General features: G+C 47.5%; 3 protein-coding genes across 3 annotated transcripts; all 3 read right to left on the bottom strand.

Annotated features, from left to right (window-relative positions):
* Positions 1 to 4818: 4818 nt before the first annotated feature.
* LOC146356556 (vomeronasal type-2 receptor 26-like) lies at positions 4819 to 14800 on the bottom strand. The gene is made up of 4 exons (XM_084830183.1): positions 14537 to 14800; positions 7495 to 7722; positions 6248 to 6374; positions 4819 to 5729 (listed from the first exon to the last, which is right to left on the bottom strand). Exons 1-4 carry the CDS (start codon positions 14798 to 14800, stop codon positions 4819 to 4821), a joined length of 1530 nt encoding a protein of 509 aa, XP_084686309.1.
* A 25078-nt stretch (positions 14801 to 39878) lies between these two features.
* LOC146356555 (vomeronasal type-2 receptor 26-like) lies at positions 39879 to 47842 on the bottom strand. The gene is made up of 4 exons (XM_084830182.1): positions 47820 to 47842; positions 46660 to 46798; positions 42777 to 43035; positions 39879 to 41247 (listed from the first exon to the last, which is right to left on the bottom strand). The coding sequence occupies exons 1-4, from the start codon at positions 47840 to 47842 to the stop codon at positions 40685 to 40687; spliced, it is 984 nt and encodes a 327-aa protein (XP_084686308.1). The 3' UTR covers positions 39879 to 40684.
* A 4804-nt stretch (positions 47843 to 52646) lies between these two features.
* On the bottom strand, positions 52647 to 68792 carry LOC146356554 (vomeronasal type-2 receptor 26-like). The gene is made up of 11 exons (XM_084830181.1): positions 68776 to 68792; positions 68108 to 68230; positions 67699 to 67993; positions 66565 to 66618; positions 65159 to 65363; positions 64563 to 64768; positions 63487 to 63594; positions 60098 to 60325; positions 58685 to 58811; positions 55224 to 56123; positions 52647 to 52927 (listed from the first exon to the last, which is right to left on the bottom strand). The coding sequence occupies exons 1-11, from the start codon at positions 68790 to 68792 to the stop codon at positions 52647 to 52649; spliced, it is 2544 nt and encodes an 847-aa protein (XP_084686307.1).
* Positions 68793 to 71115: the final 2323 nt, after the last annotated feature.

Genomic DNA, 71115 nt, shown 5'->3' with positions numbered 1-71115 from the left:
TCACCCTATAAGTCTACTGGATGTTATAAGTAAGCTGTATGCAAGACATCTGTTAGATAAGCTGGAAAATTGGGTGCTCAGGGAGAATCTCCTTGTTGAAGAACAAGCAGGCTTCCGATATGGCAGATCTACAGTAGACCATTGTTTTCTACTAAAATATTTGGCTGGGAAATATACATCTCCCCCTTATCACTCACTTTTTGCTGCATTTGTAGACCTTCGAGCAGCCTTTGATTCTATATCTAGACCTCGCCTTTGGCAGAAGCTTACACTTCTAAATGTGGATTATAAATTGCTCAGGAGAATACAGGGGCTGTATGAGAATTCTATCTTGCGTGTGAGAGAGTCTTCAGGTGATCTTTCAGGCCCCATTATTGTTAACAAAGGAGTGCGCCAGGGATGTTTGCTTGCACCTCTTTTATTCAATCTATATCTTAATGATATGGTTCCCTACTTATCTAATCCAGACTTCTTCCCACCTCTTTTAAAAGACAGGAATATTTCAGTGTTATTATATGCAGATGACGCTGTTCTCCTGTCATACACCCAGGTGGGGATGCGTAGGCTTTTAAGAGCCCTAAGCTCATATTGTGTGAGAGAAGCCCTTCAGGTCAACTATGAAAAAACTAAAATCTTAGTCTTTGGCAAAAGGAGGAAAAAATACCAATGGCAGCTGGATAACCACCTGCTTGATCAGGTCAACAAATATAAATACCTAGGAGTGACATTTCAAAGTTCAGGATCGTGGTCGGAGCACTTGAATGCAATAGCCCTGACAACTAATGTAACTAGTAATGCCATTCTTCGTTTTGCTGCTGGACCAGGTGGTAAGACGGTGGCCCCTTTAATAGAGCTATACAAGGGCAAATTACTTCCCCAAATATTATATGGGGCACCTGCCTGGACCCATGCTAACATTGCTTCATTGGAGTCAGTGCAGCATAAATTTCTATCCAGAGTACTTGGGGTTCCCAGATCCACTTCTAAGGCCATTGTCCGACTAGAAACAGCTTGTCACTCAGTGGGAATGCTTGTCCAAAAAGCTGCCACTTTCTTCTGGTTAAAGATAGTGTTCCAACTGGCCTCCCCCTTGGTCTTATTAGCATATGAAGCTATGGGAAGGGGCTCATGGGCAGACAAGATAATCACATCTATCTCTGAGTTGGGCTTTTCACAATCATATTTGCTTGCGAGGGGCCATGATAGAGCTAGGGATGAGATTTCAAAGAGGTTACAGGATGTTGATATTCAAACAACAATGGCTGTTGCTGCTGAAAGTCGCTCTAACAAGATCTATAAAAGCATCATGACCTCTCCAGGGAAGGCTCCCCCATATTTGATTTCCATCACCTCACATGAATTGAGATGGCTCATGACTAGGTGTAGACTGAACTCACTCCAATTGATGGAGGTGAAGGCACGTTATAGGATCCATCATGGCATGAGTGCAGATTGCCCAGCTGGTTGCCCCAAGGTAGAGGACATGGTACACTTTTTAGCAGAATGCCCATTGTATATCGATTTGAGGAAGCAATATCTTGAGCCCCTATTAGCTGTACTTGAGGATACTTCTGGTGCAAGTATAACTCAATTATTATTAGCTGGAACAGATCATTATACATCATATAGGACTGCTAAGTTTGTCAGTCAAGCCCAGGAGAGGCGAAAGTCATTGACTGTTATAAAAAAACTAAATCCATAAACATGGTAATAATATTCTGGCAGATATTGTTTTAGGATTTTAAAATGTTTTTAACTTGCTCTTGTTAGTTATTTTATTAATAATTTGTACTTTGGTCTCCCTTTTGGGTTGATGTGAGAATTCTATTTGTTTTGTATGCGGATGGCCTGATTGGCTAAAAAGCAATAAACTGTATACTAAATGCCAAGTTCTGCACCGAGGACAAAAAAAGCTAATGCACAGTGACAAGATGGGGGATACATGGCTAACAACAGTACAAGTGAGAAGGATCTTGGAATTGTTGTCGATCACAAGCTGAATATGAGTCAACAATGTGATGTGGCTGCAAAAAAGGCCAATGCTATTTGGGGCTGCATTAGTAAAAACATAGCTTCCAAATCCTGGAAAGTACTAGTTCCCCTCTACTCAGCACTGGTGAGGCCTCATCTGGACTGGAGTACCGTGTCCAATTCTGGGCACCAGACCTTAAGAAGGATGCAGACAAACTGGAGAGGGTTCAGAGGAGGGCAACAAAGATGATCAGGGGACTGGAAACAAAGCCCGATGAAGAGAGACTGAAAGAAGTGGGCATGTTTAGCCTTGATGAAGACTGAGGGGAGATAGGATAGTGCCTATCTTCACCACTTCAAGTTCCTGAAAGATTGTGACAGAGAGGAAGGACAGCATCTCTTCTTGATCATGCCAGAGTGCAGGACACAGAATCATGGGCTCAAGTGACAGGAAGCCAGATTCTGGCTGAACATCAGGAAAAAACCTCCTGATTGTTAGAGCAATGCGACCATGGACCCAATGACCTAGGGAGGTGGTGGGCTCTCCCACACTGGAGGCGTTCAAGATGAGGCTGGACAGCCATCTATGATTCAGCGTTAGCCAGTGTGAAGTGATGCACATCGGGGCAAAGAGTCCCAACTTCAAGTATAAGCAGATGGCTTCTGAGTTAGCAGGATCTTGGGGTTGAAAAGAGCAGAAAGCAACAACTAAAATGATCAAGGGGCTGGAGCAACTCCCCTATGAGGAAAGGTGAAAACATCCAGGTCTGTTTCACTTAGAAAAGAAGCGAGTAAGGGGAGACATGCTAGATATGTACACAGTTATGCATGGTGTGGAGAAAGTGGATACACAGGCATTTTTCTCCCTCTCTCATGATACTAGAACGTGTGGTCAGCTCATGAAGCTGATTGGTTGAAGAAGGGGACATGTAGAGGTGGAAGGGGGCATGAATGCTGGACCACCTGATCTGCATGCAAAAGTCCCCAGGCTAGATTTCAGCTCAAGAAAGATCTCAGGAACCAGGAAATATTCTTTCCTGCCTGAGATCAAGGAGAAGTGCTGCCCGTTGCACTCTCGGAAGGAGGCCTGAGAAAGATGAAAAAGAGAGTCTAATATGGCATTCAACAGCCTTCTGCCATTCAGATGGGTTGATCTATAGATCCCATGGACCTTGGCCTTTCTGGCTGGGAATGATGGAACTGCAATCCAGCACCTCTGGGAGGCACCAGGTTGGGGGAAGGTGTACTAATCCTTGCTAGCGATATTACATGAAGATCCCATCCATTCTGAGTGAATGAGGCAAACTGCTCCTGTTGGCAGCTTGATCTGCAGAAACTTGCTAACGTCTGTAACTCCAACTGTGGGGAAATGCCGGCTCACAAGCCCACACCCAAAGCATTTCCCTCCGTTCAACCTCAGTGTGGCGGGTAGATGAAAATGAAATGGGGTTGGCGGGAAGAGGGCTTTGCTGGGAGACTGGAGGGAAACCTTCCCTCCCTCAACTCCGCTGGAAGCTTTTAAGACCAGGCCTCCCACGTAGCTTCAGCATGACCATTGCTGACTTCCCTGCCCACCCACTCCAGGGTAACTCATTTCTTGCCATGGATTAAAACGTTCAGTTCTAAGTCACAACTTTGGAGGCATGGAAGGCATTGGGCTGGATCCACTGGGAAGGGGAATGGGATTGGAAGCCCCGTTTTCACCTCCAGAGGGGGTCCCCCTTAAAGGACTGTGGGAGGGTGTGATATTAAGACCAAGCAAACCATGGGGCTGCAATCCAGGCCATGCACCAGGGAGGCAGAAGACCACTTCAATGGTCTGAGCTGTGGGGTGGGCTCCTGACCCCTGGCTCCCACAATGAGGCACCTGACAGATGCGCCAGGTTGATGGGATCGGACTGCAGGCAGGTAGTCCAAGTCACGGATCTATGCCCTATGTCCCCGCCAACTCTATTCCAAGCTGGAGCAATTAAGGGGTGGCCAATTACTCAACCCATCCAAGTCTACGTCTGAACTTGTTTCCCCACCTCCCTGTCCTGCTGCAAAGGGACTAGCTGGGCGCTGCCACACACAATAACTCCTCTCTGTCTCTGTGGGGAGTCACCCACAGACCTTCTGCTCGTGAGAGTGAAAAGAAGAGTATAAGTGAGAGCAGTGTAAGCAGAAAACACAGGACCAGTAAAAGAACGCCTTCATTGCCCTCAGCTAGTGTTGTCCAAGCAGTATGCTGTCAGCTTTTCAGTTACACAGGACACTTAGTCCCACTGGGTTTCTTTTTTACATGAAACAAGAGGAAGAAGGTTTCCGACAGAGGATATAGTGCCAGTAATGTCTTGTTAAGTGGCATCCTTGCAGTCTTCCAATTTAGGAGTAGCTCAAATGGATAACTAAGAACATTCAGTGTTCCTTGTTAAGCACCTGGTCAGTATCCAATCTGGCAGAATCACTAAGGTGAATTAAGTGGTACTAGTGTAGTTAGTGCTTGCTTCCAGTGGGATGATGCCCACTGCCTGACCAAGAAAGACATGCTGGCATGGTGAGACGAAGGGGGGAACCCAGCACACAATTCAGGACCAAAGAATAAACAACGTGGCTCTAAAGGAACTGGAATACAGAGGCCTCTGATTCTGGAGGTAAAATAGGACAGACAAAGCATGACATCACAAGAGCCTGTGGCCATTCCAGGGTCACCAGGGTTCATCTCCATTGGTTGTGACTACTGGCGTTTGTGACATCTGTGAAGGGGGGGGAGACTACTCATTATAGGGCAACCGTGGTTTCATCTCCAGGCTAGTGGCTGGTATGCATGGGACGCAGATTCCAAAACTGAAACAAATGTAGATTGAATCAGATGCCACCTTCTGATTTTATCATGAGCTGCTCCTTTGCATTCAGATCAGGCCTCAGGACAATAATGTAGCACTTGGGAAGAAAGACCCAGCCCAGCAAACCAGCACTGGAGGCTAAGATAGAGAAGACCTGCACGGCTACCATGTATTTGCCCTTGGTGCTCAGGTAGGTGGGCACAAAGGACACCCAAACAGTGCAGAAGACCAGCATGCTGAAGGTGATCAGCTTGGCTTCATTGAAGGCCCCAGGCAACTTCCTGGCTAGGAAAGCCACCGTGAAGCAGATGGCAGCCAGGAAGCCCATGTAGCCAAGGGCACTATAGAACATGGTGACAGACCCTTCATTGCATTGCAGAATGATCTGTGCAGGCTGGGAGTGCATGTCAGAGTCTGGGAATGGAGGAAAGATGCCCATCCAGATGGTGCAGATGAGCATTTGGACACTGGAACAGGACAATACAATGGAGTTGGACATCCTCTTCCCCAACCATTTCCTCACTGTGTTCCCTGGCTTTGTGGCCAGGAAGGCCAGCACCACAGTGATGGTTTTGGCCAACAGTGTAGAGACAGCAAGTGAGAAGATGATGCTGAAGGCCATTTGTCGGAGAAGGCAAGTCACTTCCCTTGGCTGGCCAATGAATAGGAATGAGGACAAGAAGGACAGCAGGAGGGAGACGAGGAGAATGTAGGACAAGTCCCGGTTGTTGGCTTTGACTATTGGGGTGTTTAGGAATTTAATGAAGATTCCTAACACAAAGCCTGTGGTGAAAGACAAGAATAGTGCACAAGATGCCAGGATGATTCCCAAAGGTTCTTCATAGGACAGGAAGCTTATATCCTTGGGGATGCATTGTTCTCGCTCCTTGTTTGGATGCTGATCTTCTGGGCACACAGTGCAATAGTCTGCATCTGAAAAGAAGACAAGAAGCTTCAGAATCATTGGCATCTCCCTATCCACATTCTCCACACCATGCATCATTTTGTACACCTCTCTCATGTCTCCTCTTCCCCTCCTTTTCCCCCAAGCTAAACAGTCCCAGATGTCGTACCTTTCCTTCATAGGAGAGATGCTCCAGCCCCTGGATCATTTTAGTTGCCCTTTTCTGCACTTTCTGCAGCTCTACAATATCCTGGTTAGGTGTGGTGACCAAAACTGTACACAGTATTCCAAGTGTGCTTACACCATAGATTTTATTCTCAGTTCTTTTTTGAATTATGCCTAACATAGAGTTTGCCTTCTTTACAGCAGCCACACACACACTGGGTTGACATTTCATTGAGCTATCCACCACAACCCCAAGATCTCTTTTTATGTTGGTCACCTCCAACTCAGATCTCACTTATACTTGAATTTCAGATGTTTTGACCCAGCGTATAATTATTTGCCCTGTTCTGTCTGGACTGCCCTTTCTGCTGGAGTCACTTGCCTTCCTCGGTGGAAATGGTCCCTTCCATGCAGGGAGTGCAGTCGTAGCAGCACCGTGGCTCTCCTTCCTGGATCACCTTGACATAGCCAGGCCAGCAGCTTCTGCTGCATCTGGAACGAGGCACCGTCTACCCATGAAGACAGAGTACCAAAAGAGAACAGCTTCCTTAGTTTCCACAAAGCCCAGTGATATCATCCAGTATGGTTGACTTGAAAAGGGGCTTTGACAAATTCATCAGTGGCTACTAGGTGGACCCTCGGCTGATCCAGGATGGCTTCTTGATGTTCTAATGAGAACGATCCCTTCCTCAAACTCTAAAAGGCCACTGCCAGTCACTGTCAACCATGCTGAGCTAGATGGATCAATCTTGTGACTTGGCAGAAGTCGACGTCCTATGCTATCTCCAGTCCTGAGAAGGGAGCAGATCGGGGCTGAATCTGGCATGGATACAGCCGAAGTCTAATATAGTGCAGAACAGAGATGTAGAAGAACCAGCCCATGTAGAACAACGCAAATCTTTGCGTAGCCTATCGCGTGAAAAAACAGGGGTGCAAATGGCCTAGTGGACGCCATTTGCGGCCATAAAGCTGATAGATTAAGCTAAGTGTAGCTGAAAATGGCTGCATTTAGGCTAATCTTACAGCTTTATGGCCACAACTAGCGCCCACTTTGTCATTTGCATCCAGAGACTTAGCACAGCATTACGGCATGGCAAAAGCTGCCGGCCATATCGCCAGCGATGCGAAGCAGGTGGCCTGCTCCGCAGGATCAATGCATGGAGGGAGCCGACCTGAACAGATTCTGGGGGGAGGCAGAGGGGAGTGCTCTATTCCGCCATGGGCCCCAATGGGCCCGGATTCTTGGAATCCGGCCACGTTGGGGTCCATGGCGGAATTATCCCCCATCCCTACTAAGAACATAGGAACATAAGAAGCTGCCTTATACAATGTCAGACTGTTGGTCCATGTAGCCCTATACTGTTGACACTGTCCAGCAGGGTCTCTCGAGGGCGTCAGGCAGGATTCCTTCCTTGCCCCACCTGGAGAAGCCGGGGATAGAACCTGGGGCCTTCCGCATGCAAAGTAGGGGCTCCATCACACTGAGCGATGGCTTCTTAAACTCTATATCCTTAGCTATTTTCCTGTAAACGACAGGTTCTTTGTTTATTAAATAGATAATAAAATGCAACAAATGATTAGAATGCAACAGAAGGTGAAGGGAATGAACTGAAACTTGTTTTTACCCACTTCATTGAACCAGCTGGGCCACACAATGGCATCCTGGTCAATGGTGATCATCACGTCTGAGGTCCCCTGTCTCTCTAGTGTCCCAACGGTCCTTGTATGAACGGAGTTATTGGGAAACATCACGTAGTTCACAATGTCAAAGTCAGCTGCCAGGTCTCCGCTCTCATCCAAATACACTCGGTCCATGGAGGTATTGTAAAACTGGAAGTTTCCCAGGAAATGGTGAAGCTAGAATGGCAGAGGGGACACCAGAATGTAGAACTGGACTGTATCCTAGGACTCATGGCTGATGAACATGCCTTTAAGACCAGGGTGGACAAAACGTAGATCTCCACATATTCTGGATTTCAATTGCCAGCATTCCTGACCATTATCCCCCTGGCAGAGGTTCTGGGAGATGAAGTTCAAAACATCAGAATTTTAAAACACCCTTAGTGGCTTGGGGCCAGGTTATCTCAAGGATCTCCTCCTCCCATCTATGCCTGCACAGACCCTAAGGGCATCCTCAGTGGTCCTTCTCTGTGAGCCCCTGCCAAAGGAAGTGAGGTCTTTACACTTTATTCTGCTTTAATCAGGAAGAGGGTCTTTGCTGCTGTGGCCCCCTGGCTGTGGAATGAGCTCCCTAGAGAGGTTTGACTGGCACCTACTTGGTACTCCTTCTGGCTCCAGCTAAAGATCTTTTTATTCTTCCAGTATTTTAGCATTTTAACTGCCTAGTCTTTGAGCTCTGGTGTTTTCCATCTGTACTTTAACTATCTGCATTGATGCTAGGTTTTATTCTGGTTTTACTGTTAAGCAAAGGGGGCGGGAGTATTTTCAGACAGCAGCTTCTTGGAACAGTTAAAGGGCCAGAAATGCACAGTGGCACATTCTATTTTTGGTGTGTACACCTGCGTTGGGAAGGAACCATACTGACTTTTCATATCGGGCAATTCATGGTGTCAGGCCAGCCCAATCTGCCAAACACCTACACTGTGAACGGGGCCAGATGGCCAGAAAATTCGCAGCAGAATCTGCAATTGTGCAGGTAAAGGAGACAAGGCTGCACAAAGCTGCAGGTAAAGAAGACTCACCCGCACTCACCACATTCAGCCCTTAAATTTATGTGTCACTGCACACTGCAGAAGCAGCCTTGAGTCGACCTGTGCAAGGAAGGATTCAAAAATCCATCATCATTAGAGCAAAGTTCATTGTCGAAGCACGTGGGACAAGAAATATACCTTAGCTTGGGTAGAAATTGGCAACCCATATAGGTGAGTCAGGAGCAGGGATGTCGAAGAAATCCACAATGGAACCGAGTGAGTTTGGATTTTCATGGATCCGACCCGCAGATTCTGCGGCAGTCTGGGTTTTCCCTTGTAGGGAAGATTCTGTGGACTGGCGGACCGGTTTTCTCACTTTCCCAGATTTTGTACAAATTTTGTTGTAGAAAAATATGCAAAATAAAAGCATCTGCCCCCAAATGGAAATTTCCCCATAGGCTAAAGTATGAAAATGTGCATTTGGAGGAATTTGAGCATTTTTGAATTTGCGAATTTGTGCAAATGTATATTAGTGCAAATGCAAATTTGCACAAATTTGGAAACCAAAAAAAATCTGACTCCCTTGATGGGAGGATGATGGAACAAAAAGTGCCTGATAATCCATGGAATTCAGACAGAATGGATTTCACACACTCCATATGTCCGTAGTCAGGACCAGCTTATATATATTGCTAACATCCTTTTTTGTGTGGACACCCCGTTACCCAGGACTTATATGGGAAGACCATACCCATAAGCTTCCAGAAGAAGAGGAAAATAGGTGGAAGGATCTGGATGTCAGCAGAACCACATAGCCTCTGGGGGAGCAGCCCAGTCGGAAGGAAGAAGTTGGGAGATGGAGCCAGTGAATCTTGCCCAAGGAACTCTCTTGAAACTGGAAGCTTCCTATAACAATGGGACTAGAAAATGGGCACTAGCAGATCCCCAGAATATACAAGTGAGGATTATGGGAGTCCACCTTGCCTCAGAAATATGTAAATGTTATCTCATCTCACCACTGCTTCCACCACATCCTCGCTCCAAAAGTCATGATCACATAGCTGAAGAACCTTAGGAGACCTTGCCTCAGCCAGTATGGAGGTGGAACCAAGCAGAAGGAGCCAAAAGTCAGCTCAGGAGTATTTCTGAGGTTGAGACTTAGAGTTATTTCCCAAGTCTTGAGTTTTCCCTTTCATTCTAACTTCTGCCTTTATTCTTCTCATGCCAAGAGGAACTTAGTAATGCTTTAGCATAGTTTTTATATCCATTCGTGATATATTCATTACTGATATTCAAGTAATGTACAGGAGGAGGGAAAGGGAGAGTTAACGATTATGCTTTAGTTTGGTTTCATTTTGGTTTAGTTTAGCTTTAAACCACAATTACTAAACAGGAGAAGGTAGGGAGGAGGAGTCATACCCATATTGGAAGCTCAAGCAGTTATCTTCTAAGCTAAATTCATAAGAGCAGCTTTGGCAATTGCAATTCTTTTAATTAATTTCATGTTTTTGTTACATTCTCTTTCCCTGTAAGTACAGAGAAAGTTCCCCTTCATGGATCACTACCTTTTTGTGGTGAAGGGGCTTGCATAACTCAGTGAAGCCATAATATATGCCCTGCAGGGCCACCCATGATGGACAGGTCATGGTGGAGAGTTCTGACAAAATGTGGTCCACTGGAGAAGGAAATGGCAACCCACTCCAGTATTCTTGCCAAGAAAACCCCATGGAACGTATCACAAGGCTAAAAGAGATGATGCCAGAAGATGAGCCCCTCAGGTCGGAAGGTGTCCAATATACTACTAGGGAAGAGCAGAGGGTATTTCCAAGTAGTGCCAGAAAGAGTGAAGCGGCTGGGCCAAAGCCGAAAGGACACTCAGCTGTGGATGTGTCTGGTGGTGAAAAGCAAGTCCGATGCTGTAAAGAACAATATTGTTTAGGAACCTGGAATGTCAGATCAATGAATCAAGGTAAGCTGGAGGTGGTCAAACATGAGATGGCAAGATTGAACATCGACATCTTGGGAATCAGAGAACTAAAATGGACAGGCAAGGGCGAATTTAATTCAGGTGACCATTATATCTACTACTGTGGGCAAGAATCGCTTAGAAGAAAAAGAGTAGCACTCATAGTCAACAAAAGGGTGGGAAAAGCAGTACTGGGGTACAATCTCAAAAATGATAGAATGATCTCAGTACGAATCCAAGGCAAACCATTCCACATCACAGTAATTCAAGTCTATGCCCCAGCCACTGAGGCCAAAGAAGCTGAGGTTGATCAGTTCTATGAAGACCTACAACACCTTCTAGAACTAACGCCAAAAAAATATGTCCTTTTCATCATAGCGGATTGGAATGCTAAAGTAGGAAGTCAAGAAATCACTGGGATAACAGGCAAGCATGGCCTTGGTGTACAAAATGAAGCAGGACAAAGGCTAATAGAGTTTTGCTAAGAGAACAGGCTGATCATAGCAAACACTCTTTTCCAACAGCACAACAGGCAGCTCTACACACGGACATCACCAGATGGTCAATATCGAAATCAGATTGATTATGTCCTTTGCAGCCAAAGATGGAGAATCTCTATACAGTCAGTCAAAACAACAAAACAAAACAAGACTGTGGCTCAGATCATGAGCTTCTTATCACAAAATTTTGGCTTAAATTGAAGAACGTAGGGAAAACCACTAAACCATTCAGGTCTGACCTAAATCATATCCCTTATGAATATACAGTGGAGGTGAGGAATAGATTTCAGGGATTAGAACTGATAGACAGAGTGCCTGAGGAACTATGGCAACTCAATCCATCCCAAAGAAAAAGAAATGCAAGAAAGCCAAGTGGCTGTCTGATGAGGCTTGACAAGTAGCTGAGGAAAGAAGGGAAGCAAAAAGCAAGGGAGAAAGGGGAAGATATACCCAACTGAATGCAGAGTTCCAGAGAATAGCAAGGAGAGACAAGAAGGCCTTCTTAAATGAACAATGCAAAGAAATCGAGGAAAACAATAGAATGGGAAAGACTAGAGATCTCTTCAAGAAAATCGGGGATCTCAAGGGAAAATTTTGTGCAAAGACAGGCATGATAAAGGACCAAGAAGGCAGGGACCTAACAAAAGCAGATGAGATTAAGAAGAGGTGGCAAGAATACACAGAAGAACTATACAGGAAAGATCTGAATGTCTTTGATAGCCATGATTGTGCTAGGGATGTACGAAAGCCACTTACCTGGTCTCGCAGCTTGCTTCGCAGTGGGGGGGAGGCGCTTCGCTTCTCCCCCCGAAATTCAGGCCGGGGGGGAGGCTTCCCGCCTTGCCCGGCTGAAATTCAGGCCAGGGAGCAGCGCCCCATCTCCCTGGCCGCGAAGTTCAAAAGAAAAGTAAAAAAAAAAAAAAAAAAGCCCCGTGATAGGCTACGTAACGATTTACGTAGCCTATCACAGCTAGATCTGCAAAGTCACCCGTGCAAATCTAGCCATGATAGGCTACATAAATCGTTGCATAGCCTATCACAGGGGCGTTTCTTTTTTTTTACTTTTCTTGTAATGGCGGCGGCAGCTGCTGCCCCCGCCCCTGACGAAGACCTGCCAAACCGCCGCCAGGAGCGACATTCGTGAAAGATAAGTCCCATCCGGGGGGGGCGGGGGGGAGAATTTTTCCCCGAACAACCTTCAGAGGACCGAATGCGTTGGCACACGGCCCCCCAAAGTTTCGGGGAGAAATTCTCCCCCATCCCTAGATTGTGCGGTGACTGAACTTGAGCCGCACATCCTAGAGAGTGAGGTCAAGTGGGCCTTAGGAAGCATTAGTAACAACAAAGCTTGCAGAGATGACAGTATTCCAGCTGAGCTATTTAAAATCCTAAAAGATGATGCTGTTAAAGTGCTGCACTCAGTATGCCAACATGTTTGGAACACTCAACAGTGGCCACAAGACTGGAAAAGGTCAGTTTACATTCCAATTCCAAAGAAGAGCAATGCCAAAGAGTGTGCCAACTACCATACTTTTGCACTCATTTCACATGCCAGCAAGGTTGTACTCAAAATCCTACAAGCTAGGCTTGAGCAGTATGTGAACTGAGAACTACTGGAAGTACAAGCTGGGTGTCGAAGAGGCAGAGGAACTAGAGATCAAATCGCCAACATTCGCTGCATCGTGGAGAAAGCAAGAGAATTCCAGAAAAACGTCTATTTCTGCTTCATTGACTATGCTAAAGCCTTTGATTGTGTGGATCACAACAAACTGTGGCAAATCCTTAAAGAGATGGGAGTACCAGACCACCTTACCTGTCTCCTGAGAAACCTGTACGAGGGTCAAGAAGCAACAGTAAGAACCGGACATGGAACAACCGATTGGTTCAAAATTGGGAAAGGAGTACTACAAGGCTGTATATTGTCGACCTGCTTATTTAATTTATATGCAGAGTACATCATGAGAAACGCTGGGTTGGATGAATCACAGGTCAGAATTAAGATTGCCGGGAGAATTATCAACAACCTCAGATATGCAGATGATATCACCCTAATGGCATAAAGCGAAGAGGATCTAAAGAGCCTCTTGTTGAGGGTGGAAGTGGAGAGTGCAAAAGCTGGTCTGAAACACAACATTAAAAAAGCTAAGATCATGGCATCTGGCCCCATCACTTCCTGGCATATAGAAGGGGAAGAATTGCAAGCAGTGACAGATTTTATTTTCTTGGGCTCCAAGATCACCGCAGATGATGACTGTAGCCATGAAATTAAAATGTATTTATATTTATTATTAAATTTATTAATCGCCCATCTGGCTGGTCACCCAGCCACTCTGGGCGATGTACAACATCCAATAAAACAGTTTAAAACAATAAAATCCTACAATAAAAACATTTTCTAAAATACCCTAACCCATCCCAAATCCCTGCCTGAACAACCACGTTTTTAATGCACAACGGAAGCTCATTAAAGAGGGGGCATGACGGATTTCCCTAGGGAGGGAGTTCCACAGAGTGGGGGCCACCACTTAAAAGGCCCTCTCCCTCGTCCCCACCAGTCTAGCTGTCCTGGCTGATGGGACAGAGAGAAGGCCATCCGAGGCTGATCTTGTTAAGCATCTAAAAGATGCTTGCTCCTTGGGAGGAAAGCTATGGCAAACCTAGACAGCATAGTAAGCAGAGACATCACCTTGCCTACAAAGGTTTGTATAATCAAAGCTATGGTTTTTCCAGTAGTAACGTATGGCTGTGAGAGCTGGACTGTAAAGAAGGCTGAGCTCTGAAGAATTGATGCTTTCGAACTGTGGTGCTGGAGAAGACTCTTACAAGTCCCCTGGACTGCAAGGAGGTCAAATCAATCAATCCTAAACGAAATCAACCCTGAGTGCTCATTGGAAGGACAGATCCTGCAGCTGAAGCTCAAATATTTTTGCCACCTAATGCGAAGAGAAAACTCCCTGGAAAAGACACTGATGCTGGGAAAGACTGAAGGCAAAAGGAGAAGGGGACGGCAGAGGATGAGATGGCTAGATAGCATCACGGATGCAATGAATATGAACTTGAGCACACTCCGGGAGGGAGCGGAGGACAGGAAGGCCTGGCGTGCTATGGTCCATGGGGTCACGAAGAGTCGGACATGACTTAACGACTGAACAACAACAACAACAGAGAATGTTTCTAATGCTCATATAACCACCATGCCACCCCTTTCTTTTCATTTTGTAATGTTCTAAAACACATAGATTACAATTTACAATTTTGTCTGTGGTGACGTTTGCCCATGTAAATTAGCTTGGTTCCCCACTGGGGTGTTAGAACCCATTTGATGTAGGTTCTGAAGTTAAACAGGACCAAATTTATGCACTGGGCTAGGTGGCCAGTTGGTAGACAAAGTCAGTGAACGTTGCAGTGCCCAAGGAACTCTCTAGAAATGTGGGACTTCCTATATTGGCGGAGGTTAGAAAATGGGCAGCTGCAGATGCAAAGAAGTTGCAGCTGGAGTCAACTTTCCTCAGGAATATGTAAATGTCCTTTACATTCGAGGAAAGAAGGAATACCTGCCATGGCTGAATGCTTTCGCCTTCCAGTCGGCCTCCCCCCACCGCCACCGTCCGCTTGGATCTGGAGGAGTAGGCAGCATTTAAGGCATGTGCTATGGCTTGGACAGTGCTGTAAATGCTGTAGGTGTCTTGGGACAGGCTCACGTCAAGAAGATGCTGAGGCAAACCTTCTAGGTTCTCTGTGCATCGGTTTCGGCCTTTCACAGATAATGCATGCTTTGAATATACAAAGCTAAATCCTTCTGTTGGACCTGGATCCATCCCAGCAGCAGTTAAAAAAGGCTGATCAAGAAGATACGAAACTGGCATATTCTGACGTTTGGTTCCTTTCTTTGTCTGGATAAAGAATGATAAATAACCATGCATGTGCTGTTGAATAACATGGCTCTCAAAAGCCATGGTCAGACTGCTGTATGGCAAAGCTATTGAGACCCAAATTTTCCCTGAAATTGGTTTCAAGAGTCTGTCTACTATGCCATGCAGAACTACTACATCTATGGAGGACTGAGGTGTCCCATAGTAAACAAATGTATGGACTCTGCGGATGGAAGGTGAAGACTTGCGTAGCTGCTCTTCCAACAAGTCACCTGTAAAGGCAGGGTGTCGTAAGATGGTTTGTCAGAAGGCGACACAAACACCACTCCTGATTAGCACAGGCGTCAAGGTGTTCATGAACTTTTCTCCATTGTCAGTATCTGTAGCAAAGAGACCGACCCATGTCCATGTGAAATGCAGGAGCAGTTTAACAATCCCCCGGTAGTGGGGTTCCTCTTTTGGGACCAGCCGGTACAGCTGAGGGAAATGGGTTTTTTTGTCAAGAGCATGATTAACAGGAGCATAACTGACCTGTTAGGAAAAGGAAAGACGTCAGATTTGATTTGTTTTCAGGACAATGCTGAGATAATAGTCATCAACTGAAAATTGTTTATAATTAACACATTGCCTGTCATTCTGCTGGGCAGTGTTTCTGCAGATGGAGAGCTGTATACCACAGTCTCTCTGCACTCTAAGCTGAACCTCAAACCCACATCCTCAGAGGATTTGAAGCCCTTGTTCTCAGAAGAAAAGGTTGCAGAGTTGACCTGTCAGGGAGAGGATTTGGTCACTGAAAGGTGTCACAGGGCTTCCACCTCCCCAGGACCTGGTTCTTGAGAAATAACCCCATGTTAGAGTCCCTTGAATCCAGAGGAGGCTGCATTACCATTGTCAGACTCCGAGAACTCTGGCCACTAGCATAGCACAGTGGCTCCCACATTTTTTCATTGATGCAGCCACATTGAGGCTGTTAACATAGCCTAGGCTGCTTTAAGAGACAAAGCCCCAATCAGTGCAGAGGGAGGACCAGCCAGCCTAATGCTTTCCCAACTCCAATTTAAGGCCCAGTCTTAATCTGCTGCTTGTTGGAGCTACATGCACACAACCCTTTCTGACATCAAGCCAGGTGGATTTGTCCATGGTGCTGATCTCTTCTTCTCTTACCCAACCTCCACAGATCCTTCCTAAGGCCCATAGTAGAACCCTGCAACCCAGGCAACAGCAATGACCTGTGATGTTCAACACGTGCAAGAATGTAGGGTATCAAGAGGACCCACAGCCTGGAATGGGACAGAGGGGAGAAACCTGAACTTAGCTGTTGATGCACCTTTCCTCACAGTACATTGCAATGGGATGTTAGCGCCTGGCCTTTATACATATGTAGCTTCTCCTCCTTTTAATATAATATATCATCCCTTCATTTTAAGAGTTTAAAGAGAGAAGTGTCTCTGAAAACCCTGCTATACTCGCTGTGACTCAGCAAGCCCTGGAGTCAGTGTGTCAAGGAAAACTGTTCCTTTTGACCAAATGGATGAGCATATCTGCATTGCTAAACGAATTTCTGTATTTTGCTATGGTAGGTTGCAAGAGTCTCCCTCCCTTGCAAAAAGGAACCAATACAACTGTGTTCCTTGGAGTGCTCTGATGACTCCTTTGTGGAACCATTGTTGTCGCAATACAAAAAGCCCTTCCCTGGAGGATCCCATGGGTTGTCCACCCATGCCTTTTAGCTACTGTAATATGGAACGGGGGGCCATTGCTGGAACAGCAGCCCTTCCTTCTCTGTACGACCAGTGGCATTTTCTCTGGCCAAAGGGGGATTCTTTGCAGGCTGCCTGTGTTTGTGCATTCCTACCTGGGGGATTTTGTAGATGCCCAACATAGTTGCAATGTGGATGGAGGTGTCTGAGTCAGCCCCTTCGATAAAAATCAACAGCTTGTTCTCTCTCCCACAGTTGTAGTTGGGAACATTTGCCTGTCCAGGGGAGAGCTGATCTAACATGGCATCATAAGTCATTCTTTGCTCATAATAGTTCTCGTTGATGTCGTAGCCCAGGGTGATGTTGGGGAGCAGCCTGGGATTCTGATTGATCTCCTGAATGGCTACCAGGAAGGCCAGGAGGTACCAGTATGCGCTTTGGTCACCTATCCTGCAACAAGAGGAGGTTCATGTCATTTTACATCCAACAAAAACACATTAAATGCCTGCTGTTGTAATTCTTACAGCCTTTCCAGGCAATGTGAATTCACACACAAAATGACACCCGTCGCGGCACAGATACATCAAAGGTTCAAAATAGATGATCCCCACATCATCGCTTCTGTGTGTTTTGTTGCAAGGTGAATTGCCACTTTTGGCGCAACAAACCAATGCAGACGTCCACTCTGAGGGGGAGTATGCAACCAACAGGCGCGTTCCTCAAAGGTTCAGGAAATGATGTTGCATTGCGCCAAAAGAAGGCAGTAGCTTTGCTGTTGTTTTCCACTTTTTAAAGGGGGAATAGGGTACATATATGTCCCCAATTCAGACACAAGAAATTAATTCTGGTACCTTGGAACGTATATATATGTCAATTGCATTTGTCAAGACCTTTGTCAACTGCCCAGAGAGCTGCGGCTCTGAGGCAGTATATAGATGATGATGATGATAATCATCTGTCCCCCAATATTACAGATTGCTGGAGATTCTTGTCTGCCTTTTCTGTACATTTATTGATTCTGAAATAGAAGCAGCTTTCAGGGCAGGCACAGTAGTAAACATTTACATTTATTATTATCATGGTAGAGGTCTACAGAATTCTGCATGTTTTGGAGAATGTGGATAGGGAGACGTTTTTCTACCTCTCTCAGAATACTAGAACCCAAAGGGGTCATTCCATGAAGCAGATGGGTGGGATATTCAGGACTAATCAAAGGATGGACTTCTTCACACAGCACATAGTCAAACTATGGAATTTGCTACCACAGGATGCAGTGATGGCCACCAATTCGGATGGCTTTAAAACAGGGTTGGAAAAATATCTGGAGGAAAAGGCTATCAGTGGCTACTAGTGTTGATGATTATGTGCTCCCTCCTATACCAGACTGAGTGAGTCTATGTACACGAGTTGCTGGGGAACATGGGCGGGAGGGTGCTGTTGCACTCATGCCCTGCTTGTGGGTTCCTGTTCAACAGCTGGTTGGCCACTATGTGAACATGATGCTGGACTAGATGGACCCTAGGTCTGATCCAGCATGGCTCTCCTTATCTTCTGCTTCTGCTTCTTGCCTTTTTTCCTCTTGCAAGGTGGAACCTAAGGTGGCTTACATGACACTCTTCCTCAATCTTGTGAGGCTGGTTAGGCTGGGGGGTTCATTACACCGAGCTTTGATCCTGCTATTGAGATGGCTCTGTCATGGAAGTTTGCAGGCTCTGTAGGTGACGCCGTTACCATCCAAGGCACCTCCCACAATATTCCCCAGCCTAGCCTATCCCATGTTTTCCCCAATGCAATCAATGTGGTATTTTTTCCCGCCCACAGAAATGGAGCAGCATGACCTCCCTGTGCAATTCTCCGATAGCTGGAGAAACCACTCTATCTGCCTGCTGTGGGTGTCTGTTTTCAGTTGCTGGGGGCGTGCGTGGTCAGGATGACAAAGGCATTGAGGATGGGGGTGGGGTGTGCAGGAGCCGAGCGGACAGGAGTGAGGGCAAGAATCACCTGTTGATTGCAACTCATGCCAGGGAGTGAGGAAGGCACTCCCTCAGTTCAAAGACATGTCTGCCCTGTAAAGGAGCCCTTCCTAATCCCACAAAGAAACTGAAAGCAGGAGCTTCAGAAACGATGTGGAATTTTGTGTGTGTGTGTGGGGGGGTTGCTTAATGTAGGAAGACCCTGGGAGTCAGTGATTGGCCCAAAGTCATCACTGTGGAGACATGATCCTGGATCTCCTGATTTCCAGTCCAACACTCTAATCACTCCACCACACTTCTTTTGCAAGATATTCTTGCTCAAAGACTGTTGTTGTTTATTCACTCAGTCGCTTCCAACTCTTTGTGACTTCATGGACCAGCCAACACCAGAGCTTCCTGTCAGCCATCGCCACCCCCCAGCTCCCCCAAGGTCGAGTCCGTCACCTCCAGAATATCATCCCTCCATCTTGCCCTTGGTTGGCCCCTCTTACTTTTGCCTTCCACTTTCCCTAGCATCAGCATCTTCTCCAGGGTATCCTGTCTTCTCATGATGTGGACAAAGTACTTCAGTTTTGCCTTTAAGATCATTCCCTCAAGTGAGTAGTCTGGCTTTATTTCCTGGAATATGGACTGGTTTGATCTTCTTGCAATCCAAGGCACTCTCAGAATTTTCCTCCAATGCCACAGTTCAAAAGCATCTATCTTCCTTCGCTCAGCCTTCCTTATGGTCCAGCTCTCGCAGCCATAGGTTACTACCGGGAAGACCATTGCTTGAACTATGCAGACCTTTGTTGTCAGTGTGATGTCTCTGCTCTTCACTATTTTATCAAGATTTGTCATTGCTCTCCTCCCAAGACGTAAACATCTTCTGATTTCCTGGCTGCAGTCAGCGCCTGCAGTAATCCTTGCGCCTACAAAGTCTGTCACTGCCTCCACGTTTTCTCCCTCTATTTGCCAGTTATCAATCAAGATGGTTGCCATAATCTTGGTTTTTTTGAGATTGAACTGCAACCCAGCTTTTGCACTTTCTTCTTTCACCTTCGTCATGAGGTTCCTCAGCTCCTCCTCACTTTCAGCCATCAAAGTGGTATCATCTGCATATCGGAGATTGTTAATGTTTCTTCCAGCAATTTTAACGCCAGCCTTGGCTTCATCAAGCCCAGCACGTCACATGATGTGTTCTGCATACAGGTTGAATAGGTAGGGTGAGAGTATACAGCCCTGCCATACTCTTTTCCCGTTCTTAAACCAGTCCGTTGTTCCATGGTCTGTTCTTACTGTTGCTACTTGGTCATTATGCAGATTCCTCAGGAGGCAGACAAGACGACTTGGTATCCCCAAACCACCAAGAACTTGCCACAATTTGTGATGATCCACACAGTCAACGGCTTTAGAATAGTCAATAAAACAGAAATAGAAGTTTTTCTGAAACTCCCTGGCTTTCTCCATTCTCTAGAGGATATTGGCAATTTGGTCTCTAGTTCCTCTGCCTTTTCTAAACCCCGCTTGTACATCTGGCAATTCTCGTTCCATGAATTGCTGGAGTCGACCTTGCAAGATCTTGAGCATTACCTTCCTGGCATGTGAAATAAGTACCACTGTTCGATAGTTTGAACATTCTTTGGTGCTTCCCTTTTTTGGTATGGGGATATAAGTTGATTTTTTTCAATCTGTTGGCCGTTCTAGTGTTTTCCAAATTTGCTGGCATATGGCATGCATCACCTTGACAGCATCACCTAGCAAGAACTGTTTACTTCTTTTAAAATACAGACTGTTTAATAGTAGAATGTTTAATTACACAGTGGATTGGTTATTATTAAAGAACATCTGCAATCATCTCTACCTTAACAGGTTGAGAATAGGAGGAAGCAATATATTGAAGAAAAAACCATCATATGCAATGCCTGTCTAAGACATGGGTCTCCGAACTTATTAACAGAGAGGGCATGTGATATGGGCAGAGATTTACCAAAATCAAGTTCCAGAAAACAAGGATGGGCCCTTTAAAAGAAGGGTTGTCAGAGTAAACAAAATCAAAAATGGGTATCGTAGCAGTAAATGCTGTACATCGCCCAGAGTGGCTAGGTGACCAGCCAGATGGGTGATTAATAAATTTAATAATAAATAAATAAATAAATAAATAAATCCAGGCCTGCATGATTACTTACAGACCAATTACAATTTGGGGAGGGCTGTGGAAATCGTGTTGTCCAAATTGAATATGCATTGTAGAAATAACTCCCATAATGAGGTGGTGTCCTGGCTTGTAAAAATTCAGTGCACTGGGAAAATCCTGTACCAAGTTCAGGGGGCATTTTGCCTTCAGCACCACAGAAGCTGCACAGATCAGAAGCAGCAGCGGCAACAGCATAATTCCGGGTCTGCCTGCTCTAGTCACTGCCGCTGTGACTGCTGCTTTCAGCTTCATTAGCAGCGAATCCGAAGAAGTCACAATGTCTGGCAAGAGCAAGGCTCCAGTGATTTCCCAAGGAGAGGGATGCTACGGAACCTCACAGCTGCATAGTCCCTGCCTGCCCTGCATCTCAGCAGAAACTCTCAATGGCACACAAGGTATTCATGCGCACTGGACCTTTCATTCTTGTGTGAAGACATTACTCCAGGGTGCTCTCGACTCTGATGTTTGTGTTATGGTTCTCCAAGGCAACCCCTATGGGGGGAATCCCTTGAGGTCTGGACAGCTGAAGAGGAAGAAGCAGCCACTATGATTTGATAATTGCTACATCACATCTCTATGCTCATGGAGCCTCTTGTGTGATGCCAGGTACAGGGCTAGACAAAACAGTTAGTTAGTTAGTTAGTTAGTTAGTTAGTTAGTTAACTTCATTTTTATATCGTCCGAGAGCCAGAGCTCTCTCTTTGCATTAACTCACCAATGCAAACCCATAGTCAAAAAAGGGTCAGGGAGGGGGGAAAAGAGCTTTATCAGAACTTTTTTTTTTTTTTTGAGAAATACCATCTTAAGAGCCATGACAAAGTTATTATGTTTGGGTGCATATGACCAATCACAGAGCTGTGATATGAGGTTTATTTACGTGTGTGTGTGTGTGTGTGTGTGTGTGTTGAGAATAAGCTGAGAACACACAGCACTAAAACTCCCGCAGATTCCTTCAGGGCAGAAATGGACCAACTTTAGCCCTGTAGCCATTTGCAGCCCTCTAACACTCTTTCTGTGGCCTCCAATGCTGCAAGAATCCCTGCCCCCATTTTTTCTAACAACCCAGGTGATAACATTTGCTCTGTGTGTGTGTGTGGGGGGGGGACTCCCTGCTTTCTTTAGATCGCTGATTTCCTGCTCCTAGTAGTCGCGGAGAAATCTGGACGATAGGAGAGGCTTTCACTTCCACCCCCATTGCCCTCTATGACTGTTGGATCTCAGCAGGCATGTCGCAGACGTTTAACCTCTCCCTCCTAAATGAGGAGAACTTGGCAAATATGGTTCAGCGTTAGCCAGTGTGAACTGAAGTGATGCACATCAGGGCAAACAGTCCCAACTTCAAGTATAAGCAGATGGCTTCTGAGTTAGCAGAATCTTGGGGTTGAAAAGTGCAGAAAGCAACAACTAAAATGATCAAGGGGCTGGAGCAACTCCCCTATGAGGAAAGGTGAAAACATCCAGGTCTGTTTCACTTAGAAAAGAAGCGAGTAAGGGGAGACATGCTAGATATGTACACAATTATGCATGGTGTGGAGAAAGTGGATACACAGGCATTTTTCTCCCTCTCTCATAATACTAGAACCTGTGGTCAGCTCATGAAGCTGATTGGATGAAGAAGGGGACAGGTAGAGGTGGAAGGGGGCATGAATGCTGGACCACCTGATCTGCATGCAAAAGTCCATAGGCTAGATTTCAGCTTAAGAAAGATCTCAGGAACCAGGAAATATTCTTTCCTGCCTGAGATCAAGGAGACATGCTGCTCGTTGCACTCTCGGAAAGAGGCCTGAGAAAGATGATAGAGTCTAATATGGCATTCAACAGCCTTCTGCTATTCAGATGGGTTGATCTATAGATCCCATGGACCTTGGCCTTTCTGGCTGGGAATGATGGGAACTGCAATCCAGCACCTCTGGAAGGCACCAGGTTGGGCGAAGGTGTCCCAATCCTTGCTAGCGATATTACATGAAGATCCCATCCATTCTGAGTGAATGAGGCAAACTGCTCCTGAAGGCAGTTTGATCTGCAGAAACTTGCTAACGTCTGTAACTCCAACTGTGGGGAAATGCCAGCTCACAAGCCCACAACCCAAAGCATTTCCTTCTGTTCAACCTCAGTGTGGCGGGTAGATGAAAAAGAAATGGGCTTGGCAGGAAGAGGGCTTTGCTGGGGGACTGGAGGGAAACTTTCCCTCCCTCAAGTCCGCCGGAGACTGTTAAGAGTGGGGCCTCCCTCGTGACTGTTGCTGACTTCCCCGCCCACCCACTCCAGGGTAACTCATTTCTTTCCATGGATTAAAACACCTGGGAATCAAGGAAAGTCCTTCCTTGGAAGACTTGAGCGGATTCAGGGGTTTCAATCATCAGGCGATTCTGCTTCTTGAAATGACCCCTTTGCGTTCTAATATTTTGAGAGAGGTAGAAGAAGGTCTCCCTATCCACATTCTCCACATAGGGATGTACGAAAGTCACTTACCTTTCCGCAGATTATGTACATGGGGGGGAGGCGTTCTGTCCCTCCCCCCGGAATCCTCAACGGGGGGGAGGCGATCCGTTCTTCCCCCCCGGAATCCTCAACGGCCGGCTGTGCTCTGTGGCGGCTCCGCGGAGCAGCCGGCCAGGCCCAGGCCAGAGCCGTCCGCAGCCGGATTTCCGGCCGCAGAGGGCTCTGGGTAAAAAAACACAAAAAACGCATACGCAAATGGCAGCGGCTACGGGCGCCGCCATTTGCGTTCCTTATTTTTGCCATCTTAGTCTACATAAATATTTACATAGACTATTATGGCGAAAATAGAGGGGAACGCAAATAGCATAGCGGGCGCTATTTGCGCCCCTTTTCGATTCGCCGTTTTAGCCTACGTAAATATTTAAATATCACCGAGATCCTTGGTGGAATTCTCTGACTTCCCTCTCTCCACACCATGCAGAATTCTGTAGACCTCTATCATAATAATAATAAATGTATATGTTTAGTAATGTGCCTGCTCTAAAAGCCGCTGCTATTTCAGAATCAATGAACGCACAGAGAAGGCAGACAAGAATCTCCAGCAATCTGTAATATTGGGGGACAGATGGTATTATTATCATCATCATCCTATATCCTGCCCCATAGCTGCAGCTCTCTGGGCAGTTTACAAAGTTTAAAACATTAAAAATTACAATATGCAAAGTTTTAAAATATTAGAAACACACAAACAGACAATATAGAAAAGGCAACATATTGTTTATTCATAGGCAGTGATTCTTGGTGGGGTTTGGCATTTTTTGCTGTCAAATATCCTAGTGGGCATGGGAAGTTTAACTTCCTCAATCCATAAATAACCTCCAAGGTATCAGAATTAATTTCTGGTGTCTGAATTGGGGACATAACTAAAACCCCAGGTGAAATACATTTCTTTATTTCTCTCCAAATGGCCATAGGAAGGAGGACACTGAATTTCTGAAAGGCCATTCGAATGCATTAATCCCAGAGCGTTTGGCTTCTTATCCAGATGGTCTGATTGCACATTTCTACCCAGCATTTATACAATGCCCTATAATTCTCAGGATGGCACACTACTAGGGGTAAAAAAATTTAAAATCCAAGAAAAAGAAAGAGAAAAAAGAAAATGAAAAATGAAACAAAAAGAACTACGAAATTCAAAACAGTATCTTTATGGGTAAATTATATACTGCTCTTCAGCTCAAAGGCCATCAAAGCAGTGAACGGAAGATTATTACAACAGAAGAAATAATAAAATACAATAAATTAGTCATCAGGCAAATATAAGACTACCGGGCCCTTTCTCACATAGCCATTCACCACAGCGCACATGGAGTGTTGCTTGTAGGATGGACCACAACTCCAAAGTGATGGGTGAACCATCCCCTCCCCAGAGGAAAGATGACAAACCTGTTTAAAACTTGTGTTCAGTTAATGCTTTTACTTACCAGTTCAGAGGCTGGGTGCTCTGCTTCAGGTTGAAGCACAAGGATATTGACCCTATTCCCCCTTTACAAAGTGGAAAACAACAGCAAAGCTACTGCCTTCTTTTGGCACAATGCAACATCATTGCCTGAACCTTTGAGGAACGCGCCTGTTGGTTGCATACTCCCCCTCAGAGTGGACGTCTGCACTGGTTTCAGCTACGTCGCAAGTGGCAATTCACCTTGCAACAAAACACATGGAAGAGATGATGTTGGGATAGTCTATTTGGAATCTTTGATGTATCTGTGCCGCGACTGGTGTCATTTTATGTGTGAATTCACATTGCCTGGAAAGGCCGTAAGAATTATGAAACCAGGCATTTGATGTATTTTTGTTGGATGTAAAATGACATTGTATGGGTCAAAAGAACAGAAAGCAGAGAGGAGGAATAAGTTGTAAATTCACCCAATTCATGGATGTAAATACTGGGGTCCCACAGAGAGTAGCAATAAATGATTAATTCATCCAATAGAGGGATGTAAATAGTGGGGTCCCACAGGGACCAATGTTTTTCAACTCATTCATCCATGATCTGGAATTCGGAGTGAGCAGTGAAGAGGCCAAATTTGCTAACAGCACCAAATTATTGAGGTGGGTTAAAACCAAGAAGGGATTGCAAGGAGCTCCACAAGGATCTCTCCAAACTGGGAGAATGGGCATCAAAATGGCAAATGCGGTTCAATGTAAGCATGTGTAATGTGAAGCAAGTTGGGTCAAAACATCTGAACTTCAAGTATAAGTGAGATCTCAGTTAGAGGTGACCAACAAACAAAGAGATCTTGGGGTTGTGGTGGACAGTTCACTGAAAATGTCAACCCAGTGTGTGTGTGGCTGCTGTAAAGAAGGCAAACTCCATCTTAAGCATAATTCAAAAAAGGACTGAGAATAAAGTCTATGGTATAACCACACTTGCAATTGTGAGCGGAGATGGGTTAAAGAAGATGCAGACAACAAGCCTGGGTTGAAAATTGGGCCACATTTATTGAAATACCTGCAAAGGGGTAACTAGGACGGGCATCTAACTGTTTCAGCGGCTAGCTGGCACTTCTTGGGCGAAAACACACCCAGCCTGAGGGGTGGCGGTGATCTCGCCATCCCTCCGGACTGCCCCTTCTGGGGGAGGTAGACCTTCCGGTGTCACCCCCAACCCAGTGCCGCACAACACCTGGGTGAGTGAGTAGGGTTGGTCTCCCAGGCAACCCTTATCCCCCCGCCAAGCCGCACAACCCATTTGGGGGGCCTCAGGCGTCACCTGTCACCATAAGGTGCCTCTGCATGCACACCATCCCTACTTTCCTGTTTTTGCCCGTCCTAGCCGCCACAGGAGTCACAAGCCTAGAACTTGTGAAACTCCCCCCACCTGCGCAGAAGAACTTCCCGCAGGCCCCTTTGCAGATCAGACAGAAACATGTTATTCACTAAATGAGACAGGTGGACACTGTCCTACCTGTAACGTTCCCTCCTTGTCCACAGAATTCCCTGGCGGGTGGTGCATCCATCACCTCATTCACATGGCCTTAAGCCATTTCTCTGTGCACATTCGGACATGCCCTGCCGCTGGCAACGTCATTCCAGTCCTTCCCATTGATCCATGGGAGCAGTGAGGGCTGCAATAGGCTACTTCCGGCCTGGTATGCCGGACCACTTGCCTCTCAACCAAGGCCTGTTCAATCAGGTCCTTGCCTGGCTTACAGCTGACATCATTCCTCTCAACGTGCAGCACCTGGACCTGCAGAGGAAGACTGACAAACTTTGGTGGAACAGAGTGAGGAGGGGACTCCCACCGTATGCCACGTCTGTGTAGCCGCTGGATCATAATGTGACGGGGTGACAGAAGCTGAAGTCTGAAAATGACATGCAAGCCCTTCGTGCAGCTCCAGACATCATAACGTCCCCATGTAAGAACACCCGTACTGGCGTACGATGAGTCTGCTGGCCTAAGGAATAAGCACATTAGGGGAAGCAAAGCAAAAAATGTATCAGGAAGAAGCGACCAACTTGAAATGCAGGCCAAAACGCTGTGAAGCCCCATTTTCTAAATGTCCTAACATGCCTTAGAGAGAAACCTCCAGCGGCTACCATGGAGACTGCTTTGACGTAACAACATTGGGTTCTGAACTGCAAGTTACCTAGGCCTAGCGGGGTAGAGCTAATGTAGAAATTGCCCAAATTGCCCTTAGGTCAACAGTAAGCTGTTGAAGTGATAAAACGGAGGTCCCTCCTCAGACCTGCGGCATTCCATAAAACCCATAAGGTGCCGATGGGGCCTAACCCATTGACTTGCGTTTGGCCGTGGGCCACTGCCGTGCCCTTGCCATACCGATCAGTTAGATCACCAAATATGTAAATGGGTTACATTGGGCCAGACCTGTACCTTGAAGCATATCAAGGCCCTCCGGGACCAGTTGGCCTTGGGAGCCCAGACCAACCCTGAATTCCTAAGGGGGGGGGGTTGAAGAAGGCAGTTAAGGCTGCTACGTGGGACAGGGAAACATCTTACTGGAAGGCTCAAATGGAGGGCCATTACCCCAGAGCCCGAAAGGGGTATCCGGAGATAGAGGGTGGCTAATTTACTAAAGCAGGCAACATCTGTGCCCAACCCTATATTACACACCGAACCCAAAAATCTAACATGGAGTCAGTGCATCCCACCATTGTGGGCTGGAAGGCTAAAAGGCCAACTTACGACTTATGGTCCCAGATAGTCTGTTGTTCCTTAAGGAGGTGCAAAATTGTGGCCAATGGTCTATAGGTAAGGGCCATGAATCCTATCACTGAAGCTTTGCCTAATGCACGGCACACCCTACCTGCTCTGTCGCAGGCGGCTCCTGTATGGAGAGCCATGGAATGCAGTATGGCATGCCTAGCTTCAGTCTCCCAGTCTCCCATAGTACTGCAAGGATGGGATCTGGGAATGGAGCACGCGCAGGGCTAAGGCCCGGAAGTCGTTGACCTAATTTAATGACAAAGCATCGACAATTGGGTTTGCCTAACCCGGCACATGGTGGACCCAGAACCGGATGTTGTAACACTGACACTGGAGCGCGAACAGACTGACACATGACATGACCCTCCGATTTCAGGAGGATGGAGAGTGAATAACGTGGTCACGTTGTCATACCGAGGGGGGGGGGTTACTGACTTGGCTATAAGGTCATCCAAAATGTGCTTGGAGGCGGCGGCATCCACTCTACAGGCCACTACCTACTGCACGATCAGACCTGCCCTAAGAGTCTGAAACCCCCTGTGGTAGTGGCGGAACCACGTGAATCTGCAGTCCAGCTTTTAGAAGCAGCTCACACCTCTGTAAGGAGGTGCCATTAAAGCCCTACTAAGTTGAAGCCATGCCCATGGATACGTGCGCACAGCAGAAGTGATCCTGGTTCAATGGTGCGGAAGCCGCAGTCCTTGCACTGCCCAAACTGAGCCGGCGCGAGAAGACACGGTCAGGGGCCGCTACCCTAACTGTGAAAAGAAGATGCCCTACAATATCTTTGCATGGCCCCCCAAAGGAAAACCTTAGGAAGATGTATAACTGCTTGAAGCTGTGGTCAAATGACCTGAAAGTTGTCCTGAGGGAGGCGAGAATAATGCCTAAGGGTATCAGATTGGCTTCACCCAATGTTGATGTAGGAAACAGGCCCTCAGCCTTTGTGAGCTAAGGGACAATGAGGTAACAGAAAAGGGAAGCAATACTTGTGTTAGATCAGAACATTGACCAATGTCTTTGGACTCCATGTAGCATATGCCCACCAGGGACCCATGGCTGGATCCCAAACCAAGACAACTGCCACGTCAACGAGGTGTATTGCACTGAATGCAGATGATCAGGGATCTCGTGATTAACAGGCTGGCCCTCTGGGCAGAGAGGTTACAAATCAGGATAAACTCTCTAGAGGATTTCCTGGGCACCATTTCAAGAAGGGAGATCCCTAGAGTAGATAACGGGGTGTAGAAAAAGGGGAGGGGGCTATAATCCTTCTGCCAGTACTGCCTTGTTAACTTCTCAGGAACCTGTCGACGCCTGGCGAGGAGAAATGTTGCTTACGAGGTAAGGATGGCATATGTTGACGTAGAAAAAGGGGGAGGGGTCCTAGAACCTAGCATAAAACTGTGTTCCAAGTTAAAACGTGTTGCCCCTGTTGGGGTAGCGTCTTAAATCCGGAGTAGCGGCACAACCTAACTGGGCATGGGCCCACCAGAGCTTCCTACTGCCTTCGCCTTTCCAAGGGGGGACCTACCATCCCCAGGCATTGGACAAGAGGTGGACGAGTACTGACTGCTACAAGGGAGCACTCATGACGGAAACAGCACGTGTTCTAGTAGTATGCGCCCTTGGGGCTGTATTCCCAGCACAGACAGCGGTGCTGAAGCCGCGGACCCGCCGTAGGCCGAGGGCCAATGCGGGAGACAGACTGGTGAACGTGGCCACTGCCAGATCTGTCACCGAACAGGCCAGGAAGGAGTCAAAATTGGCGCGAAAGGTCCTGGTCCCACAGGTCCCTGCACAGAGAAGAGTCGATGGTGGCCCTCCTGCGAAAGGCCTTGACATAAGCCAGGCACACACCTCCTCAGGTGAAAGCCATTAGGAGAAGGAGTAGCCCTGGTGGCCTCACAACTCGCCAGATTAGCGTAGCGACTCGATATGCCACTTACGTGGATGCCCAAGCGGGTGGGGCAGGGTGAGAGATCCTAAATTACTCCAGCAGAACCCTGTAAGATGCTGTGTTAAGTGGCTGGGGGTACTGTGGGGTGTGACTGGCGGAGATGCAGGTGGCCCGGGCGTCATATAGGGAGATGACATTGGGAGGGACAGCCGTCCCAGGGAGGTAAGCTAAGGCGGCAACCGCACGGCCTTGCAGGTCGCCCGTCTGGACAAGTGGGGTGAGGTGCAGTCATCTCACCCATATCCTGGTCGGCCACGACCGGGTCCCCGGGAGCAAGGGAGACGATGCCGCTTGCAGTGCTCCGGACAGAGATGCCCCAGGACGGCGGACCGCCCCAGCTGTGGAGTGTCACCTGGGTGAAACCACAAAGAAGGAGATGGAGGCTTCAACAGCATCCAGACAAGCTGCACCCCATGTGGCTGTGTTCTGATCCTTGATTAGAAAATTGGATGTTGATGCTTGGGCACTCAGGGAAGAGGAGGCTGCAGAAGGGAGGAGCTTAACTGTGGGCAGTGAGCCATCCAGAAGAGCTAATGTAGAGGAAGTGGAGCCTTCAACAGCATCCAGATGAGCTGAAATAGAAAGTATTAGTGAGCATTGGGTCTGGTGTCGTGTTTGCTTGGGCTGGACAGCTGAGGGTTTCTATGGTCTGGCCAGGGGAGGGGGAGAGATCCCCGAGGAACACTCATCAGCTTCCAAATGAACAAGAATTGATGCCAGTACCGGGTCTGCTTCCTCCTCAGACTCAGAATCGGGCCTTGGCAGCGGTCTCTTGGGGAGGGGAGGCGGGGCCCTACCCTTCCCTTTCTTTCTACCTTGGCCTTTCTTGGGGGGCATGATGTAGAAAGTGGGTTAAGCTTGGCACCATGTTGGCGAGAAAGAGGCAAGGGCCCAGGTGCCCGGACCCAGTCCAACACTCCAACCAGCACCCCTAGAAAATGCAGCAGAAGGCTACATGCTGGGCTCCGAGGGCAACGGCAACACCCCCCAGGCCTCGAGATCCGCGGACCTGAGATCAAGCCAAGGCAGAGAGTCCTGGATAGGAAGTGGGGAAGCGCCTCCAGATAGGAGGGCCACACTCCGCGGCTGATAACGGCTAAAGAGGTGAGTGGCGCGGAGGGGGGGGATTGTCGCCTGTTGCAAGAACTGGCGCCCACCAGGCGCGGGAAGGGCCTGCGGCCATGGGAGCCGGGCCTGAACACGGGCGCTACCTTTCCCTCCCTCCCTCTTTCTTTCTTTTTTCTTCTTTTTCTTTCTTTCTTTATTTTTAATCTATACATTCATTCATTTATTTATTTTAATCTAGTCATTCATTCATTTATTTATTTTTAATTTATTTATTTATTTGTTTATTCATTTATTTTATTTTATTTTATTTGTGTGTGTGTGTGTGTGTTGCTTTGTCTTGGGGGGGTGCGCACGCTGCCACCGCGAGCGCTCTGCGCTCCTGGATAGCAGTGAGAGCTGGCAATCAGGGGGGGGGGGGCAGACATGCCGCCGTCAAAAGCACAACAGCCTCGCGGGTGGGAAAACGCTGGCAGCAACCGGCACTGCAGCCGAGCGTGCGCCGCTGCTACAAAGGCTGGCACTCCCGCCGGCGCGGCAATCCGTGGCCTGGAGGGACGGCGCAGCAGCACGCGCGCCCCGCCACGAGCGAGGCAATCCCGGGGCCACGGCAGCATAGGCATGCCACAACTGCTGGAGGAGGATGTGCAAGGGGGGGGCGGGCGTGCCACCACCACCGCCGCTGCTGCCGAAAGCACCGCTGCACCTGCAGGGGAGGAAGATACAGGCGACGCTCCCAGATGCGCGTCTCCGGCGCGGTCCGACGGCACCCCGGGGGCACGGCAGCATTCGCACCCCGCGACCACCGGAGGAGGAGGTGGAACCAGAGGGTGGGCGCGCCCCAGCCGTAAACGCCAGTGCCCCCGCAGGGGAGCAGGACAGAGGCGCCGCACCTGGGAGCGACGGGAACCCCGGGGAGAGATGCTCATAGGAGAGATGCTCCAGCCCCTGGATCATTTTAGTTGTTCTTTTCTGCACTTTCTCCAGCTCTACAATATCCTGGTTAGGTGTGGTGACCAAAACTATACACAGTATTCCAAGTGTGGTTACAGGATTGAATTTGTTCTTTTTCGAATTATGCCTAAGATGGGAGTTTGCCTTCTTTACAGCAGCCACAGACACACTGGTTGACATTTTCATTGAGCTGTCCACCACAACCCCAAGATCTCTTTGTTTGTTGGTCACCTCTAACTGAGATCTCATTTATACTTGAAGTTCAGATGTTTTGACCCAACATGCACCACATTACACATGCTTACATTGAACCGCATTTGCCATTTTGATGCCCATTCTCCCAGTTTGGAGAGATCCTTTTGGAGCTCCTTGCAATCCCTTCTTGGGTTTAACCCACCTCAATAATTTGCTGCTGTCAGCAAATTTGGCCACTTCACTGCTCACTCCGAATTCCAGATCTTTGATGAATAAGTTGAAAAGCATTGGTCATGTGCATGCAACTTCAGGTGATTTGCAAACACAACTCCCAGCATCCCCCAGCCAGCCACCAGGTTGGGGCAGGCTTCTCAAAAGTTACTTTTGAGCAGTGCAAGTTCACAGACGGCCAAAGAAAAGAGGGTACTATTTGCCCTGTTCTGCCTGGACTGCCCTTTCTGCTGGAGTCACTTGCCTTCCTCGGTGGAAATGGTGCCTTGCATGCAGAGAGTGTAGTCGTAGCAGCACCGTGGCTCTCCTTCCCAGATCACCTTGACATAGCCAGGCCAGTAGCTTCTGCTACATCTGGAATGAGGCACCGTCTACCCATGAAGACAGAGTACCAAGAGAGAAGAGCTTCCTTGGTTTCCATGAAGCCCAGCGACATCATCCAGGATGGTTGACTTGAAAAGGGGCTTAGACAAATTCATCAGTGGCTACTAGGTGGACCCTTGGCTGATCCAGGATGGCTTTTTGATGATCTTATGAGAGCAATCCCTTCCTCATACTCTAAAGGGCCACTGCCAGTCACTGTCAATCATTCTGAGCTAGATGGATCAATGTTGTGCCTTGGCAGATGTTGTGACTTGGCAGAGCTCCAACTGATTTGAGTGTGTGTGGCCTGAGTACTCCCAGTCTGTTTCCCGCCTCCCAGCTGAGCAAAGCAGAGCAGAGCAAGCTGCTCCTGCTGGTCCAGGGACTACAGAAGCAAGCAAGCTCCCAGAGAGCAAGCAACCAGAGCGAGCGACCAGGGGGAGCAAACAGGAGTTGGCCAGGGGAGTTCAGCAGAGGAGGTCAAGGGGGAGGCCCCTAAAATTTTTTTTCATTTTTCATTTTATTTTGTTTTTTAACTAACTTCTTCCCATTTATTTGTCTTGTAACTCACACTTCCACACCAGTGGGACTCTGCTTTTAACCTCTATTGAGTAGAGGAGCAGGCACAGGCTTGTCTAGAACAATCACAAAGCTAGACACAAAAAGGGAAAAGTGGCAATGGAAGGACAGGACTCTCCAGTGGTGGTGACCTGCAAGGTGTGTGCAATGTTTGTTTTCTTGCCTGAGAACAACATGGCCTACACCTGCAACAAGTGCAAGTTGATCACGCTGCTGGAAGAAAAGGTAAGTGGACTGGAGTGGCGACTGTCAACCCTCCAGGGAATAAAAGAACACGAAGAGTTCTTGGACAGAATGGGGGAACTACAGCAGCAAAGGGAAGACCAGAAGCTTGAAGAGCAACAGCTAGGGATGTACGAAAGTGACTTACCTTTTCGTGGATTGTGTTCATGGGAGGGGGAAGGCATTCCGTCCCTCTCCCCAGAATCCGCGACTGGAGGGGAGGTGATCCGGTCCTCCCCCCCAGTATCCTCCTTGGCCTGCTGTGCTCCATGGCGGCTCCGCAGAGCAGCCGGCCAGGCCCAGGCCAGGGCTGTCCGCAGCCAGATTTCCGGCCGCGGAGGGCTGTGGGTAACAAAAAACACACAAAAAAATGCGAGTCTACGTCAATATTTACATAGACTAAGACAAAGAAAAGAAAGGGGGACGCAAATAGTGTAGTGGGCACTATTTGCATTCCCCTTTCTTTTCTTCATCTTAGTCTACGTAAATATTGACGTAGACTAAGACGGTGAAAAATAAGGAATGCAAACGGCGGCGGCCATAGCCGCCGCCATTTGCATATGCGTTTTTTTTTTTAAAAAAAAAACAGACGTGATAGGCTACGTAAGTCTTTACATAGCCTATCACGTCTATGGGGGAGGGGGGAAGACACAGACTGCAAATGGTGGTGGCAGCAGCCGTTCGGAAGAACAGGTGCCGCCGCCACCACTGCAGCTGCCACTGGAGCCGCCGCCATCTGGAACATCCGCCCCAGGTAAGTCTCGTCCCGGGGGGGATCCGCGGGGGGCGGGGGAGTGGCAGGCCATTCCGTGATGGATTTCGGTTGGCCGAATGCACTGGCATTCGACCTCAATGAGATCCGTCGTGGAATTCTCTGACATCACTAACAACAGCAAGATGAGGCAGTGGGAAATGCTGAGGTGAAGAAAAATGGAGTAGAGGATACTCCTTGGAAAAGGGTGACAGTTAGGAGAAGAACTAGACGCCACTCTGCACGAGTGGAAGCAGTGGAGCTGTGGAACCGATTCCAGGTACTTGCAGATGAGACTGGAGGACAGCCTGCAGAGGAAGAATCACAGGGGAACCTGCATGAGAGTGAGCAAGAGGCTGAAGGTCAGTCAAACAGAGGCGATGAAACCCAGGCCTACAACAACAAGAAGAGAAGAGTGGTAGTAGTGGGAGACTCCTTGCTGCATGGGATCGAGACCCAACTATGTTGCGAAGACCCGTGGACTTGCCAGGTATGTTGTCTCCGGGGAGGATGAATTAGAGACGTGATTGAAAGGTTGCCTGCACTCATAAAGCCCACTGACAGGTATCCCTTTCTTCTCATCCATGTGGGAACAAATGATACCGCCAAGCGGAGCTACGAAGAGATCATGTCAGACTTTGAAACTTTGGGAAGGAAACTCAAGAACTTTGGCATCCAGCTAGTTTCCTCATCCATCCTTCCAGTAGTTAGAAGAGGGATTGAAAGGGAACGAAAAATACTCCGGGTGAATGACTGGCCATGAAGGTGGTGCCGACGAGAGAGATTTGGATTCTGGGACCACGGGCTATACTTCCTGGAAGATGGGCTGTTGGCAAGGGACGGGTTGTACCTCACAAAGGATGGGAAGAATGTGTTTGGCCACAGCATGAAGAACTTCATCAGGAGGACTTTAAACTGAATCCTACGGGGAAGGGAGATGTAATGTTGGGGGTAACAATGGACGTAGGCGCATGCACTGCAATGGAGAGAACAGCTCTGATAGCGCCCAATAATAGTCTTCAGACACATGTAGGAAGAAAGCCAGACTATGAAGCACATGGTCTTCGATGTCTATATACTGATGCCCAGAGTATGGGAAACAAACAGAACGAACTCGAACTCTTAATACAGGAGGGAAATTATGACTTGATAGGTATAACTGAGATTTGGTGGGATGACTCTCATGACTGGAATACAGCAACTGAAGGATAGAACTTGTTCAAAAAGAACAGGAGGAACAAAAAGGGAGGTGGGGTTGCACTGTATGTGAAAAATACAGATCTCTGCACAGAAATACAGGAGGAGGAGCTTGGTAGCCCCATCGAGAGCATCTGGGTGGAAATAAATGGAGCAAAGAATAAAAGGAACCTGGTGGTCGGAGTCTACTACCGGCCACCCAACCAAGGAGAAGACGAGGGTGAAACTTTTGAAAAGCAAATAGCTAATGTTTTAAGGAAGCATGATGTAATAGTAATGGGGGACTTCAATTTCCCCGATATTTGTTGGGAGACAAATTCTGCAAAACATGGCCCCTCCAGAAAATTCCTGACTTCTGTGGCGGATAACTTCCTCCTTCAGAAAGTAGAGGAAGGAAGTAGAGGATTGACTATCCTTGACTTGATCCTAACCAACAGAGATGACTTAGTGGATAAAGTAGCAATTATAGGAACTCTGGGGGAAAGCGACCATGTTGTACTTGAGTTCTTGGTTCTAAGGGAAGCAAAAGCTGAGTGTAGTCTAGGGATGTATGAAAGTCACTTACCTGAACCCGAAAGTTGATTCGGGGTGGGGGGGAGGCGCTACATCCCTCCGCCCAAAATTCTGGCCCGGGGGGAGGCGCCCTGTCCCTCCCCCCCGAAATTCTGGCCGGGAGGGAGGTGCCCCATCCATCCCCCCTGAAATTCTGGCTGGGGGGGAGGCACCCCATCCCACCGGCCACGAATCTTGTACTGCCGGGACGCAAATGGCGGCAGCCGTAGCCGCCATTTGCGTTCCCCTTATTTTCACCAAAGTCTACATAAATGTTTACATAGACTACACATGCCAAAATAAGGAACGCAAATGGCGGCGCCCATGGGTTTTTTCTTTTCTTTTCACTCAGCCGTGATAGGCTACGTAAACATTTACATAGCCTATCACGGTGTTTTTTTAAAATCTAGCCATGATAGGCTACGTAAACATTTACGTAGCCTATCACGGTGTTTTTAAAAAATCTAGCCGTGATAGGCTACGTAAATCTTTACGTAGCCTATCACATTTTTTTTTTTTTAACTTGGAAATGGCGGCGGCGGCAGCCGGTCGGAAGACTGGCCGCCGCCGCCGCCACGGCCGAACTCCTGCTGAACCGCCACCAGGGACATTCACACAAGGTAAGTCCCGTCCTGGGGGGGGGGGATGGCAGACTGTTTCTCCACCAATTTCGGGGGGCCAAATGCGCTGGCATTTGGCCTCCCTGAGATTCATGGAGAAATTCTCTGACATCCCTAGTGTAGTCAAACGCGTACCCTGGATTTTAGGAAAGCTGATTTTAATAAACTCAGAACAATGATCAGTAAGGTCCCATGGCAAGCAACGCTAACGAGAAAAGGAGTCCAAGATGGGTGGGAGCTTTTAAAAAAAGGAAATTCTCAAGGCAGAATCACAAACAATTCCAACAAGAAGAAAAGGTGGAAGACAATAGAAGAAGCCAATGTGGCTTCACAAAAAGCTTAGGGATGACCTGAAAACAAAAAAAGGGCACATATAGGAAGTGGAAAGAAGGCCAAGCAACAAAGGAAGAGTACAGGCAGGTAGCACAGAATTGCAGGGATGGCGTCAGGAAGGCTAAAGCTGAGAACGAGCTGAGGTTAGCGAGGGATGCTAAAAACTACAAAAAGGCTTTCTTCAGCTACGTGCATAGTAAAAGGCAGAGGAATGAAATGGTTGTTGAGCTATTAAATAAGGATGGCAAAACGATAACAAATGACAAAGAAAAGGCAGAGGTGCTCAATTCCTACTTTGGCTCAGTCTTCTCCCAAAAGAGGGTCTATGAACCCCCTGGCAAAGGCGAAGGACAGGCTGAAGGGGCAGGATTGCAGCTTAAGATCGATAGGCATATGGTCAAGGAACACCTAATTACTTTGAATGAGTTCAAATCTCCAGGGTCAGATGAACTGCATCCTAGAATAATAAAGGAACTGGCAGAAGAACTCTCAGAACCACTGTCTATTCTATTTGAGAAATCATGGAGGATGCGGGAAGTGCCAGATGACTGGAGGAGGGCTAATGTTGTCCCTATCTTCAAAAAGGGTAAAAAGTAGGGATGGCGGAGAATTTCTCCCCGAATCTTCGGGGGGCTGAGCCTCAACACATTCGGCCCCCCGAAATCGGCGGTGAAATTCTCCGCCCCCCGCCCCCCCTGGGATGGGACTTACCTTTGGCGAATATCCCTCCCGGCGGCAGGTCCTGGCGGCGGTTCGTCGGCCTTTCGTCGGGGGCGGGGGCGGCAGCCGGTCTTCTGACCGGCTGCTGCCGCTGCCATTACAAAGTGTAAAAAAAACCCCAAAAAACCCATGATAGGCTACGTAATGATTAATGTAGCCTATCATAGCTAGATTTCCAAAGTCAGCCGTGGTAGGCTATGTAAATCGTTACGTAGCCTATCACGGGTGTGTGTTGTTGTTGTTTTACTTTACTTTTTTATTTCGCGGCCAGGGAGACAGGGCGCTCCTCTCCGGCCTGAATTTCAGTGGCGAGGGATGGGGCGCTTCCCCCCCCGGCCTGAATTTCAGCCGGGCAGGGCAGGGCGCCCCCCCCGCCTGAACTTCGGGGGGAGAACCGAAGCACCTCCCCCCCACCGCGAAGCAAGCTGCGGGACCAGGTAAGTCCCTTTCGTCCATCCCTAGTAGCCTATCACATTTTTTTTTTAACTTGGAAATGGCAGTGGTGGCAGCCGGTCGGAAGACCGGCCGCCGCAGCCACCTCCATCACCCCCGCCGCACCACTGCCAAACCGCTGCTGGAGCCACCGGAGCTAGGGAGATTCGCCCAAGGTAAGTCCCGTCCCGGGGGGGGAGCGGGGGAGCAGGGGAGCGGACTGTTTTGCCACCAATTTCGGGGGGCCGAATGCGCTGGCATTCGGTCTCCCTGAGATTCGTGGCAAAATTCTCTGACATCCCAAGTAAAAAGGAGGAAGCTGGGAACTACAGACCAGTCGGTCTGACTTCAATCCCTGAGAAAATTCCGGAGCAGATGATAAAGCAATCCATCTGGAAGCACCTTGTAAACAATGCCATGATTACTCGAAGCCAACATGGATTTGTCAAGAACAAGTCCTGCCAGGCAAATCTGATCTCATTTTTTGATCAAGTAACCTCCCTTGTAGAATGTGGGAATGCTGTAGACATCACATACCTTGACTTCAGCAAAGCTTTCGACAAAGTGCCCCACGATATCCTGATGAGCAAACTAGCTCAAAGTGGGCTAGAGGAAACAACGATCTGGTGGACCCACAGTTGGCTACAGAATCGGACTCAAAGAGTGCTTATCAATGGGACCTTCTCAAACTGAGGAGAGGTAACGAGTGGGGTCCCGCAGAGCTCAGTCCTGGGCCCAGTGCTCTTCAACATTTTTATGAATGACTTGGAGGAGGAGGTGCAGGGAATGCTGATCAAATTTGCAGATGACACAAAATTGGGCAGGATAGCTAATACTTTGGAAGACAGAAACCAAATTCAAAGTGATCTGGATAGACTGGAGTGCTGGGCAGAAAACAACAGAATGACATTTCATAGGGATAAATGCCAAGTTCTGCACCTAGGAAAAAGAAATCAAATGTACAGTTACAAGATGGGGGAAACGTGGCTCAACCACACTACAAGTGAGAAAGATCTGGGAATTGTCGTCGATCACAAGCTGAATATGAGTCAACAATGTGATGTGGCTGCAAAAAAGGCCAATGCTCTTTTGGGCTGCATTAATAGAAGAATAGCTTCCCAATCCCAGGAAGTACTAGTTCCCCTCTACTCAGCACTGGTTAGGCCTCATCTGGAGTACTGTGTCCAGTTCTGGGCACCACACCTTAAGAAAGATGTAGACAAACTGGAGAGGGTTCAGAGGAGGGCAACAAAGATGATCAGGGGACTAGAAACAAAGCCCTATGAAGAGAGACTGAAAGAACTGGGCAATGTTTAGCTTTGAGAAGAGAAGTCTGAGCGGAGATATGATAGCACTCTTCAAGTATTTGAAAGGTTGTCACAGAGAAGAAGGCCAGGATCTCTTCTTGATCATCCCAGAGTGCAGGACACGGAATCATGGGCTCAAGTGACAGGAAGCCAGATTCCGGCTGAACATCAGGAAAAACTTCGTGACTGTTGGAGCAATACGACAATGGAACCAATGACCTAGGGAGGTGGTGGGCTCTCCCACCCTGGAGGCCTTCAAGACGAGGCTGGACAGCCACCTGTCAGGGATGCTCTGACTTGGATTCCAGCATTGAGCAGGGGGTTGGACTCGATGGCCTTGTAGGCCCCTTCCAACCCTCCTATTCTATGATTCTATGATTCTATGAACAACGCAAATCTTTGCGTAGCCTATTGTGTGAAAAAACAGGGGGGCAAATAGCGTAGTGGATGCCATTTGCAGCCATAAAGCTGGTAGATTAAGCTAAGTGTAGCTGTAAATGGCTGCATTTGGGCTAATCTTACAGCTTTACGGCTGCAAATAGTGCCCACTACATCATTTGCATCCGGAGACTTAGCACAGCGATATGGCACGGCAATGGATGTCGGCCGTATTGCCAGGGATGTGGAGCAGGTGGCCGGCTCTGCAGGATCAACGCATGGAGGGAGCCGACCCAGACAGACTCCGAGGGGTGGTGGAGGGGAGTGCTCCGTTCCACCACGGGCCCCAGTGGGGACAGATTCTTGGAATCCAGCCTCATTGGGTTCCATGGCAGAATTCTCCCCCATCCCTCCTAAGAACATAGGAACATAAGAAGCTGCCTTATACAATGTCAGACTGTTGGTCCATTTAGCCCTATACTGTCGACACTATCCAGCAGGGTCTCTCGAGGGTGTCAGGCAGGATTCCTTCCTTGCCCCATCTGGAGAAGCCAGGAATAGAACCTGGGGCCTTTTGCATGCAAAGTATGTGCTCTATCACACTGAGAGATGGCCTCTTAAACTGAATATCCTTAGCTATTTTCCTGTAAACGATAGGTTCTTTGTTTATTAAAGATATAATAAAATGCAACAAATGATTAGAATGCAACAGAAGGTGGAGGGAATGAACTGAAACCTGTTTTTACACTGCCCACTGCCTGTAAAAGGACCAAGGATATGCTGGCATAGTGAGACGAAGGGGGAACCCAGCACACAATTCAGTACCAAAGAAGGAACAACGTGGCTCCAAAGGAACTGGAATAGAGAGGAATGCTGCCTCTGATTCTGGAGGTAAAACAGGACAGACAAAGCATGACATCACAAGAGCCTGTGGCCATTCCAGGGTCACCAGGTTTCATCTCCATTGGTTGTGACCAGTGGCGTTTGTGACATCTGTGAAGGGGGGAGAGACTACTCATAATAGGGCAACCATGGTTTCATCTCCAGGCTAGTGGCTGTTATGCACGGGATGCAGATTCTGAAACTGAAACGAATGTAGATCAAATCAGATGCCACCTTCTGATTTATCATGAGATGCTCCTTTGCATTCAGATCAGGCCTCAGGACAATAATGTAGCACTTGGGAAGAAAGACGCAGCCCAGCAAACCAGCACTGCAGGCCAAGATGGAGAAGACCTGCACGGCTACCATGTATTTGCCCTTGGTGCTCAGGTAGGTGGGCACAAAGGACACCCAAACACTGCAGAAGACCAGCATGCTGAAGGTGATCAGTTTGGCTTCATTGAAGGCCCCAGGCAACTTCCTGGCTAGGAAAGCCACCGTGAAGCAGATGGCAGCCAGGAAGCCCATGTAGCCAAGGGCAGCATAGAACATGGCGACAGACCCTTCATTTCACTGCAGGATTATCTGTCCAGGCTGGGAGTGCATGTCGGAATCTTGGAATGGGGGAGAGAGGCCCATCCAGATGGTGCAGATGAGCATTTGGACACTGGAACAGGACAATACAATGGAGTTGGCCAACCTCTTCTCCAACCATTTCCTCACTGAGTTCCCTGGCTTTGTGGCCAGGAAGGCCAGCACCACAGTGATGGTTTTGGCCAACAGTGTAGAGACAGCAAGTGAGAAGATGATGCTGAAGGCCATTTGTCGGAGAAGGCAAGTCATTTCCCTTGGCTGGCCAAGGAATAGGAATGAGGACAAGAAGGAAAGCAGGAGGGAGACAAGGAGAATGTAGGACAGGTCTCGGTTGTTGGCTTTGACTATCGGGGTGTCTAGGAATTTAATGAAGATTCCTAACACAAAGCCTGTGGTGAAAAACAAGAATAGTGCAAAAGATGCCAGGATGATTCCCAAAGGCTCTTCGTAGGACAGGAAGCTTATATCCTTGGGGATGCATTGTTCCCACTTCTTGTTTGGATGCTGATCTTCTGGGCACACAGTGCAATAGTCTGCATCTGAAAAGAAGACGAGAAGCTTCAGAATCATTGGCATCTCCCTATCCACATTCTCCACACCATGCATCATTTTGTACACCTCTCTCATGTCTCCTCTTCCCCTCCTTTTCCCCCAAGCTAAACAGTCCCAGATGTTGTACCTTTCCTTCATAGGAGAGATGCTCCAGCCCCTCAATCATTTTAGTTGCCCTTTTCTGAACTTTCCTGGTTATGTGTGGTGACCAAACCTACACACAGTATTCCAAGTGTGGTTACACCATAGACTTTATTCTCAGTTCTTTTTCTAATTATGCTCAAGATGGAATTTGCCTTCTTTACAGCAGCCACACACACACTGGGTTGACATTTTCATTGAGCTATCCACCACAACCCCAAGATCTCTTTGTTTGTTGGTCACCTCTAACTGAGATCTCACTTATACTTGAAGTTCAGATGTTTTGACCCAACATTAGGGATGTCAGAGAATTTTGCTACAAATCTCGGGGAGGCCGAATGCCAACCCCCCCCCCCCGGGACGGGACTTACCTTGGGTGGATCTTCCTGGCGGTGGCAGCTCCGGTGGCTGTTCGGCCACGGTTCGGCGGCGGCGGCGACCGGCCTTCCAACCGGCTGCCGCTGCTGCCATTTCCAGTTTAAAAAAACAAAAAACAAAAACAGTCTTCCAACCGGCTGCCACTGCCGCCATTTCCAGTTTAAAAAAAAAAAGTGATAGGCTACATAAAGAATTACGTAGCCTATCACGGCTGATTTAAAAGAAAAAAAAACGCACGTAGACGCTACGCTATTTGCGTTCCCCTTATTTTCGCCGTCTTAGTCTACGTAAATGTTTTTTTACTTATTTTGGAACGTAAATGTTCCAAAATAAGGAACGCAAATGCTGGTGCCAATGGGCGCTGCCATTTGCATACACGCATTATTATTTTTCTTTTAAATCAGCCATGATGTTTATGTACATAAACATTTATGTAGCCTATCACGGCTGACTGCAGGGACGCAAACGGTGGAAGCTATGGCCGCTGCCATTTGCATCTGCTAGCCAGCGGATGGATGTCCAGCCGCTGGCGGAGCCGGCCGGCCGATCTGCAGAATCCCTGCAGAGCGGAGCCGGCCAGCCAGAATTTTGGGGGGGAGGGACAGAGCGCCTCCCACCCCGGCCAGAATTTCCCCACCCTGGCCAGAATTTCAGAATTTCAGAATTTCCATCCCAGCAGCAGTTAAAAAAGGCTGATCAAGAAGATAGGAAACTTGGATATTCTGACATTTGGTTCCTTTCTTTGTCTGGATAAACAGTGATAAATAACCATGCATGTGCTGTTGAATAACATGGCCCTCAAAAGCCATGGTCAGACTGCTTTATGGCAAAGCTATTGAGACCCAAATTTTCCCTGAAATTGGTTTCAAGAGTCTGTCTACTATGCCATGCAGAACTACTACATCTATGGAGGACTGAGGTGTCCCATAGTAAACAAATGTATGGACTCTGTGGATGGAAGGTGAAGACTTGCATAGCTGCTCTTCCAACAAGTCACCTGTAAAGGCAGGGTGTCGTACGATGGTTTGTGAGAAGGCGACACAAACACCACTCCTGATTAGCACAGGCGTCAAGGTGTTTATGAACTTTTCTCCGTTGTCAGTGTCTGTAGCAAAGAGACCGACCCATGTCCATGTGAAATGCAGGAGCAGTTTAACAATCCCCCGGTAGTGGGGTTCCTCTTTTGGGACCAACCGGTAGAGCTGAGGGAAATGGGTTTTTTTGTCAAGAGCATGATTAACAGAAGCATAACTGACCTGTTAAGAAAAGGAAAGACGTCGGATTTGTTTTCTTTTCAGGACAATGCTGAGATAATAGTCATCAACTGAAAATTGTTTATATTTAACAAAGTGCCTGTCGTTCTGCTGGGCAGTGTTTCTGCAGAGGGAGGGCTGTATACCACAGTCTCTCTGCACTCTAAGCTGAACCCCAAACCCACATTCTCAGAGGATTTGAAGCCCTTGTTCTCAGATGAAAAGGTTGCTGAGTTGACCTGTCAGGGAGAGGATTTGGTCGCTGAAGGGTGTCACAAGGCGTCTACCTCCCCAGGACCCAATTCTTGAGAAATAACTCCATGTTAGAGTCCCCTGAATCCAGAGGAGGCTGTATTACCATTGTCAGACTCTGGGCACTGTGGCCATGACGACACTAGCATACCACAGTGGCTCCCACATTGTTGCAGCTTGAGGCTGCTAGCATCGGCCAGGCCGCTTTAAGAGACAAAGCCCCAATCAGTGCAGAGGGAGGACCAGCCTGCCTAATGCTTTCCCAACTCCAACTTAAGGCCCAGTCTTAATCTGCTGCTTGTTGGAGCAACATACAAACCACCCTGTCTGACATCAAGCCAGGCGGATTTGTCCATGGTGCTGATCTTCTCTTGCCTGACCTACACAGATCCTTCCTAAGGCCCATAGTAGAACCCTGCCACCCAGGCAACAGCAATGACCTGTGATGTTCAACACGTGCAAGAATGCAGGGTCTCAAGAGCACCAAAGCCTAGAATGGTACAGAGGGGAGCAACCTGAACTTGCCTGTTGATGCGCCTTTTCTCACAGTACATTGCCATGGGATGTTAGCGCCTGGCCTTTATACATATGTAGCTTCTCCTCCTTTTAATATAATATCTCATCCCTCCAATTTAAGAGTTTAAAGAGAGAAGAGTCTCTGAAAACTCTGCTATCCTCGCTGTGACTCAGCAAGCCCTGGAGTCAGTGTGTCAAGGAAAACTGTTGCTTTCATCCAAATGGATGATTATACAGAAACCATATCGGCATTCCTAACCATTTTCTGTCTTTTGCTATGGTAGGTTGCAAGAGTCTCCCTCCCTTGCAAAAAGGAACCAATACAACTGTGTTCCTTGGAGTGCTCTGATGACTCCCTTGTGGAACCATTGTTGTCACAATACAAAAAACCCTTCCCTGGAGGATCCCAGGGGTTGCCCACCCCTGCCTTCTAGCCACTGGAATATGGAACGGGGGGCCATTGCTGGAACGGCAGCCCTTCCTTCTCTGTACGACCAGTGGCATTTTCTCTGGCCAAAGGGGGATTCTTTGCAGGCTGCCTGTGTTTGTGCATTCCTACCTGGGGGATTTTGTAGATGCCCAACATAGTTGAAATGTGGAAGGGGATGTCTGTGTCAGCCCCTTCAATAAAAATCAACAGCTTGTTCTCTCTCCCACAGTTGTAGTTGGGAACATTTGCCTGTCCAGGGGAGAGCTGATCTAACATGGCATCATAAGTCATTCTTTGCTCATAATAGTTCTCGTTGATGTCGTAGCCCAGGGTGATGTTGGGGAGCAGCCTGGGATTCTGATTGATCTCCTGAATGGCTACCAGGAAGGCCAGGAGGTACCAGTATGCGCTTTGGTTATCCATCCTGCCACAAGAGGCGCTTCATGTCATTTTACATCCAACAAAAACACATCAAATGCCTGCTTTCGTAATTCTTATGGCCTTTGAAAGCAATGTGAATAGACACACAAAATGACACCAGTCGCATCACAGATACGTCAAAGATTCAAAATAGACGATCCCCACATCATCACTTGTGTGTTTTGTTGCAAGGTGAATTGCCACTTTCGACGTGACTGAAACCAGTGGAGACATACACTCTGAGGGGGAGTATGCAACCAACAGGTGCGTTCCCCAAAAAGGTTCAGGAAATGATGTTGCACAGCACCAAAAGAAGGCAGTAGCTTTGCTGTTGTTTTCCACTTTGTAAAGGGGGAATAGGGTCAATATCCTTGTGCTTAAAGCTGAAGCAGAGCCTCAGAGCCTCTGAATTGGGAAGTAAAAGCATTAATTGAACACAAGTTTTAAACAGGTTTGTCATCTTTCCTTTGGGGAGGAGATGGTTCACCCATCACTTTGGAGTTGTGCTCCATTCTACTAGCAACACTCCATGTGCGCTGTGGTGAATGTAGGGATGGGGGAGAATTTCTCCCCCAAAATTCGGGGGGCCGAGCGCCAACGCATTTGGCCCCCCAAAATGGGCGGTGAAATTCTTTCCCCCCCGCCCCCGCCCTGAGATGGGACTTAACTTTCACGAATGTCCCTCCCGGTGGCGGGTCCCGGTGGCGGTTCGTCGGGTCTTCGTCAGGGGTGGGGGCGGCAGCCGGTCTTTCGACCAGCTGCCACTGCCGCCATTACAAAGAAAGTTAAAAAAAAAAACACCCCTGTGATAGGCTACGTAATGATTAACGTAGCCTATCACGGCTGACTTTGCAAATCTAGCCGTGATAGGCTACGTTAATCGTTACGTAGCCTATCACGGGGGTGGTTTTTTGGTGTGTGTTTTTTCGCGGCCGGGTAGACGGGGCACTTCTACCCGGCCTGACTTTTGCCGGCGGGGGATGGGGCACCTCCCACCTGGCCTGAATTTCGGCCGGGCGAGGCGGGAAGCCTCCCCCCCCCTCACATGAACTTCAGGGGGAGAAGCGAAGCGCCTCCCCCCCCCACAAAAAAAGCTGCGGAACAAGGTAAGTCCCTTTCGTACATTCCTAGGTGAATGGCTATGTGAGAAAGAGCCCGGCAGTCTTATATCATTGCCTGATGACTAATTTATTGTATTTTATTGTGTCTTCTGTTGTATTAATCTTCCATTCACTGCTTTGATGGCCTTTGAGCTGAAGAACAGTATATAATTTACCCATAAAGATACTTTTTTGAATTTTTAGTTCTTCTTCTTTCATTTTTATTTTCCTTTTTCTTGGATTTTTAATTGTTTTATTCCTAGTAGTGTGCCATCCTGAGAACTATAGGTCATTGTATAAATGCTGGGAATGAATACGCAATCAAACCCACTGGATAAGAAGCCAAACGCTCTGTGATTAATGCATTCTAATGGCCTTTCAGAAATTCAGTGCCCTCCTTCCTATGGCCATTTGGAGAGAAATAAAGAAATGTATTTCACTTGAGGTTTTAGTTATATCCCCAATTCAGACACCAGAAATTAATTCTGATACCTTGGAGGTTATGTATGGATTGAGGAAGTTAAACTTCCCATGCCCACAAGGATATTTGACAGCAAAAAATGCCAAACCCCACCAAGAATCACTGCCTATAAATAAACAATGATGCCATCTGTCCCCCAATATTTCAGATTGCTGGAGATTCTTGTCTGCCTTCTCTGTGCATTCATTGATTCTGAAATACCAGCGGCTTTTAGAGCAGGCGGATTAGTAAACAGATACATTTATTATCATCATGATAGAGGTCTACAGAATTGTGCATGGTGTGGAGAATGTGGATAAGGAGACGTTTTTCTACCTCTCTCAAAATACTAGAACCCAAAGGGGTCATTCCCTGAAGCAGATTGGTGGGAGATTCAGGACGGATCAAAGGCAGGGCGTCTTCACTAGGGGTGCACGAAAGTCACTTACCTGGTCTCGCAGCTTGCTTCGCGGTGGGGGGGAGGCGCTTCGCTGCTCCCCCCGAAGTTCAGGCCGGGGGGGGAGGCTTCCCTCCTCGCCTGGCTGAAATTCAGGCCGGGGAGAAGCGCCCCGTCTCCCCGGCCGCAAACTTCAAAAGAAAAAACAAAACAAAAACGCCCCTGTGATAGGCTACGTAACGATTAACGTAGCCTATCACGGCTAGATTTGCAAAGTCAGCCGTGATAGGCTACATTAATCGTCACGTAGCCTATCATGGGTGACTTTAAAAAAAAAAAAAAGCGCGTACGCAAATGGCAGCCCCCATAGGGAGCCGCCATTCGCGTTCCTTATTTGGTCCCTGTAGTCTACGTAAAGATTTATGTAGACTACGGAGAAAATAAGGGCAACGCTATTTGCGTTGTCCTTATTTTCGCCGTAGTCTACGTAAATCTTTACATAGACTACAGGGACCAAATAAGGAACGCGAATGGTGGCTCCCTATGGGGGCCGCCATTAGTCGTACGCACTTTTTTTTTTTTTTTTAAAGTCACCCATGATAGGCTACGTGACGATTAATGTAGCCTATCACGGCTGACTTTGCAAATCTAGCCGTGATAGGCTACGTTAATCGTTACGTAGCCTATCACAGGGGCGTTTTTTTTTTTTACTTTGCTTGTAATGGCGGCGGCAGCAGCCGGTCGAAAGACCGGCTGCCACTCCTGCCCCTGACGAAGACCTGCCGAACCGCCGCCGGGACCCGCCACTGGAGGGAAATTCGTGAAAGGTAAGTCCCATCCCGGGGGGGGTCGGGGGGGCGGAGAAGTTCTCCTCGAACAACCTTCGGAGGACCAATGCGTTGGCGCTCGGCCCCCCGAAGTTTCGGGGAGAAATTCTCCCCCATCCCTAGTCCATAGTGCACATAGTGCCCTATGTCCACCAGCACATAGTCAAACTATGTAATTCGCTACCACAGGATGTAGTGATGGCCACCAATTGGGATGTCTTTAAAACGAGGTTGGACAAATAACTGGAGGAAAAGGCTATCATTGGCTACTAGTCCTCATGGCTATGTGCTCCCTCCTATACCAGAGGCAGTGAGCTGGGGACACCAGTTGCTGGGGAACATGGGCAGGAGGGGGCTGTCGCACTCATGCCCTGCTTGTGGGTACCCAACCGAAAGCTGGTTGGCCATGTTTGAACTAGATGGACTAGATAGACCCTAGGCCTGATCCAGCATGGCTCTCCTGATAGTATTATTATTATTATTATTATTATTATTATTATTATTATTATTGTCACCACAGTTATGGTTATGGTTAATATTACAGTTCTATCCTGCCCTTTTTCCTCTTGCAAGGTGGAACCTAAGGTGGCTTACATGACTCTCTTCCTTCCATGTGAGGTTGGTTAGGCTGGGGGGTTCATCAAGGAGCTTTGATCCTCCTATTGAGATGGCTCTGTCATGGATGTTTGCAGGCCCTTTAGGTGATGCCGTTACCATCCAAGGCATCTCCCACAATTTTCCCCGGCCGAGCCCATCCCATGTTTTCCCCAAATGCAATCAATGTGGTTTTTTTTCTGGCCCACAGAACAAGAGCAGACTGACCTCCCTGTGAAATTATCCAGTAGCTGGAGAAACCACCCTATCTGCATGCTGTGGATGTTTGTTTTCAGTTGCTGGGGGCGTGCGCAGTCAGGATGACAAAGGCATTGAGGATGGGAGTGGGCTGTGCAGGAGCAGATCTGACAGGAGTAAGTGCAAGAATCGCCTGTTGATTGCAACCCCTGTGTCCGCTCAAGTCTTCCGAGGAAGGACTTTCCTCGATTCCCAGGTGTCTGCCATGTAAATTCTTGAGCACATTTCTCATTTGGAGGGAGAAGAGGGTAAAATGCCTCCTTGCGACAAAGGGAGACACATCTGATACCCCACCTCACCAAGCTCAGAAGCAATGTCCTCTGCTGATTCAGTGTACCCCGTTAAGTTCAATGGGGCTTAGTCCCATTTAAGTGTTCCAAGGGTTGCAGACCTATGGCACAATTTACATTTTGTGTCATCTCAGAAGTAAGTCAGAGGTGTCCTGGGGGCTGCGAGAAGAGCACAGCAGAAGTTAAGCTACAGAAACAAGAACCCCTTCCCCACCTCCCCACCCCGCTCCTTTGCACACATGCCAGGGAGGGAGGAAGGCACTCCCTCAGTTCAAAGGGTGTCTGCCCTGTCAAGGAGCCCTTCCCAATCCTGCAAAGATACTGAAAGCAGAAGCTCCAGAAAGGATGTGGATTTGTGTGGGGGCATTGCTTAATGCAGAAACCCCCTGGGATTCAGTGATTGGCCCAAAGTCATCCTGTGCAGACTTAACCTGGATCTCCTGAGTTCCAGTCCAACACTCTAATCACTACACCACACTTGCGTTGCAAGATATCCTTGCTCAAAGACTGTTTACTTCTTGTAAAATACAGACTGTTTAATAGTAGAATGTTTAATTACACAGTGGACTGGTTGTGGTTATTAAAGAACATCTGAAATCACCTCTATCTTAACAGGCAGGGAATAGGAGGAAGCAATATACTGAAAAAACAACCATCATATGCAATGCTGGTCGAAGACATGGGTACTCATAACTTATTATGTGAGAGGGCATCTGATATTTGGTGAAAATAATATCAGGAAAAGCAGACCCGTCCATAATATGTTATTTTCAAATGACCCTCATCAGCTTGTCTCTGTGAAATGACAAGCTTTGCAATTGATGGTCCCCCAAAGACACCAATAAAGGACATACTGCCCTTGGAAAATGTACGACTAACAAAATAGATATTTCTTTAGCAGTTTGTGTTCCAAGTATGCATAAGCTTGTGCCTCTGCAATCCTCCAAGTAATCAAGTAAGTGCGCAGAAAAGAACAAAATGAAATTTAATAGGGATAACTGCCAAGTTCTGCACCGAGGACAAAGACACTAAATGCACAGTGACAAGATGGGGGATACTTGGCTAACAACAGTACAAGTGAGAAGGATCTTGGAATTGTTGTCGATCACAAGCTGAAGATGAGTCAACAATGTGATGTGGCTGCAAAAAAGGCCAATGCTATGTGGGGCTGCATTAGTAAAAAAGTAGCTTCCAAATCCCGGAAAGTACTAGTTCCCCTCTACTCAGCACTGGTCAGGCCTCATCTGGACTGGAGTACCGTGTCCAGTTCTGGGCACCAGACTTTAAGAAGGATGCAGCCAAACTGGAGAGGGTTCAGAGGTAGGGATGGATGAAAGTCCCTTACCTGGTCCCGCAGCTTGCTTCGCAGTGGGGGGGAGACGCTTTGGTTCTCCCCCTGAAGTTCAGGAGGGGGGGGAGGCACCCCGCCTTGCCCGGCCGAAATTCAGGCCGGGGGGGAGGTGCCCTGCCTCGCCCGGCCAAAATTCAGGCCGGGGAGAAGTGCCCCATCTCTCCAGCGGTGAAATAAAAAAGAAAATGTAAAAACAAAACAAAGCACACACCCGTGATAGGCTACGTAACGATTTATGTAGCCTATCATGGCTAGATTTCCAAAGTCAGCCATGATACGCTACGTAAATCGTTACGTAGCCTATCACGTGTGGGTTTTTTTTTGTTTTTTTTTAATGGCGGCGGTGGCCATTACAAAATGCCAAACCCCACCAAGCATCACTGCCTATAAATAAACAATACATTGCCTTTTCTATATTGTCTGTTTGTGTGTTTCTAATATTTTAAAACTTTGCATATTGTAATTTTTAATGTTTTAAACTTTGTAAAATGCCCAGAGAGATACGGCTATGAGGGTAAAATGCCTCCTTGCAACAACGGGAGACACATCTGATCCTCCACCCCACCAAGCTCAGAAGCAACGTCCTCTGCTGATTCAGAGTACCCCATTAGGTTCAATGGGACTTACTCCCATTTAAGTGTTCCAACAAGGGTTGCAGACCGATGGCACAATTTACATTTTGTGTCTACTCAGAAGTTATCCTGTGGAGACTTGAACCTGGATCTCCTGAGTTCCAGTCCAACACTCTAATCACTACACCACACTTGTGTTTTAAGACATTCTTGATCAAAGACTGTTCACTTCTTGTAAAATGCAGACTGTTTAGTAGTAGAACATTTAATTACACAGTGGATTGGTTGTGGTTATTAAACAACATCTGCAATCATGTCTATCTATATACTGAAGAAACAACCATCATATGCAATGCCTGTCTAAGACCTGGGTCTCAGAACTTATTATCAGAGACGGCATCTGATATTTGGTGAAAATAATATCAGGAAAAGCAGACCCGTCCATAATATGTTATTTTCAAATGAACCTCATCAGCTTGTCTCTGTGAAATGACAAGCTGTGCAATTGATGGTCCCCCAAAGACACCAATAAAGGACATACTGCCCTTGGAAAATGCACGACTAGCAAAAGAGACATTTCCTTAGCAGTTTGTGTTCCAAGTATGCATAAGATGCTGCCTCTGCATTCCTCCATTCCCCAAATTTTCCTCCGAAGGCAAAACACAGAACTATATGGGCATATGAGATTTATGTATGAGAAACATATGGGATTTACCAAAATCAAGTTCCAGATAACAAGGATGGGCCCTCTAAAAGGAAAATTCTGGAGCAGATGATAAATCAATCCGTCTGTAAGCACCTTGAAAACAATGCAGTGATTACTCGAAACCAACATGGATATGTAAAGAACAAATCCTGACAGACGAATCTGATCTCATTTTTTGATCAAGTAACCTTGATCAAGTAACCACAGTGGGAATGCTGTGGACATAATATACTTTATGCTTGGCTAACAATAGTACAAGTGAGAAGGGTCTTGGAATTGTAATCGATCACAAGCAGAATATGAGTCAACAATGTGATGTGGCTGCAAAAAAGGCCAATGCCATTTTGGGCTGCATGAATAGAAGCATAGCTTCCCAATCTCGGGAAGTACTAGTTCCCCTCTAGTCAGTACTGGTCAGGCCTCATCTGGAGTACTGTGTCCAGTTTTGGGCACCGCATTTTAAGAAGGATGCAGACAAATTGGAGAGAGTTCAGAGGAGGGCAACAAAGATGATCAGGGGACTGGAAACAAAGCCCTCTGAAGAGAAACTGAACGAACTGGGCATGTTTAGCCTTGGTGAAGACTGAGAGGAGATAGGATAGCACTCTTCAAGTACTTGAAAGGTTGTGACAGAGAGGAAGGCCAGCATCTCTTCTCGATCATCCCAGAGTGCAGGACTTGGAATAATGGGCTCAAGGGACAGGAAGCCAGATTCCGGCTGAACATCAGGAGAAACATCCTGACTGTTAGAGCAATATGACAAGGGAACCAATGACATGGGGGGGAGGGCTCTCCCACACTGGAGGCATTCCAGATGAGGCTGGGCAGCCATCTGTTAGGGATGCTCTGACCTGGATTCCTGCTTTGAGCAGGGGGATGGACTTGATGGCCTTGTAGGCCCCTTCCAACCCTACCCAGCACTGGAGGCCAAGATGGAGAAGACCTGCACAGCTACCATGTATTTGGCCTTGGTGCTCAGGTAGGTGGGCACAAACGACACCCAAACACTGCAGAAGACCAGCATGCTGAAGGTGATCAGCTTGCCTTCATTGAAGGCCCCAGGAAAGTTCCTGGCTAGGAAAGCCACTGTGAAGCAGATGGCAGCCAGGAAGCCCATGTAGCCAAGGGCACTATAAAACATGGCTACAGAGCCTTCGTTACATTGCAGGATGATCTGTGCAGGCTGGGAGTGCATGTCAGAGTCTGGGAATGGGGGAAAGATGCCCATCCAGATGGTGCAGATGAGAATTTGGACACTGGAACAAGACAATACAATGGAGTTGGCCAACCTCTTCCCCAACCATTTCCTCACTGTGTTCCCTGGCTTTGTGGCCAGGAAGGCCAGCACCACAGTGATGGTTTTGGCCAACAGCGTAGAGACAGCAAGTGGGAAGATGATGCTGAAGGCCATTTGTCAGAGAAGGCAAGTCACTTCCCTTGGCTAGCCGATGAATAGGAATGAGGACAAGAAGGACAGCAGGAGGAAGACGAGGAGAATGTAGGACAAGTCCTGGTTGTTGGCTTTGACTATCAGGATGTCTAGGAATTTAATGAAGATTCCTAGCACAAAGCCTGTGGTGAAAGACAAGAATAGGGCAACAGAAGACAGGATGATACCCAAAGGCTCTTCATAGGACAGGAAGCTTATATCCTTGGGGATGCATTGTTCTCGCTCCTTGTTTGGATGCTGAACTTCTGGGCACACAGTGCAATAGTCTGCATCTGAAAAGAAGAAGAGAAGCTTCAGAATCATTGGAATCTCCCTATCCACCTTCTCCACACCATGCATCATTTTGTACACCTCTCTCATGTCTCACCTTCCCCTCCTTTCCCCCCAAGCTAAACAGTCCCAGATATTATAACTTTCCTCCATAAGGGAGATCCAGCCCCTGGATAATTTTAGTTGCCCCTTTCTGCACTTTCTCCAGCTCTACAATATCCTGGTTAGGTGTGGTGACCAAAACTGTCCACAGTATTGCAAGTGTGGATCCTTCTTGAATTATGCCTAACATGGAGTTTGCCTTCTTTACAGCAGCCACACACACACTGGGTTGACATTTTCATTGAGCTGTCCACCACAACCCCCAGATCTCTTTGTTTGTTGGTCACCTCTAACTGAGATCTCACTTATACTTGAAGTTCAGATGTTTTGACCCAACTTGCATCACATTACACATGCTTACATTGAACCGCATTTGCCATTTTGATGCCCATTCTCCCAGTTTGGAGAGATCCTTGTGGAGCTCCTTGCAATCCCTTCTTGGGTTTAACCCACCTCAATAATTTGGTGCTGTCAGCAAATTTGGCCACTTCACTGCTCACTCCGAATTCCAGATCATGGATGAATGAGTTGAAAAACATTGGTCCCTGTGGGACCCCACTATTTACATCCCTCTATTGGATGAATTAATCATTTTTTGCTACTCTCTGTGGGACTCCAGTATTTACATCCATCCATTGGGTGAGTTTACCACGTATTCCTCCTCTCTGCTTTCTGTTCTTGAAGCAGTTACTGATTCAAAAGAGGACCTCTCCCCTTATTCCAGGACTGCGAAGTTTGCTCAGGGCTTGTTGGTGAGGGACTTTGTCAAAAGCCTTCTGGAAGTCCAAGTGGACAATGTTGATTGGATCACCCCTAAATCTACATATTAAGTTACACTCTCAATGATCTCTAAAAGGTTAGCGAGACAGGCCTTCCCTTTGTGGAAGCCAGACTGATTCTTTTTCAGCAGGGCTTGTCCTTCTATATGTTTACTAATTTTATCTTTAATCATGCTTTCATCCCATTGACCCAGAATAGATGTTAAGCTAACCGGCCTATAATTTCCCAGGTCCCCCCTTGATTCCTTTGTAAAAACTGCAGTTACATTGGCCATCTTCAGGTCCTCTGGTACAGAGGCTGATCTTAGGGACACGCTGCATATTTTGGCTGGAAGATCAGCCATTTCATATTTGAGTTCCTTGAGAACAATAAGATGGATACCATCTGGGCCCGATGATGTATTTGCTTCCAACTTATCAATAAGGTTGAGAATTTCATCTTTTGTCCCCACTGTCTGCCTTAGTTCCTCAGACTCCCTTCATGCAAACATCAGTTTAGGCACAGGTATCTGTCCTGTATCTTCTGCAGTGAAGGCTGATGAGAAGAATTTGTTCAGCTTCTCTGCAATCTCCTTGTCCTCTTTTAGTACTCCTTTAGCTCCATTGCCATCTTATGGTCCAACTGCCTCCCTAGCTGGTCTCCTGCTTTTGATATATTTAAAGAATTCTTTAGTCTTGTCCTTGATATTGTTTGCAATATGCTCTTCAAAATGCTTCTTTACATCCCTTATTATCTACATTATGCAAGCTTGTGCTTCCTTTTGTTTTCCTCACTTGGCCAAGACTCGTGTTTTCTGAAGGAAGCCCTCTTTTCTCTAATAGCTCCCTTAACCAGCTAGACATATGCTACACAGGCATATTACCTCTGACTAGCAGCCATAGACTGCGCTATCCTCCATGAATGTGTCCAATCCCCTTCCATCTTTTCCTTCTTCAAAGTTATTTTGTGGAAAGAGACTGTGGAAAGATGCTGTGCATGCTTGAAGAGCAACAGCTAGGGATGTATGAAAGTGACTTACCTTTTTGTGGATTCTGTTCATGGGTGGGGGGGTGGCGTTCCATCCCTCCCCCCCGGAATCCTCAATGGGGGGGAGGCAATCCGTTCCTCCCCCCCGCCGGAATCCTCGATGGCCAGCTGTGCTCCGTGGCATCCAAAGAATGAACAATGTGGCTCTAAAGGAACTGGAATAGAGAGGAATGCTGCCTCTGATTCTGGAGGTAAAATAGGACAGACAAAGCATGACATCACATAAGCCTGTGGTCATCCCAGGTTCATCTCCATTGGTTGTGACATCTGTGAAGGGAGGGGAGACTACTCATAATAGGGCAACCATGGTTTCATCTCCAGGCTAGTGGCTGGTTTGCACGGGATGCAGATTCTGAAACTGAAACGAATGTAGATCGAATCAGATGCCACCTTCTGATTTTATCATGAGATGCTCCTTTGCATTCAGATCAGGCCTCAGGACAATAATGTAGCACTTGGGAAGAAAGACGCAGCCCAGTAACCCAGCACTGGAGGCCAAGATGGAGAAGACCTGCACGGCTACCATGTATTTGCCCTTGGTGCTCAGGTAGGTGGGCACAAAGGACACCCAAACACTGCAGAAGACCAGCATGCTGAAGGTGATCAGCTTGGCTTCATTGAAGGCCCCAGGCAACTTCCTGGCTAGGAAAGCCACTGTGAAGCAGATGGCAGCCAGGAAGCCCATGTAGCCAAGGGCAGCATAGAACATGGCGACAGACCCTTCATTGCATTGCAGGTTGATCTGTGCAGGCTGGGAGTGCATGTCAGAATCTGGGAATGGGGGAGAGAGGCCCATCCAGATGGTGCAGATGAGAATTTGGACACTGGAACAGGACAATACGATGGAGTTGGCCAACCTCTTCCCCAACCATTTCCTCACTGTGTTCCCTGGCTTTGTGGCCAAGAAGGCCAGCACCACAGTGATGGTTTTGGCCAACAGTGTAGAGACAGCAAGTGAGAAGATGATGCTGAAGGCCATTTGTCGGAGAAGGCAAGTCACTTCCGTTGGCTGGCCAATGAATAGGAATGAGGACAAGAAGGAAAGCAGGAGGGAGACAAGGAGAATATAGGACAGGTCCCGGTTGTTGGCTTTGACTATCGGGGTGTCTAGGAATTTAATGAAGATTCCTAGCACAAAGCCTGTGGTGAAAGACAAGAATAGTGCAAAAGATGCCAGGGTGATCCCCAAGGGCTCTTCGTAGGACAGGAAGCTTATATCCTTGGGGATGCATTGCTCTCGCTCCTTGTTTGGATGCTGATCTTCTGGGCACACAGTGCAATAGTCTGCATCTGAAAAGAAGACAAGAAGCTTCAGAATCATTGGCATCTCCCTATCCACATTCTCCACACCATGCATCATTTTGTCCACCTCCCTCATGTCTCCTCTTCCCCTCCTTCCCCCCCAAGCTAAAGAGTTCCAGATGTTGCAACATTCCTTCATAGGGGAGATGCTCCAGCCCCTGGATCATTTTAGTTGCCCTTTTCTGCACTTCCCCCAGCTCTACAATATCCTGGTTAGGTGTGGTGACCAAAACTGTACACAGTATTCCAAGTGTGGTTACACCATAGATTTTATTCTTTTATTTTTTACAGTAGCCACACACACGCTGGGTTGACATTTTCATTGAGCTATCCACCACAACCCCGAGATCTCTTCTTATGTTGGTCACCTCTAACTCAGATCTCACTTATACTTGAAGTTCAGATGTTTTGATCACTGCCTTGTTGTGGTGAAGGGGCTTGCATAACTCAGTGAAGCCATAATATATGCCGTGCAGGGCCACCCAAGACGGACAGGTCATGGCAGAGAGTTCTGACAAAATGTGGTCCACTGGAGAAGGAAATGGCAACCCACTCCAGTATTCTTGCCAAGAAAACCCCATGGAATGTATCACAAGGCTAAAAGATATGACGCCGGAAGATGAGCCCCTCATGGGACAAAGCCAAAAGGACACTCAGCTGTGGATGTGTCTGGTGGTGAAAAGAAAATCCGATGCTGTAAAGAACAATATTGTTTAGGAACCTGGAATGTCAGATCAATGAATCAAGGTAAGCTGCAGGTGGTCAAACATGAGATGGCAAGATTGAACATGGATATCTTGGGAATCAGCGAACTAAAATGGACAGGCATGGGTGAATTTAATTCAGGTGACCATGATATCTACTACTGTGGGCAAGAATCCCTTAGAAGAAATGGAGTAGCACTCATAGTCAACAAAAGGGTGGGAAAAGCAGTACTGGGGTACAATCTTAAAAACGATAGAATGATCTCAGTACGAATCCAAGGCAAACCATTCAACATCACAGTAATTCAAGTCTATGCCCCAACCACTGATGCCGAAGAAGCTGAGGTTGATCGGTTCTATGAAGACCTACAACACCTTCTAGATCTAACACCAAAAAAAGATGTCCTCTTCATCATAGGGGATTGGAATGCTAAAGTAGGAAGTCAAGAAATCACTGGGATAACAGGCAGGCATGGCCTTGGTGTACAAAATGAAGCAGGACAAAAGCTAATAGAGTTTTGCCAAGAGAACACGCTGATCATAGCAAACACTCTTTTCCAACAGCACAAGAGGCGACTCTACACATGGACATCACCAGATGGTCAATATCGAAATCAGATTGATTATGTCCTTTGCAGCCAAAGATGGAGAAGCTCTATACAGTCAGTAAAAACAAGACCTGGAGCTGACTGTGGCTCAGATCATTAGCTTCTTGTTGCAAAATTTCAGCTTAAATTGAAGAACGTAGGGAAAACCTCTAAACCATTCAGGTATGACCTAAATCATATCCCTTATGAATATACAGTGGAGGTGAGGAATAGATTTCAGGGATTAGACCTGATTGACAGAGTGCCTGAGGAACTCTGGGCGGAGGTCCGTAACATTGTTCAGGAGGCAGCAACAAAATCCATCCCAAAGAAAAAGAAATGCAAGAAAGCAAAGTGGCTGTCTGATGCGGCTTTACAATTAGCTGAGGAAAGAAGGGAAGCGAAAAGCAAGGGAGAAAGGGGAAGACATATCCAACTGAATGCAGACTTCCAGAGAATAGCAAGGAGAGACAAGAAGGCCTTCTTAAATGAACAATGCAAAGAAATCAAGGAAAACAACAGAATGGGAAAGACTAGAGATCTCTTCAAGAAAATTAGAGATCTCAAGGGAATGTTTTGTGCAAAGATGGGCACGATAAAGGACAAAGAAGGCAGGGACCTAACAGAAGCAGATGAGATTAAGAAGAGGTGGCAAGAATACACAGAAGAACTATACAGGAAAGAACTTAATGTCCCTGATAGCCATGATAGTGCGGTCACTGAACTTGAGCTGGACATCCTCGAGAGTGAAGTCAAGTGGGCCTTAGGAAGCATTAGTAACAACAAAGCTAGCGGAGATGACAGTATTCCAGCTGAGCTATTTAAAATCCTAAAAGATGACGTTGTTAAAGTGCTGCACTGAATATGTCAACAAATATGTCAACAGTTGTTAAAGCAATGAGTTGTCATTATGTGCAAATGGCCCCTGGGTGAGTGTGTTTGTAGGATTGCTGGAATCTCCACCACAGCCACACAGCAACACCACCACCCATCCCCTACGGTCTCTTCCTTTCACTCCACAATGTCTAAAGAAAAGAGAGCATCCTTCATCCTACATGCTAATCATGCAGCTTTCCCTCTCCCCATGCCTTCCAGATATGTTGGGCTACAACTTCCAGCATCCCTCAGCCAGCCACCAGGGTGGGGCAGGCTTCCCAAAAGTCACTTCTGAGCAGTGCAAGTTCACAGACGGCCAAAGAAAAGAGGGAATTATTTGCCCTGTTCTGTCTGGACTGCCCTTTCTGCTGGAGTCACTTGCCTTCCTCAGTGGAAATGGTCCCTTGCATGCAGAGAGCGCAGTCGTAGCAGCACCGTGGCTCTCCTTCCCTGATCACCTTGACATAGCCAGGCCAGCAGCTTCTGCTACATCTGGAATGAGGCACCGTCTACCATAATGACAGAGTACCAAAAGAGAACAGCTTCCTTGGTTTCCACGAAGCCCAGTGGCATCATCCAATATGGCTTACTTGAAAACGGGCTTAGACAAATTCATCAGTGGCTTCTAGTCCTGATGGCTCTGTGCTACCTCCAAGATCAGAGGCATTCTGCCTCTGTACAGCAGTTGCTGCAGACCATGGGTGGGAGGGTGCTCTTGCACACATGTCCTGCTTGTGGATTTCCACTGGGCTGCTACTTGTCCACTGTGGGAACAGAGTGCTGGACTAGGTGGACCTTTGGCTGATCCAGGACGGCTTTTTGGTGTTCTTATGAGAACGACCCCTTCCTTGAACTCTGAAGGGCCACTGCCAGTCACTGTCAACCATGCTGAGCTAGATGGATCAATGTTGTGACTTGCAGAAGTCGACTTCCTATGCTGCCTCCTGTCCTGAGAAGGAAGCAGATCGGGGCTGAATCTGGTGTGCATACAGCCGAAGTCCCTACTGAGCACAAGATGTGTTCCCATATATACACTTCACTAATATGGTATAGAACAGAGATGTAGAACAACCAACCCATGTAGAACAATGCAAATCTTTGCGTAGCCTATCGCATGAAAAAACAGGGGTGCAAATGGCCTAGTGGACGCCATTTGCGGCCATAAAGCTGGTAGATGTACCTAGATGCAGCTGTAAATGGCTGCATTTGGGCTAATCTAACAGTTTTATGGCTGCAAATAGCGCCCACGATACGGCATGGCAATGGCTGCCGGCCATATCGCCAGCGATGCAAAGCAGGAGGCTGGTTCTGCAGGATCAACGCACGGAGGGAGACGACCCAGACAGATTCCAGGGGGAGATGGAGGGGAGTGGTCCATTCCGCCATGGGCCCCAGTTGGGCCAGATTCTTGGAATCTGGCCTCATTGGGGTCCGTGGTGGAATTCTCCCCCAAACCTACTAAGAACTTAGGAACATAAGACGCTGCCTTATACAATGTCAGACTGTTGGTCCATGTAGCCCTATACTGTCGACACTGTCCAGCAGGGTCTCTCGAGGGTGTCAGGCAGGATTCCTTCTTTGCCCCACCTGGAGAAGCCCGGGATAGAACCTGGGGCCTTCCGCATGCAAAGCAGGGGTTCCATCACACTGAGTGATGGCCTCTTAAACTGTATATCCTTAGCTATTTTCCTGTAAACGACAGCTTCTTTGTTTATTAAATAGATAATAAAATGCAACAAATGATTAGAATGCAACAGAAGGTGAAGGGAATGAACTGAAACCTGTTTTTACCCACATTGTTGAACCAGCTGGGCCATACAATGGCATCCTGGTCAATGGTGATTGTCACGTCTGAGGTCCCCTGTCTCTCTAGTGTCCCAACGTTCCTTGTATGAACAGAGTTATTGGGAAACATCACATAGGTCACGATGTCAAAGTCAGCTGCCAGGTCTCCGCTCTCATCCAAATATACTCGTTCCGTGGAGGTATTGTAAAACTGGAAATTTCCCAGGAACTGGTGAAGCTAGAATGGCAGAGGGGACACCAGAATGTAGAATTGGACTGTATCCTAGGACTCATGGCTGGTGCACATGCCTTTAAGACCAGGCGGACAAAACGTAGATCTCCACATATTCTGGATTTCAATTGCCAGCATTCCTGACCATTATCCCCCTGGTAGAGGTTCTGGGAGATGAAGTTCAAAACATCAGAAGTTTAAAACACACTTAGCGGCTTGGGGCCAAGTTATCTCAAGGATCACCTCCTCCTATATGTCATCCTCAGTGGCCCTTCTCTGTGAGCCCCTGCCAAAGGAAGTGAAGCCCGTCCTGCACTCGCCACGTTCAGCCCTTAAATTTATGTGTCACTGCACACTGCAGAAGCAGACTTGAAGCGACCTGTGCAAGGAAGGTTTCAAAAATCCATCATCATTAGAGCAAAGTTCATTGTCGAAGCACGTGGGACAAGAAATATATCCTAGCTTGGGTAGAAATTGGCAACCCATATAGGTGTGTCAGGAGTAGGGGTGGACGAAAGTCCCTTACCTGTCCTCGAAGGACGTTCGCGGTGGGGGGGAGATGCTTCGCTGCTCCCCCTGCGAAGTTCAGGCCGGGGGGGGAGGCTTCCCGCCTCACCCCGGCCGAAATTCAGGCCGGGGAGGAGGCTTCCTGCCTCGCCCGGCCGCGAACGCAAAAGGTTTTTTTTTTTTTTTTAATGCCCCCGATAGGCTGCGTGACAATTAATGTAGCCTATCACGGCTAGATCTGCAAAGTCAGCTGTGATAGGCTACGTCAATTGTCACGTAGCCTATCACGGGTGACTTTAAAAAAAAAAAGCGCATACGCTAATGGCGGCCCCCATAGGGAGCCGCCATTCGCGTTCCTTATTTAGTCGCTGTAGTCTACGTAAATGTTTACGTAGACTACAGCGAAAATAAGGGCAACACAAATAGCGTACACACTTTTTTTTTTTTTTTAAGTCACCCGTGATAGGCTACGTGACGATTGACATAGCCTGTCACGGCTAGATTTGCAAATCTAGCCGTGATAGGCTACGTTAATCGTTATGTAGCCTGTCAAGGGGCATTTTTTTTTTCTTTTATTGCAATGGCGGTGGCGGCAGCCGGTCGAAAGACCGGCTGCCGCTCCAGCCCCGCTCGAACAGCCGCCGAACCGCCGGCCGGACCCGCCGCCGGGAGGGATATTCGGTGAAGGTAAGTCCCGTCCCGGGAGGGGTGCGGGGGGTGGGGGGGTTCAGAGGATTTCTCCCCAAAACGTGTTTGGGGGGCCGAACACGTTGGCGCTCAGCCCCCGAAGTTTTGGGGAGAAATTCTCTGCCAACCCTAGTCAGGAGTAGGGATGTCAAAGAAATCCACAATGGAACCGAGTGAGTTTGGATTTTCATGGATCCAACTCACGGATTCTGCAGGGTTTTCCCTTGTCGGGAAGATTCTGCAGACTTGCGGACCGATTTTCTCACTTTCCTGGATTTCGTGCAAATTTTGTTGTAGAAAAATATGCAAAATAAAAATATCTGCCCCCAAATGGAAATTTCCCCATAGGCTAAAGTATGAAAATGTGCATTTGGGGGAATTTGAGCATTTTTGAACTTGCGAATTTGCACAAATGTATATTTGTGCAAATGCAAATTTGCACAAATTCGGAAACAAAAAAAAAATCTGACTCTGTTGATGGGAGAATGACGGAACAAAAAGTGCCTGATAATCCGTGGAATTCAGACAGAATGGATTTCACACACTCCATACGTCCATAGTCAGGACCAGCTTATATAAAGCGCAGACATCCTTTTTTGGGTTTACACTCCGTTACCCAGGAGTTATATGGAAAGACCATACCCATAAGCTCTTCCAGAAATGAGGAAAATGGGTGGAAGGATCCGGATGTCAGCAGAACCACATAGATTCTGGGGGAGCAGCCCAGTGGGAAGGATGAAGTTGGGAGATGGAGCCAGTGAATCTTGCACTGCCCAAGGAACTCTCTTGAAACTGGGAGCTTCCTATAAGAATGGGGCTAGAAAATGGGCACTAGCAGATCCCCAGGATATACAAGTGAGGATTATGGGAGTCCACCTTGCCTCAGAAATATGTAAATGTTATCTCATCTCACCAGTGCTTCCACCACATCCTCGCTCCAAAAGTAATGATCACATAGCTGAAGAACCTTAGGAGACCATGCCTCAGCCAGTATGGAGGCGGAACTAGGGGTGCACGAAAGCCACTTACCTGGTCTCGCAGCTTGCTTTGCGGTGGGGGGAGGTGCTTCACTGCTCCCCCCGAAGTTCAGGCCTGGGGGGAGGCTTCCCTCCTCGCCCGGCTGAAATTCAGGCCGGGGGGGAGGCTTCCTGCCTCGCCTGGCCGAAATTCAGGCCGGGGAGGAGGCGCCTCGCCCGGCCGCGAAATAAAGTTAAAAAAGAAAACGCCACCGTGATAGGCTACGTGACGATTTACGTAGCCTATCACAGCTAGATCTGCAAAGTCAGCCATGATAGGCTACGTTAATCGTCACGTAGCCTATCAAGGGTGACTTTAAAAAAAAGCGCATACGCAAATGGCGGCCCCCATAGGGAGCCGCCATTCGCGTTCCTTATTTGGTCGCTGTAGTCTACGTAATCTTTACGTAGACTACAGCGACCAAATAAGGAACGTGAATGGCGGCTCCGTATGGAGGCCGCCATTAGCCGTACGCACTTTTTTTTTTTTTTTTAATTCACCCGTGATAGGCTACGTGACGATTTACGTAGCCTATCACGGCTGACTTTGCAGATCTAGCCATGATAGGCTACATTAATCGTCACGTAGCCTATCATGGGGGCATTTTGTTTGTTTTTTTCTTGGAATGGCGGCGGCGGCAGCCGGTCAAAAGACCGGCTGCCGCCCCCGCCCCTGACGAAGACCTGCCGAACCGCCGCCAGGACCCGCCGCCGGGAGGGACATTCGGGAAAGGTAAGTCCCTTCCCGGGGGGGGGCGGGGGGCAGAGAATTTGTCCCCGAAACTACTTCGGGGGGCTGAATACATTGGCACTCAGCCCCCCGAAGTTTCGGGGAGAAATTCTCCCCCATCCCTAGGCGGAACCAAGCAGACTAAACACAGCCAAGCTCCTATTTGAACCTCAGATTCATCTGCTCCTTGTTGGAACAGCATACAGAAAACCCTGTTTGGTTCTCACCTCCAGCACCACTTGCAATTTTCCATTGTGCCGATCTCTCCCCATCAGCCTTACTTGAGGACTGGACCTAACCTGAACACTGCTCAAGATCTCACCCATGGCATATCCCTGCAACCCAAGCAACAGTGAAGGGCACTGGCAAAACCGAGGACTTTTATGGGAGCCCCATAGAAGCTCTTCCAAAAAAGAGGGAAGTGGGTGGAGGGAGCCCGATGTCAACTCAGGATTATTTCTCAGGTTGAGGCATAGAGTTATTTCCCAAGTCTTGAGTTTCCCTTTCACTCTAACTTCTGCCTTTATTCTTCTCATGCCAAGAGGAACTTACTAATGCTTTAACATAGTTTTTATATCCATTCGTGATATATTCATTACTGATATCCAAGTAATGTGCAGGAGGAGGAAAAAGGAGAGTTAACGGTTATGCTGTAGTTTGGTTTGGTTTGGTTTTGGTTTAGTTTAGCCTTAAACCACAATTACTAAACAGGAGAAGGTAGCGAGGAGGAGTCAAACCAATATTAGAAGCTCAAGCAGTTATCTTCTTAGCTAAATTCATAAGACCAGCTTTGGCAATTGCAATTCTTTTACTTAATTTCATGTTTTCGTTACATTCTCTTTCCCTGTAAGTACAGAGAAAGTTTCTAATGTTCATATAACCACCATGCCACCACTTTCTTTTCATTTTGTAATTTTCTAAAATACATAGATTGCAATTTACAATTTTATCTGTAGTGATTTTTGCCCATGTAAATTAGCTTGGTTTCCCACTGGGGTGTTAGAACCCATTTGATGTAGGTTCTGAAGTTAAACAGGACAGAATTTACACACTGGGCTAGGTGGCCAGTCGGTAGACAAAGTCAGTGAATGTTGTAGTGCCCAAGGAACTCTCTAGAAACTTGGGACTTGCTATTTTGGCGGAGGTTAGAAAATGGGCAGCAGCAGATGCAAAGAAGTTGCAGCTGGAGTCAACTTTCCTCAGGAATATGTAAATGTCACCTCATCTCTCCACTGCTTCCAAAAGCTTGTCAGAGTGGAATTGTAATTTTCAATGCAATCACCTTCGAGGAAAGAAGGAATACCTGCCATGGCTGAACGCTTTCGCCTTCCAGTCGGCCTCTGCCCACCGCCACCGTCCGCTTGGATCTGGAGGAGTAGGCAGCATTTAAGGCATGTGCTATGGCTTGGACAGTGCTGTAAATGCTGTAGGTGTCTTGGGACAGGCTCACGTCAAGAAGATGCTGAGGCAAACCTTCTAGGTTCTCTTTCACTGTGCATCGGTTCCGGCCTTTCACAGATAACACATGCTTTGAATATACAAAGCTAAATCCTTCTGTCGGACCTGGATCCATCCCAGCAGCAGTTAAAAAAGGCTGATCAAGGAGATACGAAACTGGCATATTCTGACGTTTGGTTCCTTTCTTTGTCTGGATAAAGAATGATAAATAACCATGCATGTGCTGTTGAATAAAATGGCTCTCAAAAGCCATGGTCAGACTGCTGTATGGCAAAGCTATTGAGACCCAAATTTTCCCTGAAATTGGTTTCAAGAGTCTGTCTACTATGTCATGCAGAACGAATACATCTATGGAGGACTGAGGTGACCCATAGTAAACAAATGTATGGACTCTGCGGATGGAAGGTGAAGACTTGCGTAGCTGCTCTTCCAACAAGTCACCTGTAAAGGCAGGGTGTCGTAAGATGGTTTGTGAGAAGGCGACACAGACACCACTCCTGATGAGCACAGGCGTCAAGGTGTTCATGAACTTTTCTCCGTTGTCAGTGTCTGTAGCAAAGAGACCGACCCATGTCCATGTGAAATGCAGGAGCAGTTTAACAATCCCCCGGTAGTGGGGTTCCTCTTTTGGGACCAACCGGTAGAGCTGAGGGAAATGGGTTTTGTCAAGAGCATGATTAACAGAAGCATAACTGACCTGTTAGGAAAAGGAAAGACGTCGGATTTGATTTGTTTTCAGGACAATGCTGAGATAATAGTCATCAACTGAAAATTGTTTATAATTCATTTTTATTTATTTTTTATTATTAAATTTATTAATCGCCCATCTGGCTGGTCACCCAGCCACCTTGGGCGATGTACAACATACAATAAAAACAGTTTAAAACAATAAAATTCTACAATAAAGTACAATACAAGTACAATAATAGTACCTCGGTCTTGTCAGGGTTCAGCTTCAGCTTATTCCTCCCCATCCAGCCACTCACCGTCTCCAGACATTTGGACAGGGATTCTACGGCCAACCTTGGTGAAGATTTGAATGAGAGGTAGAGCTGCGTGTCATCCGCATATTGATGGCACTGCACCCCAAACCTCCTGATGATAGCCCCCAGCGGCTTCACATAGATGTTAAATAGCATCGGGGAGAGGATGGAACCCTGTGGCACCCCACAAGTAAGTGGCCACGGGTCCGAAACCTCCTCTCCCAGTGCTACCCTCTGGTACCTGCCGGAGAGGAAGGACCAGAACCACCGCAATACAGTGTCTCCAATGCCCAACGCCTCCAGGCGGTCCAGGAGGATACTGTGGTCAACGGTATCGAAAGCCGCTGAGAGGTCGAGGAGAACAAGGAAGGAGCATTCACCCCTATCCAGAGCCCTCCTCATATCATCCACCAAGGCGACCAAGGCCATTTCTGTCCCATGCCCCCTGAAGCCCAACTGAAATGGGTCTAGATAATCAGTTTCTTCCAAGTGTGCCTTCAACTGCACCGCCACCACCCGCTCAATCACCTTGCCCAAAAATTGCAGATTTGAGACTGGGTGAAAGTTGTTCAGAACTTGAGGATCCAAGGAGGGCTACTTTAAGAGTGGTCTTATCACTGCCTCCTTGAGGGCTGATGGCATCACTCCCTCCTCAAGGGAGGCGTTCACCACCGCCTTGATCCCCTCACCCAGTCTCTCTCTGCAGCCCATAATGAGCCAAGATGGGCAAGGATCAAGTAAGCAGGTGGTCGGCCGTACCGATTAAATTAACACATTGCCTGTCGTTCTGCTGGGCAGTGTTTCTGCAGAGGGAGGGCTGTATACCACAGTGTCTCTGCACTCTAAGCTGAACCCCAAACCCACATCGTCAGAGGATTTGAAGCCCTTGTTCTCAGATGAAAAGTTTGCAGAGTTGACCTGTCAGGGAGAGGATTTGGTCACTGAAGGGTGTCACAAGGCTTCTACCTCCCCAGGACCCAGTTCTTGAGAAATAACTCCGTGTTAGAGTCCCTGGAATCCAGAGGAGGCTGTATTACCATTGTCAGACTCCGGGAACTGTGGCCATGACGACACTAGCATACCACAGTGGCTCCCACAGTGTTGCAGCTTGAGGCTGTTAGCATCGGCCAGGCCGCTTTAAGAGACAAAGCCCCAATCAGTGCAGAGGGAGGCCAGCCAGCCTAATGCTTTCCCAACTCCAACTTAAGGCCCAGTCTTAATCTGCTGCTTGCTGGAGCTACATACAAACCACCCTGTCTGACATCAAGCCAGGTGGATTTGTCCATGGTGCTGATCTTCTCTTGCCCGACCTACACAGATCCTTCCTAAGGCCCATAGTAGAACCCTGCAACCCAGGCAACAGCAATGACCTGTGATGTTCAACACGTGCAAGAATGCAGGGTCTCAAGAGGACCCAAAGCCTGGAATGGGACAGAGGGGAGCAACCTGAACTTGCCTGTTGATGCGCCTTTCCTCACAGTACATTGCAATGGGATGTTAGCGCCTGGCCTTTATACGTATGCAGCTTCTCCTCCTTTTCATATAATATCTCATCCCTTCATTTTAAGAGTTTAAAGAGTGAAGTGTCTCTTAAAATTCTGCTATCCTCGCTGTGACTCAGCAACACCCTGGAGTCAAAGTGTCAAGGAAAACTGTTGCTTTCATCCAAATGGATGAGCATATCTGCATTGCTAAACAAATTTATTTCTTTTGCTATGGCAGTTTGCAAGAGTCTCCCTCCCTTCCAAAAAGGAACCAATACAACTGTGTTCCTTGGAGTGCTCTGATGACTCCCTTGTGAAACCATCGTTGTCACAATACAAAAAACCCTTCCCTGGAGGATCCCAGGGGTTGTCCACCCCTGCCTTCTAACCACTGGAATATGGCACCGGGTGCCCATTGCTGGAACGGCAGCCCTTCCTTCTCTGTACGACCAGTGGCATTTCCTCTGGCAAAAGGGTGAGTCTTTGCAGGCTGCCTGTGTTTGTGCATTCCTACCTGGGGGATTTTGTAGATGCCCAACATAGCTGAAATGTGGATGGAGATGTCTGAGTCAGCCCCTTCGATAAAAATCAACAGCTTGTTCTCTCTCCCACAGTTGTAGTTGGGAACATTTGCCTGTCCAGGGGAGAGCTGATCTAACATGGCATCATAAGTCATTCTTTGCTCATAATAGTTCTCATTGATCTCATAGCCCAGGGTGAAGTTGGGTAGCAGCCTGGGATTCTGATTGATCTCCTGAATGGCTACCAGGAAGGCCAGGAGGTACCAGTATGCGCTTTGATCACTTATCCTGCAACAAGAGGTTCTTCATGTCATTTTACATCCAACAAAAACACATCAAATGTCTGCTTTCGTAATTCTTATGGCCTTTCAAAGCAATGTGAATAGACACACAAAATGATACCAGTCGCGGCACAGATATATCAAAGATTCAAAATAGAAGGTCCCCACATCATTGCTTCTGTGTGTTTTGTTGCAAGGTGAATTGCCACTTTTGACGTAACTGAAACCAGTGCAGATGTACACTCTGAGGGGGAGTATGCAACCAACAGGCACGTTCCTCAAAGGTTCCGGAAATGATGTTGCATTGCGCCAAAAGAAGGCAGTAGCTTTGCTGTTGTTTTCCACTTTGTAAAGGGGGAATAGGGTCAATATCCTTGTGCTTAAAGCTGAAGCAGAGCACCCAGCCTCTGAACTGGTAAGTCAAAGCATTAATTGAACACAAGTTTTAAACAGGTTTGTCATCTTCCCTTTGGGGAGGGGATGGTTCACCCGTCACTTCAGAGTTGTGGTCCATTCTACTAGCAACACTCCATGTGCGCTGTGGTGGATGGCTATGTGAGAAAGGGCCTGGCAGTCTCATATTATTGCCTGATGACTAATTTATTGTATTTTGTTTTATTTTCTGATGTATTAATCTTCTGTTCACTGCTTTGATGGCCTTTGAGCTGAGGAGCAGTATATAGTTTATCTGTAATGATACTGTTTTAAACATTTGTAGTTCTTTTTTATTTCATTTTTTATTTTATTTCATTTTATTTTTTATTTTTCTTGGATTTTAAATTGTTTTACCCCAAGTAGTGTGCCATCCTGAGAATTATAGGGCATTGTATAAATGCTGGGAATAAATACGCAATCAGACCCACTGGATAAGAAGCCAAACGCTCTGGGATTAATGCATTCGAATGGCCTTTCAGAAATTCAGTGTCCTCCTTCCTATGGCCATTTGGAGAGAATTAAAGAAATGTATTTCCTTTGAGGTTTTAGTTATGTCCCCAATTCAGACACAAGAAATTAATTCTGGTACCTTGGAACGTATATATATGTCAATTGCATTTGTCAAGACCTTTGTCAACTGCCCAGAGAGCTGTGGCCATGAGGCAGTATATAGATGATGATGATGATAATCATCTGTCCCCCAATATTACAGATTGCTGGAGATTCTTGTCTGCCTTTTCTGTACATTTATTGATTCTGAAATAGAAGCAGCTTTCAGGGCAGGCACAGTAGTAAACATATATATTTATTATTATCGTGGTAGAGGTCTACAGAATTCTGCATCGTTTGGAGAATGTGGATAGGGAGACGTTTTTCTACCTCTCTCAAAATACTAGAACCCAAAGGGGTCATTCCATGAAGCAGATGGGTGGGATATTCAGGACAGATCTGAGGATGGACTTCTTCACACAGCACATAGTCAAACTATGGAATTTGCTACCACAGGATGCAGTGATGGCCACCAATTCGGATGGCTTTAAAACAGGGTTGGAAAAGTATTTGGAGGAAAAGGCTATCAGTGGCTACAAGTGTTGATGATTATGTGCTCCCTCCTATACCAGACTGAGTGAGTCTATGTACACGAGTTGCTGGGGAACATGGGCAGGAGGGTGCTGTTGCACTCATGCCCTGCTTGTGGGTTCGTGTTCAACAGCTGGTTGGCCACTATGTGAACATGATGCTGGACTAGATGGACCCTAGGTCTGATCCAGCATGGCTCTCCTTATCTTCTGCTTCTGCTTCTTGCCCTTTTTCCTCTTGCAAGGTGGAACCTAAGGTGGCTTACATGACACTCTTCCTCAGTCTTGTGAGGCTGGTTAGGCTGGGGGGTTCATCACACCAAGCTTTGATCCTGCTATTGAGATGGCTCTGTCATGGAAGCTTGCAAGCTCTGTAGGTGATGCCGTTACCATCCAAGGCACCTCCCACAATATTCCCCAGCCTAGCCTATCCCGTGTTTTCCCCAAATGCAATCAATGTGGTATTTTTTCCCGCCCACAGAAATTGAGCGGCATGACCTCCCTGTGCAATTCTCCGATAGCTGGAGAAACCACTCTATCTGCCTGCTGTGGGTGTCTGTTTTCAGTTGCTGGGGGCGTGCGTGGTCAGGATGACAAAGGCATTGAGGATGGGGGTGGGGTGTGCAGGAGCCGAGCGGACAGGAGTGAGGGCAAGAATCGCCTGTTGATTGCAACTCATGCCAGGGAGGGAGGAAGGCACTCCCTCAGTTCAAAGACATGTCTGCCCTGTAAAGGAGCCCTTCCTAATCCCACAAAGAAACTGAAAGTAGAAGCTCCGGAAAGGATGTGGATTTTTGTATGTGGGGGGGGTTGCTTAATGTAGGAAGACCCTGGGAGTCAGTGATTGGCCCAAAGTCATCGCTGTGGAGACATGAACCTGGATCTCCTGATTTCCAGTCCAACACTCTAATCACTCCACCACACTTGTGTTGCAAGATATTCTTGCTCAAAGACTGTTTGTTTTTGTTTATTCACTCAGTTGCTTCCAACTCTTCATGACTTCATGGACCAGCCAACACCAGAGCTTCCTGTCAACCATTGCCACCCCCCAGCTCCCCCAAGGTGGAGTCCATCACCTCCAGAATATCATCCCTCCATCTTGCCCTTGGTTGGCCCCTCTTCCTTTTGCCTTCCACTTTCCCTAGCATCAGCCTCTTCTCCAGGGTGTCCTGTCTTCTCATGATGTGGCCAGAGTACTTCAGTTTTGCCTTTAAGATCATTCCCTCAAGTGAGCAGGCTGGCTTTATTTCCTGGAGGATGGACTGGTTTGATCTTCTTGCAATCCAAGGCACTCTCAGAATTTTCCTCCAACGCCACAGTTCAAAAGCATGTATCTTCCTTCACTCAGCCTTCCTTATGGTCCAGCTCTCACAGACATAGGTTACTACAGGGAAGATGATTGCTTGAACTATGCAGACCTTTGCTGTCAGTGTGATGTCTCTGCTCTTCACTATTTTATCAAGATTTGTCATTGCTGTCCTCCCAAGAAGTAAACGTCTTCTGATTTCCTGGCTGCAGTCAGCGCCTGCAGTAATCTTTGCGCCTACAAAGACAAAGTCTGTCACGGCTTCCACGTTTTCTCCGTCTGTTTGCCAGTTATCAGTCAAGATGGTTG

This window comes from Heloderma suspectum, chromosome 2 (genome assembly GCF_057233095.1).
Source record: "Heloderma suspectum isolate Gila_16-S chromosome 2, 16-S_ref, whole genome shotgun sequence".
Classification (NCBI taxonomy): domain Eukaryota; kingdom Metazoa; phylum Chordata; class Lepidosauria; order Squamata; family Helodermatidae; genus Heloderma; species Heloderma suspectum.
The sequence above is the reverse complement of the archived record's forward strand: the minus strand, read 5'-3'. Positions and strand labels throughout refer to the sequence as shown.

Bases quoted from the DNA above. Each gene is read 5' to 3' on its own strand.
- LOC146356554 (XM_084830181.1), bottom strand. The intron at 65,364-66,564 runs GTGGGTTTGGGG...CATTTCCCTCAG, and splicing joins GCTTCAAATCCTCTGACGAT to CTCTACCGGTTGGTCCCAAA. The intron at 52,928-55,223 runs GTGGCATCTGAT...TCTTCTTTTCAG, and splicing joins TCTCATGATAAAATCAGAAG to ATGCAGACTATTGCACTGTG.
- LOC146356555 (XM_084830182.1), bottom strand. From the start codon at position 47,842: ATGGCCAACCAGCTTTCGGTTGG. The intron at 46,799-47,819 runs GTACCCACAAGC...TTTCTTTTGAAG, and splicing joins GCCAACCAGCTTTCGGTTGG to TTTGCGGCCGGGGAGACGGG. The intron at 43,036-46,659 runs GTAAGTGACTTT...TTTTCTTAACAG, and splicing joins GAAGCAAGCTGCGAGACCAG to GTCAGTTATGCTTCTGTTAA.
- LOC146356556 (XM_084830183.1), bottom strand. From the start codon at position 14,800: ATGGATCCAGGTCCAACAGAAGGATTTAGCTTTGTATATTCAAAGCAT. The intron at 7,723-14,536 runs GTATTCCTTCTT...CTGCCATTCTAG, and splicing joins AAAGCATTCAGCCATGGCAG to CTTCACCATTTCCTGGGAAA. The intron at 5,730-6,247 runs GCAAGTGACTCC...TCTTCTTTTCAG, and splicing joins GACCATTTCCACCGAGGAAG to ATGCAGACTATTGCACTGTG.